The sequence below is a fragment of the Protopterus annectens genome, chromosome 4.part0 (assembly GCF_019279795.1).
Source record: "Protopterus annectens isolate FY-2018-M chromosome 4.part0, PAN1.0, whole genome shotgun sequence".
Lineage (NCBI taxonomy): Eukaryota > Metazoa > Chordata > Ceratodontiformes > Protopteridae > Protopterus > Protopterus annectens.
Genome location: NC_056733.1, coordinates 771,781,230 through 771,853,318, shown reverse-complemented (window position 1 = coordinate 771,853,318; position 72,089 = coordinate 771,781,230).

Here is a 72,089-nt window from a genome sequence, read left to right as displayed (position 1 = left end):
CGTATTAGAAAATAATTTCATTTATTTAGATTTTCAGACAGACAAAGGCAATGGGATTTATAGTCATGTTAAATTGGGAAGATAATGTGTTATTCCCATCTAAATACTTCCAACATGTTCGGTATTACTCCAGGTTCCTGGATGATATATATATTATTTGGCAGGCCTCTGAAGGAGAGCTACATGAGTTTTTCGAATTCATTCAAGAGAGTAGCAATTTCTTGAAATTCACCCTCACACACAATAATAAAGGATTACCGTATCTTGATACTTATATTGTTAATGACTATGGGAATATATATTCAAAAATTCATCGGAAACAAACATTTTCTAACAATTATTTGGATTTTTCCAGTTACCATCCACCTAAGGTCAAATATAATGTATTTAAAGGTCAAGTTATACGAGCAGTGAGAATGGTTTCGGATGAGAATGATATGTACAATGAATTAACATTAATAAAGGAATTTTTTAGCCAAAGAGGTTATCCCTTAGATATGATGAATGAAGTAATTTCCTTTGTCATTAGGCAAAGGGGTATAAAATATCTACCTTTATTGGGATCAGGAATTATTCAAAATACTCCTATCATTAAAGAAGATGCAGTCAAACCCAGTTTTAAACGTGCTTGCATAATACCCTATTGTTTAGGGGCTGACAATATAAAAAGCATAATATGCAAATTTTGGTATATGATAAGTAATGACCAAGTATTAGTGGATATTTTAGGTACTAAACCTAATTTTGTTTATCGAATGGGTTGCAACATCAAGAAGTTACTAACACAACAACATCAAGTTAAAAATATGTGTTGCAAGTATTCTAGAAAAACTAATAGTAGGAAATGTGGATGTTGTAATTATTGTAAATTTATGTCAAGTGCAAGTAAGATTTATCTTAAAAATGGACATAATAGCATTGTTGTGAGTCAAGCTGGCAATTGTAATACGAAACAAGTTATATACATGGCCTTATGTGACTTGTGCCCTGCCTTCTATATAGGAAGAACTGAACGTCAGCTGAAAAAACGCATATATGATCATATGTATTGTATAAAAAACAGAGACTTAAATAATGCCCTATACAGACACATTAATGTTAAGGGAACACAGCATACGTTCAAATTCAGTATTTTGGAAGTCATACCTAACGATCCTAGAGGAGGCAACATTAAAAGTTTAATAGCCTTTAAAGAAACCTGGTGGCAGATACATTTAGATGCCACTAATCCACCGGGTTTGAATGAGTGTATTTCTATAAAATCCTTACTCATTTAATCACTCATTTTTACACCCACAACTCAACTTTTAACAAACAATTTATTTCCATGCACATTTCATAATTTTTACAATATTGCCTATATATGCTAATGTTTGCACATTTCTGCATACCTATGTATATTTTTAGCCCTTGTTGATTATTTGTATTTATGCCAATGTTTACATGATCACTACTATTCTTCATTATAGCAGGATTAATCTGATATTATTGAGTACTATAAGTATAACATTTATATATATTTTTTAAAAAAAGTATGCCTAAAATATTTTTTTAAAAAAAGTATGCCTAAAATATTCTTTTAATCAGTTAATTCATAATTTATTTATTGCACGATTTTAAGCTCTTCATAATACTATCATATCATATATATATTTATATTTGTATTTATATTTATAGTTGAATTCATATCATTTATTATATATATATTTATCGATGAGAGTATTTATAACAAATTTAATATCATAATTTTGTACAAAAAGTTTTTTATATGAACAAATTATTTATTTAGATTATAAGATTTTTATATACATTCTTAATAATATGTATTAAAACTGCCAGTATTATTTTTTATAATAACATATAGTATGTAAATTTGAGAACATTACCATGTATATTCAAATGAGATATGTATCAGCTTACTTAGTTTACTCATATTTAGATAAGTCTTTGCAAAGGAAAAAAACATTTTTCAAAAAATAACATTTTTTAATTAACATTTTTTTATCTAACATTTTTATAAACCTTATTTTATACAAGATTCTATATGTAATTTATATGCAATTTTTTAATGTAATATTTAATGTAACTTTTTATGTAATCTTTTGTGTAATATTGATGTATTTCAGTGTATTTGTTTGTTTACAATTATTATGTAATTTTTGAAAAAACTTCCTCATAAGGAATACCCACATATAGTAATTCATCAACGTATTTATTTATTAATTCATTTAATTATCAATTCATTGTTCTATTGTGTTTAAATTATACGTATAATATTCATTTTATTTATATTTAACATTTAACAAATTCATGCATCAACTTTATTACCTGACAGATAATGACATTTATTTTATATTCACAGCATTTTGCTTTTGGCACAATCAATAATATTCTCATTAGGCTTCAATTTGCGCTGGAAAATACTTTATGATTCTATTTTATGATTATATTTCATGACCTAACATTCAGTTTTTATTTTATCTTGTTTTTATAAATATATTACGAGTATTTATTATTTGTAATTAGAGTTATTTGTTTGTAGTACATCAACTACATTCAGATATATTCTGTATAGAAGCAAGACGTTATATGCTTGTTCATTTGGTGCTGAATACTATTTACAAGAAGTGCCGTAAACTACAAATTACAAATTTTGATGTGCACTGTTTGATATGACAAGTAGGTTCTTACAATATGTTATTGGGAAAAGAATGTCCAAAAGGCAGATCGCTAATTTTTGGCTGAACGCATTTAATTATCATAAGTATACATCTGATGAATGTATTTTCGTATTGGCAGGTTATGCCTTACAGGATGTGATGTAATACATTTTTAAAATGCTAGCAAGCAAATTTTTGGCGCCAAAGAAGTTTTAAATTGAGTTGTCTTTGGCATATTTTGTTAGTTCTGATGAAGACCATGTAAATGGTTGAAAGCGCTTAACTGAGTTATTGGATTACTATTTTGTCTTGCACTGTCCTGTTTGAATGTTTTTTGGGGCTCCGTTTCAGTGCCTTGCATTTAAATGGATCCTGCTGTGCGTTTTTGTCATTGTTGATCGTGTGAACTTAGTATCGTTGCAATAAACTGTGAGTTCCATATTATCGTGTGGATTATTCAGCCCTCAATTCGCTTATTGGTGGGACCGGAGCGTTGGTTGCAAAGCTATAAAACAATTTCAAAAACTTCCACCCTTCTAGGATAGCAATTAGTTCCAGTGGCGGCTGGTGACTTCAAATCACAGGGGGGCTGCAGGAGACAGCTGAATGGGTGGGGTCAAGGGGAGGGGGTGTGGACAACCAGAAAGGGGAGGAGCTATGCACAAAACCACAAAAAACTAACTTTAATTAAATACGCTGCCCTGGGTGGCAAACCATCATTATGAAAGTCCAATCAAGACAAAAATAAGTGTAGAAGAATAAAAATATTTCAATGCATTGGCTGCATGACAGCTTACTTAATATCTAGATGGAAACAAAAGGTTGTGAGGCATGAAAAAATAAATTACTTTTAAATACATTACTGGAATGCCAGTCAAAATCAAGTATAAGAAAAACCAGAAGCACTCAACTCAAACCACTTCTCCTTGCACTGCAGTCCTAATTATAATATATTCAGCTTTATTAAAGTACCAAGTAACATGCTGAAAGTAGAAATCTATGTGATGCCCCCACTTGTAAAAATGTTTCTTATCCAAAAAAGACCTGCTGCCTGACAACTTGTTTCATGGGGAAAACATGATAAAAGTAAAAAATGAAAAGCAAACAAGAAACAAGCTCAAGATACATGGCTTAAAGGATTACTGTACAGGTTATGGACCACACATTATTGGCATTCTGTTTAGTTTACGGGTAAAGTCTGTAGAGATGACTGGAAGTCTCCAACAAGTGTAATGAGCTTTTTAAAATAATGGAATCCTGTCCTTTAATACCCAAGGTTTATACATTATGTAGTCAAGTATTCTCTGCATGGCAACAACAGAAAGGCTTTCAATGTTGGCAATTCTTTAACAGTATGCTTATTAAAGCTTACTTGCATCTTACGATCTCAGACAAGCTTACCTTATGGTCATTAAAGCATTGCTACTTAAAAACACAGAGCAACAGGCACTTTGAGTAATAAGCATAAATCAACAGTACAAAAATATGACAGAAACCAGACCATTCTGCAAAATCAAGGACAGATGAAAAGCCACTGTAGTACTTATGCAGTGTGTCCTCCCCATCCAAGGTAGATACAACTACTCCTTGCCTTGCTTGGACACATCCAGAGTCACTACATGGGGAGTGGGGTGCAACAAGCATGTCACAATTTGAAATCTCTCTGGCTGACTGTGATGGCCCTGACACATTTGTCATACCTCTCAACCTCAAGAGCAAGAAATCTGGACAAAGCCATACACAGAAGTGGGACAAAGGCCCAACAATAAGGACAATTTTTAAATATTGCTCTAATAAACTTAGAAAGATAATAGAATAGGTCTTGCATTAGTATGAATTTTCTGAAGGGTATAAAATCTGAAACTCAAATGTCTGTCATTTTCTAACTTCAGTCTTTAGTGATGTCACTAATTTGCCAAAAACACAATTTTATGAAAAATGGACAAAAACGTGATGCAAAAATATAAAATAGAAACACAATACAGCTGCTACCTGTCAAAGAAGGGACACTTTAATATTAGTACTGCTACCTTGAGCAGCTGACAAAATATAAAAGAATCTACATGCATTTCAAGTAATCTATAACTTTGATTATTACAGTTATTTCTTAATTGTAAACCCTCCATGTTTTCTTCCAAAATTGCTATTTTATGGAGGGATTATAAGGGGAAGAGCAACATTTTGAGCCAAAAATTGGGGACAGTTGAGAGGTTGGCTATGCCTAATTCTATAAAGCAATTTATTTGCATGTACCTCTCAACCTGTTAATGCAGTAAATCTGAACAAGGCCAAATATATTGGGGGCACATATAAACAGTACTAAAAATTGCTCTTGTATAAATTGAGACAGTTGATAGAACAGCTCTTACTTTAACATGCATTTTTCTGAAGGTTATGAAGTCTGAAACTTAGAGTGACTTCTGGCAAATCATTTAGGAATTAAAACTACAAATTTTATGAACAAACAAAAAATAAGAAGCAAAAATCTATTCATTCTTTGAAAATCTGGACAGTTGGGAGGTATAGTTCAGCTGGGCCTGTCTGAGTTTGCTGCCCTTCCCCCCCTGACAAAATAATGGTTGAATGGAGCCTCTGCAGCCATTCCAATGAACCATTATACTTGGCTATTTCACTCCATTTACCATAAACACTAATGTGCATACTGCTTTACTTCTATGATGAGTTGGACTTCATTTGAAAGTTTTATTTTGTAGTTTACAGCACAAACACTAAGTCATCTGTTAAACAAAACAATGCAGTCTCACAATGAAAACTTAGCATTAAAACTTCTCTGCCCTTGAAACTCACATTCATTGAAACAGCATTGAAACCCACATTCAAAGAAAATACATTTTGCCAGTGGCAGATAAAGATTAATTTTGGGCTGTTTTCGAATCATAGGCTCCTTGCATATGAAACATACATGTGCTGTTTGATACACCTTACTCATTGTACTAAAATTATATTCCTTGTACAATACAGTACACTTGTTACAGGATGTTTTAAATTTGTTTTGAACATTTTTTCCAGTAAGCAATGAAACAAACCATATGCACCCATAATGGCAAAACTGCCCAGTTGAGAACATTTATCATAAAAAGTCTACTCAAACTTCCATAGTCCACCATTATTAGTAAATATACACAATTCCACAGTCCACCATTATTAGTAAATATGCACAATTCCACAGTCCACCATTATCAGTAAATATGCACAATTCCACAGTCCACCATTATCAGTAAATATGCACAATTCTACAGTCCACCTTTATCAGTAAATATGCACAATTCTACAGTCCATTATCAGTAAATATGCACAATCTCTGAAGTCAGTCATCTAAATAATTCCACATTAAAGAAATCTGTAACTAATGAAGTGGTTGCTGCTAGCAATCACCTTTATATTTCATGGTTTCATCGAAATATAAAGTGTCTGTTGCCCCTCAGGAATAAATTGTCTATATTACATTAAAAAAATGATAAGCTAGTAATAATATTGCAAGAGGAAATGGATGGCAAACTGATAATGAACTCATAGTTAGTATCTTCACCAAGGAGAACATTCTCAGTACGGCAGCATCTACCCCTAGTGGGAGTAGAACCCACAACCTTCTGCATCAAAAGCAAGTACACAGCCTGTTGTGCTATAGTATTAACTTGGCAAAGCACTAAACTTCTATTCGCCTGCAGCTCTCAGTTCCTTGTAAAATCTACTCAATACTCAACTGCATCTCAACTTCGCAGCTCAAGAAAACTGGAAAAAGCCAAAATGTATTGGGGGGGGGGGTCAAAAGCCCAAAAACAGAGACACATTAAACATTGCTTGTATAATCTTGGAAAGTTGCTAGAATAAAATGTTGTGTTGCCACCATATATTTTACTGCCAAGGTCCCTGAGCAAAAAACAGTCAGAGTAACATACCACTACGCCACATCAGCTGCTTTGTAAAGAGAGGAAGACTGAAACTTAAATGGCTATCATTTAGTGAATTCAGTTCTCACCATAGCTGTCAACCTCTTAGTACAAAACACCTGGACAAACCCAGTAATGAGGAAGCCCTCAAACATATTCAGTGAATTCAGTTCTTGCCATAGCTGTCAACCTTAGCACAAAAACCTGGACGAAGCCAATAATGGGGGAATACAGTCCCAAAAATAGGGACAAATTTAAAATATTCATCTTATAAACTTTGAAAATTGCTAAAAAAAAAAGGTTGTGCTACTATGTATTCTGAAGAACATGAAGTTGGAAATTCAAATGCCGGTCAAGTTTACTGCGGACAGAACAAAAACAATTTTCAGCAGAGACGCAGGGATTAAAACTGCAGACACATCTTTGTAAAATGGCAGGGCACCAGAGCAAATCCACACAAACACAGGCAGGAGATGCACACTCCACACAGAAGCCACCCCAACCAAGAATCAAACCAGAAAACCTATAGCTGTGAGGCAACAATACTACCACCGCACCATCAATTATGGAAGGAATTAAACATTCAGAAACCTGAAGTCTGAAATTCAAATGCCTGTCAATTTTACTGCAGACAGAACAAAACAATTTTCAGCAGAGACGAGGGATTAATACTGCAGACACGTCTTTGTAAAATGGCAGGGCACCAGAGCAAATCCACACAAATACAGGGAGGAGATGCAGACAGAAGCCACCCCAACCAAGAATCAAACCAGAAAACCTATAGCTGTGAGGCAACAATACTATCACTGCACCATCAATTATGCAAGGAATTAAACATTCAGAAACCTGAAGTCTGAAATTCAAATGCCTGTCAATTTTACTGCGGACAGAACAAAACAATTTTCAGCAGAGACGAGGGATTAAAACTGCAGACACATCTTTGTAAAATGGCAGGGCACCAGAGCAAATCCACACAAACACAGGCAGGAGATGCAGACTCCAAACAGAAGCCACCCCAACCAAGAATCAAACCAGAAAACCTATAGCTGTGAGGCAACAATACTACCACCGCACCATCAATTATGCAAGGAATTAAACATTCAGAAACCTGAAGTCTGAAATTCAAATGCCTGTCAATTTTACTGCGGACAGAACAAAACCAATTTTCAGCAGGGATTAAAACTGCAGACACGTCTTTGTAAAATGGCAGGGCACCAGAGCAAATCCACACAAACACATGGAGAAGATGCAGACTCCACACAGAAGCCACCCAACCAAGAATCAAACCAGAAAGCCTATAGCTGTGAGGCAACAATACTACCACTGCACCATCAAATATGCAAGGAATTAAAAATTCAGAAACCCTTAAGTCTGAAATTCAAATGCCTGTCAATTTTATTTAACATTTTTTAATTAGGACAGTCTGACTTGGAACAAATAAACAATTTTCAGCAGAGGCCCAGGAAGAAATAATGCAGACATGTCTTTGTAACATGGGAGGACACAAAAGCAAACCCACACAAACACAGGGAGAAGATACAGACCCCACAAAGAAGGAACCCCAGCCAAGAATCAAACCCAAGAACCTGCAGCTGGGAGGCAACAATGCTACTACTACACCATCAAATATCAAGCATTGCAATGTTTACAAACCACAGATATTATGAGGAACAGATCAGATCGAATATGAGGCAAAAATCTGAAATTTTTTTACAAATGGTGGTGGGTAGGGAACTCAAGTCTTTAACACCTGCATACAGGGTACAGGGTTCAAGCCTGAGGCATTCCCTACCACACCACCATAAGCACCTGGGGCATTTACACACACACACACACTCTCTCTCCAGTAAAGCATAAGCACCATACACAAACAAAGCATAAGCACCATACACAAACTCCAGTAAAGCATAAGCACCACACACAAATAAACATAAGCACCATACACAAACTCCAGTAAAGCATAAGCACCATACACAACACACACAAATAAACATTGTAAATTAAAAAGCACAAACTCCAGTAAATAAGCACCATACAAATAAACATTGTAAATTAAAAGGCACCTTACCTGAATATATCCGTACATCCTTCCTGCGCAATACTGAAAGACCCGTGAGATCTGCTCCTGCCCGACGAGATCCTAATGCTCCTTCCCGAGATCCCTAATGCTCTGTCCCGAGTCCCTGCTGCTGCTCTTGCAGTCCGGACGTGTCCCATAATCCTGGCGAGTCTGTGCACTGTAAAAGTGCACAGACGTCTCCTTGTGTCCCCCTATGGGGATGGCCGGACTGCCTTGAGCATGCGCATAGACTGACAGTAGTCGGGACTCGGTCTATTTTTTTTTTATTTTTCACTTTTCTTTCTCATTTTCTTTCTCTTTTTTTATTTTTGAGGGGGCTGCAGTCTGGCAGCCCTATGCCACGAGCCGCCCCTGATTAGTTCACCTCTAAGGACAATACAGTAAGATTCCTAGCCCTGGTTTTTTCACACATTTTTGTCTCTGGCTGCAATCAGACCTATAAGATAAAATCTTTATGGCCTAAACCAACCCATTTAAATTTCAACCTATTTTTCAAAATTAGCTGGACTGAGATTAATTTCTCCCTTTCCAGAATTCTCTGTTAAAATATATACATTTAATCAGTTATAATGCTGTCTGACATACATGTATATCTCTTTTCTGTCTGGCAGGACCCACTATTGATACATTGTTAACACAAACAACCTTACAAATACATTTTTAACACAAGCATCTGTACAAATCAGTGCAATGGTCAATGACATAAAATTCTTTACAAAATTCCAGCTAGCTATGCTGGTATTTGTTACCCATGACCAGAAATAAGGTGAATTGGTGCAAGTTAAACTGTAAACCAAAAAGAAAGGCACCAAGGAACCGTAGATACTGTATTTTAATATAAAAAATATATATAAAATCATCCAAAATAAAACATGTTAAGCACTTTCATCATATTAAAATGACTTCATCAGAACAACTGCTCACAGTTACCATCCGCATTTAAATAGTCTCCCAAAAATACCTGCACATCAATTAATGCGCTAATTAGTCAACGTTTGAACATTTAAAGTACCACATACCAAGAGTTTGTTTGTAACTAATTCTCCTAGTGATCATACAATTTTCATATTAAATACACATGTATTGTCACATATTTCATGTTTGAATACATAGATTTTCCTAAGAAAGTTTTACAAAAATACATTCAACTTGAAAAATAACATAAAATAATTTATATGTTACTCAGATGATAAACTCAACCTTTATGAAATAGAATGCTCATTGTCTGATTTGATTAGCCCTTTCCTTTAAAACTGAAAATATAGATATACAATCATTTAATCCAAGATGAAAATTCGCAGCCAGCCTAAGCTGCTACATTAAATCCTTTTTATATGAATGTTTTTTTCAATCCCCCCCCCTCACATCCAGATTCACTGTATCCACAATGGCAAATTTAAAGCCTGTGTGTTGGCTGCAAACCTGACTGTGCCTGTAGAGGGCATTTGTTTTCTTTTTATGTTTCCTTTCATATAAATGTTCATATATTCTGCACTTCAGGGCTCTCTCTGTTTTCCCAATATAAAATCTGTCACAGGTGTTACATAATGCAATATAAACTATCTTGTTGGTATAACAGTTCCCTTTCCTTAAATGTATAACACTACCAATTCTATTTTTTAAGTTTACTGAAGGTATCTAAAGAATGTACCCACAATAAGAACAACGTCCACAGGTTCTAGTGTTATCCCTGTCATGTGTCCCATCCACTCTAGTTTTATCCAAGTTTAATTTTATGTTACTGCCAACCTTCTTAGAAAAGATGGGTTTATCCCCCACCGTGTTCTATACCTCATTATTTACCTTAAATATGCCCCAATTTTTACATAAAATCTGTTTAATCTGGTTGGACAGGGGACTGTGTTGAATAACACACGCTTGATTATAGTTCCTATTGTTAGAATTCGTAGGACCACCCTGTTCGAAAATGTCCCCTACTTTGTCCATTCCATCACCAGTTTTATCCATCTTAAAACTAACCACGGTGTGTGCACTGCCCAGTAGGGGTTTATATCTCTTCCCCCATTCACCAAGCACCTCCACAATAATGGGTTTGACTATATTAGTTGGATACCCTCTCTCAAAGAACATATTTTTTAGGAATTCAAGCCCTTTTATTACATCTTCTCTCTCTGAGGTAATCCTCCAGCATGTCCTGTTTATTGTGGTGACAAGGTGTAGGTCCCTAGAGCATGTTGCTCAGAGAGATTGGGATTTCTTTAGGTGTAGCATGTCCAACAGTTCTGGATTTAACATAGCTTTATATGTTAGGCAGAGATCTCCTTGGAGTAGGCGATATGCTACAGAGTAAAGCTGGAGTTTTTTGAGACGGTCATTGTAGGGCATCTGTTTGAGGCCAGTAATCCTCTTTGTGGCCTTTCCAGCTGCTGCAGATGTCTTGTGAGGTACATTCCAAAAGAGGCATTGTACTCTATAATGGGTCTAATGAGTGCCGAGCAGAGGGGAACGATGACCTCTTTTTTTCCTAGATGAGGTGTGCCACATAGGAGGACTTCCTGACTATTGTGGCGATGTGATTATCAAAGGAGAGACTACTGTCCACCTGGGTCCCAAGGTCTGTTATCACACATTTGGCATTATGTAGACTGCCATTTATGTGGTAGTTCATGGGTACAGAGATTTTACCAGAGGGGATGACAATACACTTTTTGGCATTGAGTTTGAGGCCATTGCTCTGACACCAGGCATCTGTCTCAGTGAGGCCCTTCTGTAGGATGTCAACATCATTTGGGGACTCGACTATGGCCCCTAGTTTGCAGTCTTCTGTGAACTTCATTAGCCAGAGGCCTTCTGTGCTAGCCTGTACTTCAGAGAAATAGATATCAAATAGGAGAGGTCCCAGGACTGAACCCTGTGGTACTCCACTTGTCACTGGTTTGAAGTCAGATTTTTGAGTCTGCAACTTTTACAGTGTGGGTTCTGTCAGTGAGCCAGTTGGCAACCCATCTTGTGATATAGGGATTTATACCTAGTTTAGTGAGTTTAGCTATAATTACAGAATGGGGGATGGTGTTGAAAGCCTTGGCGAGTCAAGGTAGGCTGTGTGAACCACCTTACCCTCATCTATGGCTTTGGTGAATGCCTCAAAGAAGTCAATCAGGTTCAGAAGGCATGATCTGCCTTTCACAAACCCAAACTGGATGGGGTCCAGAGTTTGGAGGTTACCAATGTCTTTTTTTATGAGTTCCATGATGATAGGTTCTGTGGTCTTGCAGACCAGGCTCGTCAGGCTAATAGGGCGATAGTCCCCAGGATCAGTAGTGGCTCCCCCTTTGTGGAGTGGGATAACTATTGCTGTGCACCATTAAGTGGGTACAAAGCCTGATGTGAGACTATGATTGAACATGGTGCTTAGGTGGGGAGACAGTTCATTCTGAAGTTCATGTAAAACGCAGCCTGGGACCCTGTCCAGTCCCATGGATGCTGTGTTTTTGGTTTTAGAGAGTGCAGCTTTTACCTGTATAGATGTGATTATAGAGACTCTGCATTCTTCCTGTATATATATGGGCCCTTTAAGGGGTAAGAAGGGGGTAAAGTTAGCAGACCAACTCTCCACTCACATGGCAGACAAAGACAGAGTTATAGTTAGCCTTTCTTTTGGTAACAGGACCCAAGGCATTACAAGGCCTGCAAAGTCCCTCTCACTGGACAAAAATATTATTACAGTCTAGTGGTAGTTCATGTGGGTGAGAATGACTTGAGGCACCTAATCCTAAGAGACATGCAGAGATATTAGACTTTACCATCCATGTTTCCAGTGCAGGCAAGATGCTGATCCTGAGTGGAATCATTCCTTTACCCAGAATGATACTTATACAAACAGAAAAGATGATTGGCTTCAGCAATTGGCTTAGGTAGTTGGTATCATTTGAGAGGGGGTGTACTATGTGTCAGTATGGGACAAGATGATTGAAAGTCCAACTTACTTTACCAAGGATGGCCTGCACGTCATGTTATATGGCTTCTGCATACTGGCTAAGGGCTTTGTTACCTTCCATAGTGCATTTTGTAGGCAAAGTACAGCTAATGATATCTCAAACCAGTCAATATCAGTATTGCCATTATCAACCTTAAATTTGACCATATAAAGGTGGCTCTCTCAATGCCAGAAGTCCTAACAGCAAATTGCCTGATGTTGAGGTTCACCTGCAACTTGAAAGCATACACATTTCTATTGCTACTAAGACTTGATCTTAAAGTGAAGAGTGCACACCCCACACACTATCGATTTATGTCTTCTTTGTGTTTAGGCCTGAAGGAAACTGCAGCAGGCTTCCCATATTTGTAAAGAACCACGTCACCTCTAGAAAGATTACCAGATACACACAAAATGAACTAATTGAACTCCAAATCACCATGAATAAGAAAAACTATCAACTTATAGCCTGCTAAAAGATACTCACAGGTCCCATGATGACCATGTAAAATCCCTATGTGAAGTTATAGCCTGCTACAAGATATTCTGAGGTCCCATGATGACCAAATAAAATTCCTAAGTGAACTTATAGCCTGCTACAACATGCTCTCAGGTCCAATGATGACCATGTAAAATCCATAAGTGAACTTAAAGCCTGCTACAAGATACTCTCAGGTCCCAAGATGACCGTGTAAAATTTGTATGTGAACTTATTGCCTGCAACAAGATACTCTCAGGTCCAATGATGACCATATAAAATTACTAAGTGAAATTATAGCCTGCTACAAGATACTCTCAGGTCCCATGCTGACCATGTAAAATCCATACATGAACTTATAGCCTGCTACAAGAAACTCTCCGGTCCCATGATGACCATATAAAATTCCTAAGTGAACTTATAGCCTGCTACAGCATACTCACAGGTCCCATGGTGACCATGTAAAATCCAAATGTGAACTTATAGTCTGCTACAAGATACTCTCAGGTCCCATGATGACCATATAAAATTCCTAAGTGAACTTATAGCCTGCTACAAGATACTCTCAGGTCCTATGATGACCATGTAAAATCCCTATGTGAACTTATAGCCTGCTACAAGATACTCTCAGGTCCCATGATGACCATATAAAATTCCTATGTGAACTTATAGCCTGCTACAAGATACTCACAGGTCCCATGATGACCATGTAAAATCCCAATGTAAACTTATAGCCTGCTACAAGATACTCACAGGTCCCATAATGACCATGTAAAATCCCTAAGTGAACTTATAGCCTGCTACAAGATACTCTCAGGTCCCATGTTGACCATGTAAAATTCCTAAGTGAACTTATAGCCTGCTACAAGATATTCTCAGGTCCAATGATGACCATATAAAATTCCTAAGTGAACTTACAGCCTGCTACAAGATACTCACAGGTCCCATGATGACCATATAAAATTCCTAAGTGAACTTATAGCCTGCTACAAGATACTCTCAGTTCCCATGATGACCATATAAAATTCCTAAGTGAACTTATAGCCTGCTACAAGATGGTCACAGGTCCCATGATGACCATGTATAATCCCTACGTGAACTTATAGCCTGTTGCAAGATACTCTCACATCCCATGATGACCATATAAAATTCCTAAGGGAACGTATAGCCTGCTACAACATATTCTCAGGTCCCATAATGACCATATAAAATTTCTAAGTGAACTTATAGCCTGCAGCAAGATACTTTCAGGTACAATGATGACCATATAAAATTACTAAGTGAAATTATAGCCTGCTACAGATACTCTCAGGTCCCATGATGACCATATAAAATTACTATGTGAACTTATAGCCTGCTACAAGATACTCTCAGGTCTTATGATGACAATATAAAATTCCTAAGTGAACTTATAGCTTGCTACACGACACTTTCAGGTCGCATGATGACTATATAAAATTCGTAAGTGAACTTATAGCCTGCTACAAGATACCCTCAGGTCCCATAATGACCATATAAATTCCTAAGTGAACTTATAGGCTGCTACAAGATACTCTTGTGCCCCATAATGACCATATAAAATTCCTATGTTAATGTATAGGCTGCTACAAGATACTCTCCTGTCCCATGATGACCATATAAAATTCCTAATTGAAGTTATAGCCTGCTACAACATACTCACAGGTCCCATGATGACCATATAAAATTCCTAAGTGAACTTATAGCCTGCTACAAGATACTCTCAGGTCCCATGATGACCATGTAAAATTCCTACGTGAACATATAGCCTGCTACAAGATACTCGCAGGTCCCATGATGACCATATAAAATTCCTAAGTGAACTTATAGCCTGCTACAAGATACTCACAGGTCCCATGTTGACCATGCCAAATTCCTAAGTGAATTTATAGCCTGCTACAAGATACGCACAGGTCCAATGATGACCATATAAAATTCCTAAGTGAACTTTTAGCCTGCTACAAGATACTCTCAGTTCCCATGATGACCATATAAAATTCCTAAGTGAACTTATAGCCTGCTACAAGATGGTCACAGGTCCCATGATGACCACGCATAATCACTACGTGAACTTATAGCCTGCTAAAAGATACTCTCTTAGGTCCCATGATGACCATATAAAATTCCTAAGTGAACTTATAGCCTGCTACAAGATACTCACAGGTCCCGCGATGACCATGTAAAATCCCTATGTGAACTTATAGCCTGCTACAAGTTACTATCAGGTCCCATGATGACCATATTTAATTCCTAAGTGAACTTATAGCCTGCTACAAGATGCTCTCACATTCCATGATGACCATACAAAATTCCTAAGTGAACTTATAGCCTGCTACAAGATGCTCTCAGGTCCCATGATGACCATATAAAATTCCTAAGTGAACTTATAGCCTGCTACAAGATACTCTGACATTCCATGATGACCATATAAAATTCCTAAGTGAACTTATAGCCTGCTACAAGATACTGTCAGTTCCCATGATGACCATATAAAATTCCTAAGTGAACTTATAGCCTGCTACAAGATACTGTCAGTTCTTATGATGACCATATAAAATTCCTAAGTGAACTTATAGCCTGCTACAAGATGGTCACAGGTCCCATGATGACCATGTATAATCCCTACGTGAACTTATAGCCTGCTACAAGATACTCTCTTAGATCCCATGATGACCATATAAAATTCTTAAGTGAACTTATAGCCTGTTGCAAGATAATCTCACGTCCCATGATGACCATATAAAATTCCTAAGTGAACGTGTAACCTGCTACAGCATACTCTCAGGTCCCATAATGACCATATAAAATTCCTAAGTGAACTTATAGCCTGCTACAAGATACTCTCAGGTCCAATGATGACCATATAAAATTACTAAGTGAAATTATAGCCTGCTACAAGACACTCTCACATCCGATAATGACCATATAAAATTACTATGTGAACTTATAGCCTGCTACAAGATACTCTCAGGTCCCATGATGACCATGTAAAATCCCTATGTGAACTTATAGCCTGCTACAAGATACTCTCAGGTCTTATGATGACCACATAAAATTCCTAAGTGAACTTATAGCCTGCTACAAGATACTCTCAGGTCTCATAATGACCATATAAATTCCTAAGTGAACTTATACGCTGCTACAAGATACTCTTGTGTCCCATAATGATCATATAAAATTCCTATGTTAACTTATAGGCTGCCACAAGATACTCTCAGGTCCCATGATGACCATATAAAATTCCTAAGTGAAGTTATAGCCTGCTACAACATACTCACAGGTCCCATGAAGACCATGTAAAATCCCAACGTGAACTTATAGTCTGCTACAAGATACTCTCAGGTCCCATGATAACCATATAAAATTCCTAAGTGAACTTATAGCCTGCTACAAGATACTCTCAGGTCCCAAGATGACCGTGTAAAATTCGTATGTGAACTTATAGCCTGCAACAAGATACTCTCAGGTCCAATGATGACCATATAAAATTACTAAGTGAAATTATAGCCTGCTACAAGATACTCTCATGTCCCATGCTGACCATGTGAAATCCATACATGAACTTATAGCCTGCTACAAGAAACTCTCCGGTCCCATGATGACCATATAAAATTCCTAAGTGAACTTATAGCCTGCTACAGCATACTCACAGGTCCCATGATGACCATGTAAAATCCAAATGTGAACTTATAGTCTGCTACAAGATACTCTCAGGTCCCATGATGACCATATAAAATTCCTAAGTGAACTTATAGCCTGCTACAAGATACTCTCAGGTCCCATGATGACCATGTAAAATCCCTATGTGAACTTATAGCCTGCTACAAGATACTCTCAGGTCCCATGATGACCATATAAAATTCCTATGTGAACTTATAGCCTGCTACAAGATACTCTCAGGTCCCATGATGACCATGTAAAATCCCTAAGTGAACTTATAGCCTGCTACAAGATACTCTCAGGTCCCATGTTGACCATGTAAAATTCCTAAGTGAAGTTATAGCCTGCTACAACATACTCAAAGGTCCCATGAAGACCATGTAAAATCCCAACGTGAACTTATAGTCTGCTACAAGATACTCTCAGGTCCCATGATAACCATATAAAATTCCTAAGTGAACTTATAGCCTGCTACAAGATACTCTCAGGTCCCAAGATGACCGTGTAAAATTCGTATGTGAACTTATAGCCTGCAACAAGATACTCTCAGGTCCAATGATGACCATATAAAATTACTAAGTGAAATTATAGCCTGCTACAAGATACTCTCAGGTCCCATGCTGACCATGTAAAATCCATACATGAACTTATAGCCTGCTACAAGAAACTCTCCGGTCCCATGATGACCATATAAAATTCCTAAGTGAACTTATAGCCTGCTACAGCATACTCACAGGTCCCATGATGACCATGTAAAATCCAAATGTGAACTTATAGTCTGCTACAAGATACTCTCAGGTCCCATGATGACCATATAAAATTCCTAAGTGAACTTATAGCCTGCTACAAGATACTCTCAGGTCCCATGATGACCATGTAAAATCCCTATGTGAACTTATAGCCTGCTACAAGATACTCTCATGTCCCATGATGACCATATAAAATTCCTATGTGAACTTATAGCCTGCTACAAGATACTCTCAGGTCCCATGATGACCATGTAAAATCCCTAAGTGAACTTATAGCCTGCTACAAGATACTCTCAGGTCCCATGTTGACCATGTAAAATTCCTAAGTGAACTTATAGCCTGCTACAAGATATTCTCAGGTCCAATGATGACCATATAAAATTCCTAAGTGAACTTACAGCCTGCTACAAGATACTCACAGGTCCCATGATGACCATATAAAATTCCTAAGTGAACTTATAGCCTGCTACAAGATACTCTCAGTTCCCATGATGACCATATAAAATTCCTAAGTGAACTTATAGCCTGCTACAAGATGGTCACAGGTCCCATGATGACCATGTATAATCCCTACGTGAACTTATAGCCTGTTGCAAGATACTCTCACATCCCATGATGACCATATAAAATTCCTAAGTGAACGTATAGCCTGCTACAACATATTCTCAGGTCCCATAATGACCATATAAAATTCCTAAGTGAACTTATAGCCTGCAGCAAGATACTTTCAGGTACAATGATGACCATATAAAATTACTAAGTGAAATTATAGCCTGCTACAGATACTCTCAGGTCCCATGATGACCATATAAAATTACTATGTGAACTTATAGCCTGCTACAAGATACTCTCAGGTCCTATGATGACAATATAAAATTCCTAAGTGACCTTATAGCTTGCTACACGACACTTTCAGGTCGCATGATGACCATATAAAATTCGTAAGTGAACTTATAGCCTGCTACAAGATACCCTCAGGTCCCATAATGACCATATAAATTCCTAAGTGAACTTATAGGCTGCTACAAGATACTCTCGTGCCCCATAATGACCATATAAAATTCCTATGTTAATGTATAGGCTGCTACAAGAAACTCTCCTGTCCCATGATGACCATATAAAATTCCTAAGTGAACTTATAGCCTGCTACAGCATACTCACAGGTCACATGATGACCATGTAAAATCCAAATGTGAACTTATAGTCTGCTACAAGATACTCTCAGGTCCCATGATGACCATATAAAATTCCTAAGTGAACTTATAGCCTGCTACAAGATACTCTCAGGTCCCATGATGACCATGTAAAATCCCTATGTGAACGTATAGCCTGCTACAAGATACTCTCAGGTCCCATGATGACCATATAGAATTCCTATGTGAACTTATAGCCTGCTACAAGATACTCTCAGGTCCCATGATGACCATGTAAAATCCCTAAGTGAACTTATAGCCTGCTACAAGATACTCTCAGGTCCCATGTTGACCATGTAAAATTCCTAAGTGAACTTATAGCCTGCTACAAGATATTCTCAGGTCCAATGATGACCATATAAAATTCCTAAGTGAACTTACAGCCTGCTACAAGATACTCACAGGTCCCATGATGACCATATAAAATTCCTAAGTGAACTTATAGCCTGCTACAAGATACTCTCAGTTCCCATGATGACCATATAAAATTCCTAAGTGAACTTATAGCCTGCTACAAGATGGTCACAGGTCCCATGATGACCATGTATAATCCCTACGTGAACTTATAGCCTGTTGCAAGATACTCTCACATCCCATGATGACCATATAAAAGTCCTAAGTGAACGTATAGCCTGCTACAACATATTCTCAGGTCCCATAATGACCATATAAAATTCCTAAGTGAACTTATAGCCTGCAGCAAGATACTTTCAGGTACAATGATGACCATATAAAATTACTAAGTGAAATTATAGCCTGCTACAGATACTCTCAGGTCCCATGATGACAATATAAAATTCCTAAGTGAACTTATAGCTTGCTACACGACACTTTCAGGTCGCATGATGACCATATAAAATTCGTAAGTGAACTTATAGCCTGCTACAAGATACCCTCATTTCCCATAATGACCATATAAATTCCTAAGTGAACTTATAGGCTGCTACAAGATACTCTCGTGCCCCATAATGACCATATAAAATTCCTATGTTAATGTATAGGCTGCTACAAGATACTCTCCTGTCCCATGATGACCATATAAAATTCCTAATTGAAGTTATAGCCTGCTACAACATACTCACAGGTCCCATGATAACCATATAAAATTCCTAAGTGAACTTATAGCCTGCTACAAGATACTCTCAGGTCCCATGATGACCATGTAAAATTCCTACGTGAACATATAGCCTGCTACAAGATACTCTCAGGTCCCATGATGACCATATAAAATTCCTAAGTGAACTTATAGCCTGCTACAAGATACTCACAGGTCCCATGTTGACCATGCCAAATTCCTAAGTGAATTTATAGCCTGCTACAAGATACTCACAGGTCAAATGATGACCATATACAATTCCTAAGTGAACTTATAGCCTGCTACAAGATACTCTCAGTTCCCATGATGACCATAGAAAATTCCTAAGTGAACTTATAGCCTGCTACAAGATGGTCACAGGTCCCATGATGACCACGCATAATCAGTACATGAACTTATAGCCTGCTACAAGATACTCTCTTAGGTCCCATGATGACCATATAAAATTCCTAAGTGAACTTATAGCCTGCTACAAGATACTCACAGGTCCCACGATGGCCATGTAAAATCCCTATGTGAACTTATAGCCTGCTACAAGTTACTATCAGGTCCCATGATGACCATACAAAATTCCTAAGTGAACTTATAACCTGCTACAAGATACTCTCAGGTCCCATGATGACCATATTTAATTCCTAAGTGAACTTATAGCCTGCTACAAGATACTCTCACATTCCATGATGACCATACAAAATTCCTAAGTGAACTTATAGCCTGCTACAAGATGCTCTCAGGTCCCATGATGACCATATAAAATTCCTAAGTGAACTTATAGCCTGCTACAAGATACTCTGACATTCCATGATGACCATATAAAATTCCTAAGTGAACTTATAGCCTGCTACAAGATACTGTCAGTTCCCATGATGACCATATAAAATTCCTAAGTGAACTTATAGCCTGCTACAAGATACTGTCAGTTCTCATGATGACCATATAAAATTCCTAAGTGAACTTATAGCCTGCTACAAGATGGTCACAGGTCCCATGATGACCATGTATAATCCCTACGTGAACTTATAGCCTGCTACAAGATACTCTCTTAGATCCCATGATGACCATATAAAATTCTTAAGTGAACTTATAGCCTGTTGCAAGATACACTCACGTCCCATGATGACCATATAAAATTCCTAAGTGAATGTGTAATCTGCTACAGCATACTCTCAGGTCCCATAATGACCATATAAAATTCCTAAGTGAACTTATAGCCTGCTACAAGATACTCTCAGGTCCAATGATGACCATATAAAATTACTAAGTGAAATTATAGCCTGCTACAAGACACTCTCACGTCCGATGATGACCATATAAAATTACTATGTGAACTTATAGCCTGCTACAAGATACTCTCATGTCCCATGATGACCATGTAAAATCCCTACGTGAACTTATAGCCTGCTACAAGATACTCTCAGGTCCTATGATGACCACATAAAATTCCTAAGTGAACTTATAGCCTGCTACAAGACACTTTCAGGTCCCATGATGACCATATAAAATTCCTAAGTGAACTTATAGCCTGCTACAAGATACTCTCAGGTCTCATAATGACCATATAAATTCCTAAGTGAACTTATAGGCTGCTACAAGATACTCTCGTGTCCCATAATGATCATATAAAATTCCTATGTTAACTTATAGGCTGCTACAAGATACTCTCAGGTCCCATGATGACCATATAAAATTCCTAAGTGAAGTTATAGCCTGCTACAACATACTCACAGGTCCCATGAAGACCATGTAAAATCCCAACGTGAACTTATAGTCTGCTACAAGATACTCTCAGGTCCCATGATAACCATATAAAATTCCTAAGTGAACTTATAGCCTGCTACGAGATACTCTCAGGTCCCATGATGACCATATAAAATTCGTAAGTGAACTTATAGCCTGCTACAAGATACTCACAGGTCCCATGTTGACCATGTAAAATTCCTAAGTGAACTTATAGCCTGCTACAAGATACTCTCAGGTCCTATGATGACCATATAAAATTCCTAAGTGAACTTATAGCCAGCTACAAAATACTGACAGGTCCCATGATGACCATATAAAATTCCTAAGTGAACTTATAGCCTGCTACATGATGGTCACAGGTCCCATGATGACCATGTATAATCCCTATGTGAACTTATAGCCTGCTACAACATACTCTCTTAGGTCCCATGATGACCATATACAATTCTTAAGTGAACGTATAGCCTGCTACAACGTACTCTCAGGTCCCATAATGACCATATAAAATTCCTAAGTGAAATTATAGCCTGCTACAAGATACTCTCAGGTCCCATGATGACCATATAAAATTCCTAAGTGAACTTATAGCCTGCTACAACATACTCTCAGATCCCATAATGACCATATAAAATTCCTAAGTGAAATTATAGCCTGCTACAAGATACTCTCAGGTCCCATGATGACCATATAAAATTCCTAAGTGAACTTATAGCCTGCTACAAGATACTCTCAGGTCCCAAGATGACCATATAAATCTCCTAAGTGAATTTATAGCCTGCTACAAGATACTCACAGGTCCCATAATGACCATGTAAAATCCCTACGTGAACTTATAGCGTGCTACAAGATACTCTCATGTCCCATGATGACCATATAAAATTCCTAAGTGAACTTATAGCCTGCTACAAGAATAAACTCTCCTCTCAGCTCCCTGTAAGTGTTGGGATCCCCCAAGGCTCAGTCCTTGGTCTACTATTGTTCACTATCTTTACTAATGACCTTCATACTGCAGCCAACCCAGCCTCAATTGTACAATATGCTGATGACACTTCCCCGATCTGTTCTACCCCCACTATTAAAGAACCTCAAGAAAAAACTCAAAAAGCTCTCCACAGTATATAAAATTATCTAACTCTCTATCATCTTATACTTGACCCCAATAAAACAAGCTTATTGTCTTCCACCAAAACCCAACATCTAAGAATCCACCCCACATCTATATTTCCTCTTCCAATGGCACTATTATAGAGCCAGTAGAACATACAAAACTTCTTGGTGTTACAATCGATAGCAGACTAAGGTTTCATAAACACCTTACTCTAACCATTAAAAAGGTGCATGCCAAACTGGGTTCACTCTACAGAGCAAAACCATTTCTCACTGACCAAGCCAGACTCACAACTTCTCAAACCCATTTATTATCTTCCCTTCTATATTGCTCTCAAATATTTACCAACTTTCGCAAATCTGACCTAAATAGCCTCAAATCCTGCTATAACAAAATTGCCAAATTCGCTACAAATCAGTCTAAAAAGATCTCACCACTGTACTGCATTAATGCAGCTAAACTGGCTAGAGCTCCCTCATCTCCTTACCCTGACTCAGCTAGTAACTGCCCACACAGTCATACACAAACCTGATAACTGCCCAGCCCTATCAGATCTAGTCCAACTCTATAGTAACCTAACATCCCTTAGATCCGCTGATAAAATAATGCTAAAAGTTAGTAAAGCCCAAAACACCTATGGCATCTCCCTATTCTCCCATAGCATAGCCAAGCACTGGAACTCTCTTCCTCAGCATATTCTCACCATCAATAACACACTAGCATTTAAACAAGCCCTAAAAGAATACTTCTCTAAACATCTAAACATAGGCTCTGCTCCTGTCCAAGCCCAGGCTAAACATCGCTACCTGCAAATGTCTATATCCTCCTCCTCCCTTCCTTTCTCAGTATCTCCTGGCTTTTTTGAATCATTTCTTCCAAAAGAATGGTTGAAAAGAATGATGTATGGAAAATTGATATTGTTTGAAATGTCTGAAAATTGCTTATGATTTTATAAATAACTTTAGTATGTCGAACTTTGTTACTCCTGATTTTAACACTACAGTAAGATCTTTTTTTTTTTTGTGTTACTTTATGTCCTATAATTATTTTAACTTGTATATGTCATTTGTAAATGCTATTTGTAAACTACCTTGAAGCTTTTCTCCCCGGGTCTCTGCTGAAAACGGGCTTCTTGCCCAGCCAGACACTACCCAGTTAAATGAAATAAGTAAATAAAATAAAATTGTCATTTGTTTATATTGTACTGTACACTATTCATCAGCATTACCATAATACATTGTTCCCTTACATTCAATGTCATATGAAGAAATCACTTTTGCATTTGAACTGCCACCATGTGAAATACATCTGGGGGGGGGGGTTGAATAACTGCCAGCCAATCAGTAATTAGTCCAGCCTTTTTTTATAAAGGGCACAGACTTCATTTTTTTCACTCTGAATACCCTGTTCTTTGTAGAAATTCAGAATATGAATGGCATATCAACACAATTATCCTAGAAAACTGAGATGAAAAAGTTAGGACAATTGCAAGTTGGCAGGAAGATACAAGTAAACAAACAAAAATGGCAAAAAGTTTGAAAGTACAGGAATCACCAGAGAAGACAGAATATACAGTTGGTATGATCAGCTATAAATTGTACTGTGATTCAAAGTATAAGCCAGAAGTTAAAAGAAGAGAGTAGCATGAAAAATGGGCAGAAAACAGGGCAGATGAGTGCTCCAGCAATGTATAGAGAGGTTCATTCACAGCAATAGTAGGATTTTATGAAAGAAATGGGGATCTTGAAGCAGACATAGTAAATATGATAGAAATCTGGACAAATGGTGTCAGGGACTGGGATATGGAAACACCATGATCATAGTTGTTTATGCAGAACAGAAAGGGTAAGACTAGGTCAGAGCTGAAAGTCTTTATAACATACTAAAATCTTTGACATAACCAAGAACAAAAGAGTAAAGAAGGGAAAACAAATTTAAAAAAAAAACAGGAAAAGCTAGTAATCAAGTAATCAAACTAGAGGGTGGAAGATGAGGGCTGATGATGAAACAAAATATACTGTTAGCCAACTAAAACTGAAATACAGGGTTATGAACACAAAGAACTGCTAATGGATGGGGGCAAAAAATATTTGTTATGATTGGAGTCTTTAATCTTCCAGAACCATACCAGTACATTTCTGCATCAAAATAAGGGAGCGGAAAAACAACGGTGGCCATATTAAACCAAGGGTTCATCCCACTGGTAAGGGAAGTTTCAAGAAATGGTAGAAAACTGGACATTGCACTTAGCAAGGGTGAGATAAGTTATAGTCTAGAAGGAAAGCTGTCACTAGCCAGCACTGGCCTTACAATGGATGCAGAAGATGAGAGAAGAGTGGAGAAGATGAGCTGTCAAATCAAAAGTGTAAGACTACAGAATAGCAGACTGATAAGGTAGGGAAGTTTCCGAGTCCAAAGTGGGAGGATGGAGACAACTACTGGAAAGAAACAGGATATATATGAAGATGAAGGTGGCATACAGACAGCTACGGAAAAAGGACATGAAAAAAAACAAGACAGATAAAAAAAGGCCAGTGTTGTTCATTAGAATAAGAAGATATTCCATTCAAAGGAAGGGATCACAGATTAGAGTAAAGAGGAGGAATATTGCAGAAGTAGAAGGAAACCAGAAAAGGGATGCAAGAGTAGTAAGAAAGGCAAATACAAATGTAGAAAAAATCTATGATAACAAATAAAAAGAGGATTCTTTAGATTCATAGAGGAAGTGAAGGACCATCAATATAGAGTTGGAGAAACAGGTCAAGTATGCATAAAGTACCAAATGGGGAAAAAAGAACATCTCAATGATTTTTTCACTTCTATCTTCAAAAAGAGGGAAAAGGGGAGTGTACCAGCATGGTAGGGAAGAAAGCGGAAAATAGAGGATCCCTGAGTGGCAGTCACTTGGCAAGGGAAGTTGAAGAATGTAAACTCAAGCAGTTAAGACAAGACAAGCAATGCAGACAGGATCCTAAAGGCTTTCATCTCTGAGGGTGATGCAGATGCAGTGAGACTATGTGTACTAATCAGGAAAGGTTGGTATAAAATGGTACACTTTTATTAAATTGTACCATTCAGGAAATACCTGTTTAAAATGATACACTCTTATTAAAGTGTACCACTCAGGAAAGGCTGATATAAAATAGAACCCTCTTATTTAAGTGTGCCATTCAGGAAAGGCTAGCATAAAATTGTACATGCTTCTTAAAGTGCAGCATTCAGGAAATGCTATTATAAAATGGCACCCTCTTATTAAAGTGTACCATTCAAAAAATGGTGTTATAAAATGGTCCCCTTTTATTAAAGTGTACCACTCAGGAAAGGCTGGTATAAAACAGAACCCTCTTATTTAAGTGTGCCATTCAGGAAAGGCTAGCATAAAATGGTACATCTTATTAAAGTGCAGCATTCAGGAAGAACTGGCATAAAATGTCATACTAAAAGTGCACCACTCAGGAAATGCTATTATAAAATAGTACCCTATTATTAAAGTGTACTATTCAGGAATGGCTGCTATGGGTGGCCACGGTGGTGCAGTGGTTAGCATTGCCACCTCACAGCAAGTGGTTCTCCGGTTCGATCCCTGGCTGGGGTGCCTTCTGTGTGGAGTCTGCATGTCCTCCCTGTGGTCGCGTGGGTTTCCTCCGGGTGCTCCGGTTTCCTCCCACATCCCAAAGACATGCTGCAGGTGGATTGGACACTCTAAATTGGCCCTAGGTGTGCGTGTGAGTGTGCCTTCTGTGGAAGGTTGGGCGCCAGGCTGGCAACTCGACACCGTAAAACTCCACTGCCATTCAATGTGCGGACAAGGTGATCCGCTGTGGCGACCCCTGACTGGGAAAAAGCCGAAAGAAGAATTCAGGAATGGCTGCCATAAAAGGCATACATTGTTATTAAAGTGTACCATTCAGGAAATGCTGGTATAAAATGGTACAGTCTTATTAAAGTGTACCTTTCAGGAAATGTCTGTATAAAATGGTACACTCTCATTAAAGTGTACCATTCAAAAAATGCTGTTATAAAATAGTACATCTCTTATTAAAGTGTACCACTCGGTAAAGGCTGGTGTAAAACAGAACCCTTTTATTAAAGTGTGCTATTCATGAAAGGCTAGCATAAAATGGTACATGCTTATTAAAGTATAGCATTCATGAAGGACTGGCATAAAATGACACACTCTTATCAAAGTGCACCATTCAGGAAATGTTATTATAAAATGAAACCCTCTTATTAAAGTGTACCATTCATTAAATGCTGGTACAAAATGGTACACTCTTCTCTAGCTGTATAATAACTTTTATTATCTGGTAATCTCTTCACCCAAGTCTGGGTAATGCCCTTTAAGATTATTTCAAAATACTGATGGGTGTTAGTTTCTCAAATGTTTAATATAATTAAAGAAGGTCTGTAGCTACTCATGGTTTCTGATGATAGTTTAAATTAATGTTTAGCTCTGACCTTCTTGACAGTCATTTTTTAGTTCTTTGCTCATCATTTTGACAGAGACTAATGTGGGTAGTTTTCAATTTGCTAGAAAGTCTTTAGAAGTTATTTCTTTTGTTAACAAGTTTACTTATTCTGGTAGACTACAAAGTTTTTATTTTAAATTTCCATTATATTTGTTTTTTAGTGGGGATTGCTACATCTGTACACTTATGTAGATGAGAATGGAATTAGGTTAAATAAGAGGCAACTAAAACTGCATTGGGTCATTGAAACTGCAAATAAAGTTATCTCATCATAGAATCTAAGTAGATATATATATATATATATATATATATATATATATATATATATATATATATATATATATTTAATGTTGTTAAATTCAGAATTGTTTACAGTGATGGATGACATAGTTGTTCATGGATATTGTTGACCAGAAATTATTTGCAAAATCAGTTTATTTTTCTGAAATATGCACACAGATGTCAGGGGAAACTCCATGCATACTAGGTTAGCAGAGACTCTAGAGTACATATGTGTACAGCATCTGCTTTGCTTAACTTAAGCACAAGGATTATAACTGTTGTCATCTCATTCTATTCTGCTTTAAACAGTAGTCCAGCTTTTTCCAGTTTTAGCAATGTTGACTTTACCTAAAGCCTACCTACATAGGATACCAGTGTGCCCTTGTGCCCTATTATTACTTCACAGCTTCAGAATCCTTCACTGTGCCAATGTCTTTGGCCAAAGACTTGCTTGGTATTTGTTAGTAGCCTTGACTGTTTCTCAGACACAGGAACCTTATTGCTATTCTGAGTTGTCGGTTGCTGCTTTCCTAATGGAATATCAGTTTTAATTCAGCCATCTACATCCACTGGCAGCTGTACAAGAGTGGCAAACATAAGTCAGGATACTGAATATGTTTTCCATTCATAGGATCATAGGATCATATGAGATTACTAGGCCATCGACCCAGAGGTCATTTTAAGCCTAGGTGTTTCAACCCAATGTAATACCATAGAAGTACTAGTCAATAATTAAGACTGCATTTAGTGATGACTAACAATATTCAGGAGGACTATGGGCACTATCCCCAGTAAGAATTTATGGTGCCCCATCTATTCATCCAGGTCCCTTTTGAACAGTATCATAGAGGCGCTCTGTTTCATATGGATCGGTAGGCTGTTCCAAAGAAATGGCAGTTGCTGGGAGATAAATCTGTCCTACCAGTATGTCCAATTTAAGTCACAAGCCATATTTAAGTCCCTGGAATGGGTAGCTCTAGACCTATTTGATTTACAGATATGCAGTAAATTCATTAGGTTTGGGTCTTGGGTTGCTCTGTAGGCCAGGCATAAGTCTCCTCTAAGAAGTCAATATGATACGGAGTATAGTGACAGGGATTTTAGTCAGTCCATGTAAGGCACATGCTGAAGGCCCTTGATCTTCTTTGTTAAAAACCTCTGAGGTCTCTTTAATTGCTGTAGGTGTTTAGTACACTACATAACGAATGGGGCATTATACTCAATTATGGGCCTGATAAGTGCCGAGTATAAGGGGGTTATAATCTCTTTTGTTCTTGAGGCTTTGCCTTTACTAATCAAGAGAGCTACGTGTAAAGCTTTCCTTACAATGGTAGATATGTGGTGGTTGAAGTTAAGGTCACTGTCAACCTGTGATCCCAGGTCCATTACCACTTCATGGGTGCTTAGGCTATTGTTATTGATATGATAGTGTGAAGGGACATTGTTTGTGCTGAAGGGAATGATGATGCATTTCCTTGCATTCTGTTTGAGACAGGGACTAATACACCAGCTATTGGTCTGTGTGAGACCCTTCTGGAGTATACTGACATCCTTTGGGGATTCAGTGATTGCGCCTAGTTTGCAGTCGTCTGCAAACTTTATCAGCCACAACCCTTTAGTTTTGACCTGAACTTCTGAGAAGTATATACCAAACAGTAGGGGGCTCAGCACTGAACTCAGTGGCACACTGCTGGTAACAGGTCTGCTGGTTGATGTGGAGTCACTTATTTTAATAGTGTGTCTGGTTTGTGAGTCAGCTAGCAACCCCTATTACAACAAAGGGGCTTACATTTAGTTTGCTAAGCTTATCAGTAATTCCTAAATGTGGGATTGTGTCAAAAGCTTTTGCCAAGTCGAGGTATGATGTGTGTACAGATTTTACCTCATCAATGGTCTTGGTCACACTTTCAAAGAAATCCATCAGATTTAACAGGCAGGATCTCCCTTCACGAAGCTGAATTGGGTAGGATACAGGGTTTGGAGGTCACCTATGTCTTTATGAGATCCATAATGATATGTTCCATGGACTTACAGATGAGGCTGTTTAGGCTTATGGGTCTGTAATTCCCCAGGTCTGTTGTTAGGCCACCTTTGTGGAGGGGAATAACTGTAGTTGTTCTCCATTCTGCCGGAACAAAGTCTGTGGTTAGGCTATGATTGAAAAGGGTACTTAGTGATGATGATAGTTCATGTTTTAGCATGTTTAGAAGACAACCTGGAATGTCATCTGGTCCAATAGAGGCCATGTTCTTTGGCTTGGACAGGGATTTAGGACCTGCTCTTCAGACACAGTATGTAAGGTAGGGGGAGTTTGGGGGAGGGTTTGTTGTAAGTTAGGAGGGGATAAGCAAATTAAATGTTCACCAGACCTATCCACTTGCAAGTCTGCTATCTCTGTGGGGTCACTGTGTGTGATAATGTTGGCCACCAGTTCTGCACATGCTTGGGTCCTTCCCTTTAGGTTACATACATAGCTGTAAAAGGCCTTATGGTTATCCTTGGCAGTACTTGCTAGGTTTCTCTCAAAGGAGCTCCTAAAGGATTTAACAAGTTGTCTTATTTCCCTGTTAAGGAGAGGAGGTCTCTTTTCCATTGTTGGGTCCCTGTCTTTGTTTTCTTGGAAAGCAATTTTTTTGCATTGATTGTAGAGTTTGTTGATGCTGGAAGTCCACCATGGCAGCTTGATTTAATTGCAGCTCTGGCTTTGATTCTATCTAGTACAGCCAAGTTTATACACTATACAAGTGATTGTACGGGGCTTTAGTGTAAGCTTTGGCATAGTTATCACTTTCAGCTTGGGGTGGAGCATGGAATGCATTTATACCTTCACCTAGGAGGGTATAGTTTGCCTTGGCAAAGTTTTTTAGTTTGATTTCACTCTTTGTGAGTGCCAGGGTTAGTGTCAGTTTGAAGGTGACTGATTTGTGGTCAGTTTTAACTAATTAGGGTCCAACAGTTGCAGCCTTGCACCTGTTTGACATGTTGGTGAGGACCAGATCAAGAATGGTAAATTTATTTTCTCACAGGAACATGAATTTAACTTACAAGAAACTCTTGACAGCTATTTCCACAGTTACATTTAATCCCTGTTCTACCATAACACCTTCCTTAGAAAACAATTTTTTTTCTTTTGTTCTCAGAGTACAAGCACACATAGCTGTCACACAATGTATCTGACAGTGCATGTCGAATCCATGTGACACTGCCTTATAGTCCGAAATATTTGTCCTGGCCCCCTTTAATAATGCACACTGACACCAAAAGACATTTGACGACCTTTATTAAATTCAAACAGAAACTGATATCTTTATTTAAAGAACTGTAGCAAAACAACTGTAATATGACATTCTTCTTAGCATCCATCAGGGCAGCCTACCTGCTCACCCTGTCTGAATAAGCAGCATCCACACTGCACTCACTTATTCTTCTCAACAGCGACCTGTGTCTCACTTGATCCCAAAACTCAATAAAATCAACACCATCACCAAGAGGGGGAACAGAGGAGGACAATCCTGTCCCTCTTCTCTACCAACCAGCCTAACCACAGGCTGTTCCCCCTTCTCTGCCCAAGAACTTTCACCATTCCCTCTAAAAATAATCTCAAATGTACATTAAATAAATTTGAACCAATTTCACTCAAATGTACACCATCAGCTCTAAACCAAACCAGATCCCGGTCATCAAAGTCCTGGTGTTCTATCATGTACATGCCCAAAGCTCCCATCTGCAGTGTCAACCTATGATTAACAAACCCCCAAGCCTAATCCAAAGCCTGAAAACTAGCTGTACTCCTCCAACTCAAATGTGGCACTATCTCCAATGATACTATACATATACTTGGGCATAGTGTTTGCAACCTACCCAAATCCTCCCTTATCTTATCCACCAACTGTTTCTTAGGAATTATTCCCAAGTCATTACCACGTAAGTGTATCACCAATATTCAAGGAAAACCTAACCATAACTTTAACACTTCAATTTCATGCATAAGTTGAGTCCACCTAAGACCTCTAATCCCTTGCCGACTAACTGACCACCCTAATCAAAACAATCACAAATTCTTTCCATTCATCCTAATTGCTACCTTTTTCTCTGCCCAATGGATAAAGGAATGGCCCAAGATGGAAATCTGATTTCCTGAAGACAAAAAAATAAAAAAGTATGCAATTGAATCCATCATCTAATATAAGATAAAACGGCATTAGAAGACCACCTCCCACTCTTCTAATAACCTCAATGGATCTCCCTTCCCTTGCCCAATCTGAAGCTCTACTAATACAATAAGAATGAGCTGCAAGCCTCTCAGTTGGAAAACCCATACAATGAAATACCCTCCTTATTACCTGTACAAACCAGCTACTCATTACCATCCTTCCATCTCTCAAATGAAAAAACAAATCATGAGGATCTCTCACCTGAGTCCGCATTAGTTCTACAGCCCAATCTACTAGATAAAGCCCTGCATTCCTATCTTTTCCCAAGACTATCGATGCACCTTTCCCCATCTGATCTGTTTTAGACCTCCGTAACCCAATCTGAACTGCCCCTGAACATATCATTACATCCCTCCAAAATAATAATGCAACAACTCTGACACCCAAAATGCACCAAAATACATCCACACACTCAAAGTAACCCACATAACTGACTCCCTCTCTACTAACGCCAAACCGCTGAATAAAACTTTCAAAATCTGCCTTGTCAGCAGCCAACACATATTCATATTCACCCTCACCTCTCTTTCACATCTTCTGAACATACACCCCACTGTCTAAGACTTTGTAAAGTCATGCAACTCAGCCACCTGCGCAAATATAGTAACTGCTGTCAAATACACCTTAGCCATTTGCACTGCCTTACCTTGCCCCCAAGCTTAAGTCAAAACGTGAAGCAGCAACTACTCCAACCAATCCCCCTTTTCCTCAGGTAATTGCAAAATAAATTTATTGAAATCATAAAGTGCCCTGCCATGTGCCTTCCTGTTGGACACCGCCCATGATTGCTGCACCAACAACTTGGTTATATCAACCCAAGATGGTGCACCTAATCTGGCAAACCCACCAGCATCTCTTTTGCCCCCACAGCCAACTGTCAAAATCTGGAAAATTGAAATTGAGACAAACTGTCAGCAATCACATTGTGCACCCCAGCCATGCACCCATGTCAATAAAAAATTAATTATCAAACTCTGCAAGACTAACCTATGTAAAACTAACAACAGCAATTCAGATCTAGAGGTCTTCATCGGCAAAACCTGCATCTTCAAAACCTGAATCCCTGCCATGTTATCTGAATTGAAAATTACTCTTTCCCCTTAGTCTCTCCTTCCAGAATACTGACACTACCCAAATTAGAATTAACTCTAAAAAGGCAACATCCCTTTTTCACTCCTCCTTCCAATCCAACGGCCATTTAGGTTCATAGGTTCATAGGTTCATACTAGGCTATCTGCCCGAGGGCATTTACAAGCCTAGCCCATAGTTTTGTGGCTTACGCCACCCCTTTAGTATGGGGAACTATACCCATTATTTTGCTGTGCCTCTGTTGAGCAGTGACACTGAGGTAATCCCTGGGGTATATCTGCGATCTCCCATCCATTGGTCAAGATTTCTCTTGAACAAGGCCAGCGAGGTGCTCTGCCTCACATATACCGGGATTTTATTCCACAGCATAGGGAGTCTTTGGGTGATGAATCTATCCCTCCAGCACGTCCTATTAATAGCCGTGTTGAGGTTTAAGTCTCCCGCCCTTGTGGCTCTGATGGATCTAGATTTTTTGAGGTGAAGCATATTCATCAAATCTGGGTTTGACATGGCCTTGTATTTTAGGCAAAGGTCACCTCTGAGCAAGCGGTAAGCGACTGAATAGAGCTGGAGTTCTTTCAGTCGGGCAGCATAGGACAGATGTTTGAGACCCTTTATCCTTTTGGTGAGGAACTTTGTGGCCTCTCCAGCTGCTGCAAGTGTCGGGTCAGATACATTCCGAATGGGGCATTGTACTCAATCATTGGTCTGATGAGTGATGAGTATAGGGAGACTATGACCTCCCTTGATCTAGATGAGAATCCCTTCATGATAAGGTGGGCAATGTAGAAGGTCTTCCTAACTACTTTAGCTACATGGGTGTCGAATGACAGACTACTATCAACCTGGGTCCCCAGGTCCCTGATAACTTCTTCTGTACTCAGTGGATTGCCACCTATTTGGTAGCTAGGGGTAACCTTGTTTTTCCCGAAGGGTATGACTATGCATTTTTGGCATTTAACTTTAGGCCATGGCTCTGGCACCAGTTATCCATTTCTGTGAGACCCTTCTGAAGGATATCTGTGTCAGATGTGTTTTCTACTATGGCCCAGTTTGCAGTCATCTGCAAACTTTGTCAGCCATAACCCTCCTGTGTTTGCTTGTACTTGGAAAAGTAGATGCCAAACAAGAGTGGGCCCAGGACTGAGCCCTGTGGTACACCACTTGTGACAGGCTTTGAGTCTGACATGGCGCCAGCAACTCTGACCCTGTGGGTTCTGTCACTCAGCCAGTTTGCAACCCATCTTGTGATGTATGGGTTAACATTTAAGCTGATGAGTTTTTCAATGATACCCGAGTGGGGTATTGTATCAAAGGCCTTCGCCAGATCGAGGTAGGCTGTATGGACTGCCTTTCCCTCATCAATGGCTTTGGTGACTGTTTGAAAAAGTCAACCAAGTTTAGAAGGCATGATCTGCCTTTGACAAAGCCAAACTGGGATGGATCCAAAGTCTGCAAATTCCCTATGTCTTTATTTATGAGGTCCATTATGATCCTCTCCATGGCTTTGCAGATAAGGCTTGTCAAGCTAATGGGCGGTAATTTCCAGGGTCGGTGGAGGCACCGCCTTTGTGAAGTGGGACCACAGTTGCAGTGCGCCACTCCTGGAGTGCGTATCCAGAGGTAAGACTATGATTAAACAGCTGTCCTAGCTGTGGGTTTAATTCCTCGTTGAGTTCGTGGAGCACACAGCCGGGGACACCATCAGGTCCCATGGATGCTGTGTTTTTGCTTTGGAGAGAGCAGTTCTCACTTGGGCGTTGGAGATGTTTGGGGGCTGCAATCGCTTGGTATAGATATCTCTCCTTTTGGGGAGGGGAGAAGTTTGCACTGAACCTGTCAGCCAGTATGTTGGCAATGTCTGTAGGATCAGTAATCTTCACATCATTTTGAACTAGTTCTGAGCATATCTGGGAGTTTCCTCCCAGGTTTCTAACATAGCTAAAGAAGGCCTTATGATTGTCTTTGAGTCTTTAGCTATTTTTCTCTCAAAATTTGCTTTGGATGATTTTATGAGAGCTCTTAGTTTTTACTTATAGTGATCAAGGGTGTCTTACCTTTTAAGGATTTTGCTCTATCTTGTAGTAGCTTCCTCCTTTTGTTGTAGAGTTTGTTTATGGCTGGGGTCCACCAGAGTGGACGCTTGCCTTTGGTACAAAGAGTCTTTGTTTTGCTTGGGATTGCCTTATCCATGCAGTCCTGCAGGTGCTGGTAGAAGGCATTTGTAAGTGATTCAGCGGCTTGAGTACTGTTTTCCGTCAGCTCGGGGCCTTAAAGGAGACCACACTAGTCTTTAGAAGTGTGAAGTCGGCTTTCGAGAAGTTCTTTACTGTGGTCCTTTTTATTTCAGGTGGGGGTGGGATGAGGACCTCCAGCGAGATTAGTTTGTGATCTGATCTCACCAGTGAGGGGTATACTTCTGGTGTTGAACATTGTGCTCTCATGTTCGTGATGATGAGATCAAGTATGTTTTCTCCTCTTGTGGGGATGGTGACTAGTTGTTCCATGGCATTTGAGTTTATGAATTCCAGGAACTTTTGGGCTAGGGTGTTTGGGCTTGAGTAGTGTTCCCAGTCTATATTAGGGTAATTGAAGTCACCTAGTATGATGGTGTTTGGTGATACATTTATCCCTCTAGTGTTTTCAGGAAGGCCATGTGAGGTTCCTGAGTTTGTGAGGGTGGCCTGTAACATGCTACAATTTGCAGAGCAGTCTTGCCTATGGTTAATTGCACCTGGATGGTCTCCGATGCATCGTGCGTTGCCACCAGTCTTGAGGTGTGGGTGTCTTTGATGAATATGGATACCCCCTCCTTTCTTGGTATTGTCCGGATTTTGGGGCGGAACGCATGATAAGAGGTAAAACCTGATAGTGCTGGGGTGCTCTCAGGAGCCTTGAACCAGGTTTCTGTCACTGCACAGACATCGATGTTCTCCATACTGAGAAGGGCCTCGAGTGCGTGCATTTTGAGATTTAGACTTCTGGCATTGAGCAGCATTACCCTTAGTTTTTTCCTTTTTGTGTTCTAGGGTGGTAGGTTTAGAATTTGAGCCTTGCCTAAAAAGGCACTATGGGGTGGCAAGAGCCTTTGCCAATATCCGGAATCCCAGGGTGACAGGTGCAAGCCGTCCCTTGAAGCAGCGTGGCTTGTCCAGCATGTCATCCCAGGCAGACAGACATTGGATCCCCTTTGAATGACACCAGAGTTTAAGCCAATTGTTAAAGCTGATCATCTTATCTCTGTATTGTGGCATCATTCTTGGTGAAGGTAGGATACTGCTCAAGGTCAGGGTCATACCTGCCTGGGCTACATAATCAGAGAGCTCCTCAATGTCTCTTTTCATGTAGTCCAAGGAGGTGCGTCTCAGGTCGTTTACACCAGCGTGGACAATGACTGAGTCATATTTGTACCTGCTGTTGAGAGACCTGAGTGCTTGCGTTATGTGGCGGATTCTAGCGCCCGACAGGCAGCTTACTGTGACCTTCTCCTTACTCAGTCTGGTGAGCGGACGCCAGTGTGTCTGACTATGGAGTCACCAATGACTAGTGTGTCTGGCATTGTGTTTGGCCTTAAGGGCTGTGACTGTTTGACACTCTGACTGTGAGGTCTATGTGTTGCAGGTGTTGTGTTCTGAGGTGGTGGTTGTTTGGGTGTCTGCTTTGGTGGCCTCTGCTGTTTTGGTAGATTTTTGATCAGAGCCATGAGTATGTCTTTGTGTGTTTATGTGTATGATTTGAGGTTGTGATGGTACTATGTGAGACTGGGTCTATAGTGTGTGTGGTAACCTTCTCCTCCTGACTGGTCTTGCCAGTCCTATGTTGAGAGAGCTCAGCCTCCAGTTTGGCCGTATAGTTGCATCTCTCGCATGTATTTGTGTTTTGTGGGAGGAGGAGAGGGTTGTCTGTGTACATGAGGCAATTGTAACATTGCCTCAATATTCCCAGGTTCACCAGCTGAGCAGGAGAGGACACTAGCAACTGATCCTCGACATGCTAGAAGGACTAGACAAAAAACTTTAAAAGAGATTCGGGGAAGTGAGTGACCGAGAAATGGGGTTTGCCTTTTGGGGTACTATCTATAAGAGTGCCGTATCAAGGTAATAAGTACTGTAGGAGCAAGTGCTAGGTTTAACAGATAGAGAAAAGTCTACTTGGAGTCAAGTAGAGATGATCTTTTAGGTATTAGAGAAAGTGCTAGTAACAGGGATGCTTAAAGGTAAGATTGAAAAGAATGCACTCTGCAGTGTGCACTAGAGAAGTTAGATATGAAAGTAGGTAACTTGAGTTTTACCTGTTTAAAAAGTTAAGGTTTAGTGGAGAGTTACTATTTTTAAAACAGCAAGATGGACTGAAAGGGGTGGTTACTTTTGTATTTTGGTACTATGAAATACTGTAGGATGGCCAATAAATTTAAATAATTGAAGGGGTGGGATTTCAAAAGTGATGGTTTTGTGATTACTCACATAAGCCAGTGAAAGTAGAGAGAAATGAGATATATGGTCAGATTAACATAAGAGGCGGGCAACTAGAAAGACAGTGGTATTTAACAAGACAACTTAAATGGGTGGGAGGGAGGGAAAAATTCTGCCTGACTCAGAACAGAGAGAGCTGTGGTCTCTTTTGAAGTTTTAATATGCTGTTAAACAGAATGCAAGCAAAACACAAGGTAAAGAAAACAAACTACAGTATTCAAAATATAGAAAGGCAATACAGAAATACAAAAAATAACAGCAAACTAACCTTTCCTTCACAGCAAAGTGTAGCAGTGTCTGGATGAGCCCATTCCAGTGCTTCATGCTGCATCCATGAACAATTGCAGTTCCACTTGACCAACCTGATCTTTCTGCCAAAAAAAAAAAAAAAAAACATTAAACTGCTTCAAAAGCGATACCCAAAGAGCCAAATCAGCCCATACCAGATTGTTATTCCTAACCCAATGGTGTTTGCTCTTCCCTCCTTTCAATACAAAGGCCACTGACCTACAAAAATTATGCCCTGGATGAACTGCTTGACATGTGAAATTCAGATGCCCTAAAAGCTCCATAACCATCCAAATCCGTACCTTATTTTTACACACCATTGTCCCAATCTCCTTAACTCATCTGTTTATCTTATCCATAGGCAAGCAAAATAACCCACATCCTGTGTACACTAACAAACCCAAAAAATCCCTGGCTGGGCCTTCCATCTTATGCCGGACCAATGGAACCCCCAACTTATCACACATCCTCAAGATTTCTTGCAAACCTTTGTATGCTTCCTCAAATCCCTCCCCCACTAACAAAAAGTTGTCTAAACAATGTACAGCCTTCTGCATACACACCCGCTTCTGCCACACCCAATGAAGTATCATACTGAATTTCTCAAAAGTAGTACATAGCATTATTGAAATAAAGTTTGTTCTCTACTACCATGCCCAGTAAAAGGCACTCCTACCTGTCTTACTGGCAACAGACAAAAAGCGGATTCAATATCCACCTTCATTAACCATGGATCATTAAAACCCTGCATAAACTTCATAGCATCATCCAAAGATGCATAGCTGACCTTAGCAACCTCAACTGAAATTAAATCATTAACCAAGCTCCCTTCCAGGTACAATAAATGGTGAATCAACCTAAATTCACTAACCACTTTCTTGGGAACCAAACCCAATGGAGAAACCTTAAAATTCTCAAAGGTAAGGCCCCCAAAGAGCCCCCAACAACCTACCCACCTGTTCCTCCTTCTCCACCAAACTAAGCAGAATATCTTCCTTACCCCATACAGATTACAAATTTGTACACACTATCCCATCCCCCACTACCCTTGATTTGATAGAAAACTCCCAAGAAAAACCTTCAGCTATTTCTTCTTTAAGAGAAGCATCAGGAAAGTGCTGGAGTATACTCTGCAATAACTCCACCTTAATGGGGGAATGTGATGCCAGCCCTTCTTCTATTTATTTTATTTATTTATTTAATATTTATTTACTGGAAAAGTCCAATTTGGAATGAGACAACTTCAGTGAAGGCCCAAGGAAAAATGCTCCAGATGCATGTCTTTGTAACATGGGAGGAAATTGCATCACTCGGAGGAAGCCCACATGAACACAGAGAGGACATGCAGACTCTGCACAGAAGGCACCCCAGCCAAGAATTGAACTGGAGAACCTCTTGCTGTGAGGTGACAATGCAAACTGCATAGCCACTGCATCATCTTGAAGGACACCCCCCGAAGGATACCCCACCCCATAACCCTCGAAAATTACTTTTACCTATAATGTTCTGAAACCCTTGGGAAAGGGAAAAAGCCCACCTCAGCTGGAAATGAGCTTGAAGTCATTGGATTAACCTCACGCCATCCACACTGCACTACTGGATGATTCTCCCCAAAGTTTGAGCAAGCACACAAAAACTTACACCATACCCTCGAACAACTTTCTGCATTAAATGCCCAACATACTCCTCCCCCTTCTCCCCTACCCTTCCGCATCTAGCACCCCCCCCCATAATTATCCATCATAGTAGCCAGCCAGATATCTGGATGACGAACCTCCCAGTGGACAGAGTGATCCACTGCTTTCCACTCCTGAAACCTCTGGCCATGCCATAACCAGGGCCTCAAACACTGACCCTCCTAAATCATAAAAAAGTAACTCAGTAGAGGCATCACCAAAGCCTTATACCTCTCCAGAAAAACTGCCATATAATAAACAAAACCTACTACCCAATTATCCCATGTTCTAGGGCACAGTCTATCTACCCTCCTCCCTAACACTGCTAAGACAGCCAACAGATATTTGCTGTTTACTGACTCAGATTCCACTAGCTACTGTACCCCTTCTGCATCTATTAACTCAAAAATATCGACATACTCCCCTTTCCAAATCTTCTGTTTAACTGAAGACAGAATGTGAGGAGTCAGTAGAAAATGATCCCATCCCTTGCCTCAGTGTCTGCATAGTTAACCAATTGCCTGGCTGTATGCCAAAATCAAGAACCTAATTTCAAATATGACCCCAAAATGCCAACCAACCCTGCACTGTCATCCCTAATCACTTCTACTCACTTGTTTCCTGACAAACCTGCTCATTTCCCACAGTCCTCCCAAACTATGACAAAGGCCATCTCACAATATCTCATTGTCATCCCTAACAAAACTCAAATCTGCCCTACTTAACTGGACACCCACTGTGCGATCATTACCTGATGCTCCATCCAGAATCACTCCAGCCACTGACGAATCAACTGCAACCACCTCTCTTGATAGTTATTGTCTGTTTCAGTGCGTCATTGACCTGATCCTCACTGCCAAATGTCATCGCTTTTGATAGACTCCCCTACATGGTCCAACGTCCCGGAGTCAGCCTCTTGGAACAACTCTTCAGCCTGTGCCACAATGGCCTCCAACCATCACTGTACACTCTGCATGCTTGCAAAATATCATTCATCATCTTCTTTCAGCTGTTCCTGTTAGGGGTCACCACAGTGAAGCATCTGTTTCCATTCTTCCTGTTCTTTGCATCTTGCTCTGTCATACTAACCACCTGCATGTCCTCTCTCAACACATCCATAAACTTTATTTTAGGCCTTCCTCTTTTCCTGTTACATGATAGCTTCATCCATAGTATCTTTTTTCCAATATACCCAGCATCCCTCCTCAGCACATGTTCAAACCAATGTAATTTTCCCTCTCTGGCTTTGTTTCCAAACCTTCCAACTTGGGCTGACCCTCTAATATACTTATTCCTAATCTTGTCCACCCTTGTCACACCCAGTGCAAATCTTAACATCTTTAACTCTGCCACATCCAGATCTAACTTCTCCCTTTTTGTCAATGCCACTGTCTCCAACCCATATAACATAGCTGGTCTGACTACCCTCTTGTAGGTCTTCCCTTTCACTCTTACTAGTACTTGTCTGTCACAAATCACTCCTGACACTCTTCTCCACCCAATCCATCCTGCCTGTACTCTCTTCTTCACCTCTCTTCCACACTCACCATTACTCTGAACTATTGATCCCAAGTATTTAAACTCATCCACCTTTACCACCTCTACTCCTTGCATCCTCACCATTTCTCTATCCTCCCTCTCATTCACTCACATATATTCTGTCTTAGTCCTGCTGACCTTCATTCCTCTTCTTTCTAGAGCATATTTCCATCTCTTCAGGGTCTCCTCCACCTGTTCACTACTCTCACTACAGATCACAATGTCCTCTGCAGACATCATAGTCCACGGGGACTCCTGTCTGATCTCGTCTGTCAACCTGTCCATCACCATTGCAAATAAGAAAGGTCTCAGAGCTGATCCTTGATGTAATCCCACCTCCACCTTAAACGCATCCATCACTCCTACTGCAGACCTCACCGCTGTCACACTACCCTCATACGTATCCTGTACCACTCTTGCATACTTCTCTGACACTCCAAACTTCCTCATACAATACCACAACTCCTCTCTAGGCACCCTGTCATATGCTTTCTCTAAGTCTACAAAAATACAATGCAACTCCTTCTGACCTTCTCTGTACTTCTCCATCAACACTCTCAGAGCAAACATCACATCTGTAGTGCTCTTTCCTGGCATGAAACCATACTGCTGATTACTAATCATCATGTCCCTTCTTAACATAGCTTCCACTACTCTTTCCCATAACTTCATGCTGTGACTGATCAATTTAATCCCTCTGTAGTTACTACAGCTCTGCACATCACCCTTATTCTTAAAAGTCAATACCAAAACACATTTTTTCCATTCCTCAGGCATCCTCTCACTTTCCAAGATTTTATTAAACATTCTGGTTAGAAACTCCACAGCCATTTCACCTAAACACCTCCATGCTTCCACAGGTATGTCATCTGGACCAACAGCCTTTCCATTCTTCATCCTCTTCATAGTGATCCTTACTTCCTCCTTGCTAATCCATTGCACTTCATGGTTCACTATCCCCACATCATCCAACCTTCTCTTCCTCTCATTCTCTTCATTCATCAACCCCTCAAAGTACTCTTTCCATCTTCTCAACACACTCTCCTTGCTTGTGAATATGTTTCCCTCATTATCCTTTATCACCTTTACCTGCTGCACATCTTTCCTAGCTCGGTCCCTCTGTCTAGCCAATCGGTACAGGTCCTTTTCTTCCTCCTTAGTGTCCAACCTTTCATACATCTCTTCATATGTCTTATCCTTAGCCTTCGCCACCTCTCTCTTTGCCATGCACCTCATCTCCTTATACTCCTGTTTACTTTCTTCATCTCTCTGACAATCCCACTTCTTCTTTGCTAACCTCTTTCTCTGTATACTCTCCTGTACTTCCTCATTCCACCACCATGTCTCCTTGTCCTCTATCCAGATGTCATCCCAAGCACCTTTCTAGCAGTCTCCCTTACTAGCTCTGTTGTAGTTATCCAGCTATTTGGTAACTCTTCACTGCCACCCAGTGCCTGTCTTAACTCTTCCCTGAACTCCACCTCACAATTACCCTTTTTCAATTTCCACCATTTGATCCTTGGTGCTACCCTTACACTCCTTCTTCTCTTCTTGCTCACCAACATCATCCTACAAACCACCATCCTATGCTGCCTGACTACACTTTCCCCAGTCACCACTTTACAGTTTCCAATCTCCTTCAAACTGGCCCTCCTACATAAGATATAATCCACATGTGTGCATCTTCCTCCACTCTTGTATGTCACCCTATGCTCCTCCCTCTTGTTAAAATATGTATTCATCATAGCCATGTCCATAATTTTCACAAAATCCACTACCATCTGACCTTCTGCATTCCTTTGCTTAACACCATACCTAGCCATCACTTCCTCATCCCCTCTGTTCCCTTCACCAACATGCCCATTGAAATCTGCTCCAATCACCACTCTCTCACCCTTGGGTACAGTCATCACCACCTCATCCAACTCACTCCAAAATGTTTCTTTCTCGTCCATTGCACACCCAACTTGTGGAGCATATGCACTAACAACATTCATCATTACACCATTAATTTCCAGCTTCATAAACATCACTCTATCCGACACTCTTTTCACCTCCAAAACACTCTTAGCATTCTGTTGCTTCAGGATAACTTCTACACCATTTCTCTTCCCATCCACACCATGATAAAACAATTTGAACCCACCTCCGATACACCTAGCCTTATTCCCCTTCCATCTGGTCTCTTGCACACACAATATACCAATATCATTAAGACTATAATTAAATAAGTAACAAATATATCTAGTGAGAGTGCAATGGAGAAAGAGAGACAGATCCAAACACAGGGCAGCTTTTCAACTTTACTATTAAACTATAAAACATGTCCCTCCACCCCGCCCTCCTACCCCTTATAATGAGAAGCAAGGTGATTGCTATAATCTCCCCTTTTACTTGGAAAAAGAAAAATGACTGAAAAATGTTTTCCTTCTAGCAAGGCACTACCAAGAGACATGCACCAGTATTCAGCCACAGGGCTGCCACCACCTGTGGGGCCCTACCTGCCCCCCCATTAGTTTGCAGGGAGATACAACAAAACCAACCGAAAGACAATTTGAGGCACCCATGATGTCACTCACCCAACCAACCTGGCAAGCATGTTAGACTGCAAAAGGCCCACCCCTGTTTCTACTGCCTTTGTTCTCCTTTTTAATTATGGAAAAAGCCCAAAGCACCTGGAACTAACATAAGCATAGTCCCCTGTAGCAATCTAGACACAGCACAAGGGAAAACTGAAAACTCATTTGGGTACATATCTGAGCTCCTGACAGTGACTCCTTCCAAACTGCATGTATGCTGTTTTACTAGGAAAAAAAATGGAACACACCCCACCCCAAAACTGGGACTGTGGAGGTGAAACAAGGAACTAGGTGAAGAATTATTCCTAAATGATACAGTATGTACACTCTTACCAGACAACGAAGTTACATGGCACCAAGCCTATTAGCTGAACCACTTAGCTGAGATCCAATAATTATTTTCTCTTGTTCCCTCTTCTCTGTTTTGCCTTTTATTTTATTTATATATATATATATATATATATATATATATATATATATATATATATATATATATATTATAATATATACATATATATATTATAAACCATGAACAAGCCTAAAAGTCACCTCACACATTCATGCGTTACATTCCCACAGCCGTTAAATGCCATAACGCACATGTGTGGCAACCAACTCTTACTTGCAGTAGTCTCACAGACTTAAAACCTCTGCAGATGTAGAGGATTGAGACGGCTTCCTCTGAAAGAGGAAAGAACACCTTTCCTGCTGCCCCATTTGATTCTTTTATTTACTAGCATTGCCCACGTTTTTTTTTTTCTTCCTTAAAGGTTCTTAGCCACAGCATGTTTCATTTCACCACAGGCTCGACAGTTAAGCAGCTCTTAGCTACACTGTGCATACACTGTGGCAAAACTTTAATCATGGCTGTTCCTCAGCCCACGGAACAGTCCAGAGCCTCTCCAACAACCAACCACTTACCACCAACAAAACCGGAAGCTATGTATAATCTACCATTCCCTATCACTTTTTTCCTTTTTTTTCTTTTCCCTGCCACTGGTACTCTACAAGCCACACACCACCAATGAACAGTATGACTTCCAAATTGTTACCCTTCCAAACTTATTAACAAATAGTGAAGTGGAGGCAACCACGTTTTTCCACTTAATAAAGAAAATCAGGCATTCTGCAAAACATGAGCCCCATTCAGCAGCTAAATGATTCATGACACAACTGCACTGGTGTAGCAGTTAACAACTGCACTCCATTGCTTCCCATCCCATGGGCAGACCACAAAACTGCTGTTCCTGCCAAATGCATGCCAACAATGAAAAAAGCACACCAGGCAGACCGCCTACACGTTCTGACTGCTCTCAGACGTGCTTAGCACACTGCCAAAGAAAACTTGGCCTGACCCACTCATACTATGTAAATCCCCCTTTTGTAAACAAGTCTCAGTAGATCCCTAATACTGAAATAACCAGCAACAATGAATGAAAACCCTACACCCCATTAAATTCTGCCCTACTGATCAACTTATAGACCACCCACAAAAAAAAAAATAAAAAAATAAAAAAGAATTTCTGACTAAAAGTAGTCCAAGGCCTACATACACTATAGTACTTACAGGTCGTCACAGCCGTGATGATTGCAGTTGCAAACTCACTCCAAAATGTGACACTACTTCTCCGACTACAATAATATAAAAACCTAAGCCCCACCCTAAATCTATCGCACTTCCTCTAAGTCCACACACTAATTAACCCATCACCACCCAAAGCTTAACTAGCCTATCTCTTATCACTATACTTAACCGTTCTATCCTCCCTCCACCCCCACTTCACTTATTCTAACCATCCTAAAGATGACCCTGGGCAAATTAGTTTGTCCCAGACCTCATTTATTATTTATTTTGCTGTATATTGCCTAAAATGCTTTGTAGTCAATAACAACTTTGGACTGAAATATTATATTGGATCTCTATAGTTCTATAATTTCTTTGAATGATTTCCCCCACTGGTTTAGCTGGTGCTACCAAACTGCATATTTTTCTAAATTCTGGCTCCTATCAGATTCAGTATCACTGAAACTTTTGTCATGCAAAATGCTACTAAGTGTACAATACAGCTATGCATTTTAATTGCAAGCAGCACAATCATTTTGCAGCAGTTATCAAAAGCACACATACAAACACAGGCAGCTGTTTTAATGACTGTTTACGTTGACTGTTATGGTATTAAATGTGATGTACATGCACTTCATTAGCAATTTTCATAATTAAAACTTGTATTTGTATAATTTCACATCAACGGTAGTGGTGCTGCGGTAGTGTTGTTGCCTCACAGCAAGATGTTGTCCCATTCGATTCTCAGCTAGAGCGTCTTCTGTGTGGAGGCATGCGTGAATGGGCGTGCCTTCGTTGAAGGTTGTTCATCAGGGCTGGTAACTCGGCATGTAAAAGTCCACTATCAAACATTAGCGGACCGGAGTTCTGCTGTGGCGACCCCTAACCGGGATAAGCCGAAAGACACAACAACAACTTACTGCATACATTCCCCTTTCCTTTTGTTTGAGCAATCCCACCCTTTCTCAAATGTGCTAACAGTTGCTTGTACTACTATTAGCTTAAACAACAGTATCTACTTGAAAAATTACATTTTTGAATAATAGTTGCATGTTAAGCTTATTCTGTGTATAAAGTTTCTTAATCAAATTTAACCTTCTGTATAAATATAAAGTTATTCTGTCTATAAAACAATACTTATGCTAAGTTAAATCACACTTTAACATATTTCAGATAGCTTTTTCTCAGTTATGAAATCTGACTATAAAGAAATCAAGACAGAGTTTGTTACATAAATATTAATTAATCGCTTTATGTTATATCAAAATTTTTATACTTTTGCTTTTTCACTGATATTTTACTGATGCAACCACCAAATATCTTCTTGATGATGACAAGATTTCCAAGTTACTACCCCAGGATTTCATTTTTCCCATTTTAATTAAATGTATTGTCTTTTAAACCTGGGGGTGTTAACAGCACACATGGGTTGGTCTTACTACTACTTTACTGTGTATTTTCTCACTATTGGAGCAGAACCAATATCATGTAATTCATGGAGTAAGGGGTGATAACACATTTGTCTTTTATTTGCTGCGCAGATGCACAAAAAATGCCACATGCACGACCAAGTCAAAATGTGAATGTACTTGCAGAGTGTATTTACTACAACATGGATTGGAATCTACAGTAAGAGCATGTGCATATGGTTACCATCAACTTATGTGTGCACATGTGAGACCTCTTCACTCTTTTGACTACAGCAAACCATGCCAAGAGAGTGGAGCAGGAACATCCATAGTATCCCAAAAATTACCATCCACTCCAATTTTGCCGTTACCTCTAGTAGTGAGAAAATGCAAATGAGAGTGATTAGGCTAGGTGGAACAGATTAGTAAAATGGGGGAAACTTCATATATATAACATATACATATATACATAACTGTTTAAATTATTATCAGGAGAGATGTCATGTTAATGTTGCTCTTTAATATTATCTCCTAAAATATGCAAGAATGTAAGCTTCATTTACAGTTATAATAAAGGCAGATAGTTCTGAAGTTTAGAAATAAATAATCTTCAATATATTTGAAAGTAACTGCACACAGCAACAAAGATACTGGATTGTATATAAAGAAGAGCTTCTATGTTTTCTACAGCAGCAAAGGAATCAACATAAAAAAAGTATTTCAAACCAGTCTCTTGGTGCACCAATTTATCACTTCAAGGAGAAAGAGCCACTGACATGTTTCTGCATTTGATGTTCAGATTTGTACTGCCAGCGGATTAAAATGAAAAACTCAATAAGGTCATGTCAGACTTTAAATCTCATGTTCCAGCAAGTGGCAGAGGGGCAGACTGGAAAATAATTTCCTTGTCTTGACTTCTTCAATTTTGTGCTTCTAAGATGACTGTGTGAATGCAGTAGAAAAGTGAAGTTAAGTTATTTAAGTTTCTACAAAGCTGGACAACCAAGTAGCACACTGACAGCTGTATTAGCTGCAGAACTGTCTACTGGAGTACTTGCATATGTCTCTACTGTAACTTGGCAACCAGTTGGAGGCAGGGAAATAGTAGAAAGACAGTGATTTTGACTTGGGTTCTCCACTGACAAATAGTGTTTAACAGAAACTATGGTCAGACTCTGAAAACTGTCCCTTTGAAAATACATTCCTGTATATTTACATAATAACATTCTCACTATTAAAATTTCATTCACTTCCTTTATCTACTTTAATACTCCATACACATTTAAAGAAGCAGAATAAACAACTGAATTAAGAAACCCAAATCCTCCTTCATCTTCTTTCATATATAACACACTGTATTTAATGTTGAACCTCATGTGAAAGAAAGCACTAATAACTGCACTATTTCTTTTTTGTATTTTTCTAAGATCATATTATCATTTGACATATATGCTATTTTTCAAATTAACGTTAAATTCACCAAATAAATCTGTTTCCTGATTACTAATCTATATGTCATCCATAAAAGACATATTCATAGGTAAATACTAGGCTAAAAGCCCTTGCGAGCCATTGCAAGCCTAGCCAATTATCCCTTGTGAGACTCAAACGCTGCACCTTGTGTTTGTAAGGCAAACACCTTAACCATTAAGCCATCCTCCCAACCTTTTCCCCAAATTTAACATCCATTCAGACAAACCAACAACTCCCTCATCCATATTTTGTTCATAGCAACTACAACAACTATATTGTTTGCATATGTCAAAATTACTGGAATCACCACCTCCTTTTGCATCATTTTATAAGCAACTTCATTCAATACCACATTCATTACCAATGCAAAGAAAATTCCACTCATGGGTTATCTTTGCCTTATATCACATTTTATGCATATTTCTTTACCCAGCCACCCATTCACTAAACACTCTCACTTTTTTTTGATATGCTGACATACATATTTTCCTAATTCTATCACCAGTTCCATAACATCCCATGAGGCATCATGTCCTATTGTATCAAATGCCTTGCAAATATCACCTACCATAAGTTTCACATCCTCCTTGTTTCTTATAATATCATCCACAATTTCTCTCATAACCAGTATCAATTCTTGACATCCACAAAACAAAAGCAGCTCTCCAAATGATGCAGGACACGGACACCTGCTTTTGTTTTGTGGTTTTCAAGTTCCAAGTGATTATACTGTTTTTCAGAATTCTTGACATCCCTTCCATTTTATGCCATATATGCTTTCTTCCATATTATACAATGCCTACTCTAAAACGTGCATGCTGATTGGCCAGCCCAACCAGCGTGCCCATTGTAAATCCCTCAATATACTAACGGAAAAAGGTCCGGTCGCCCGGACTTTTTCCGTTAGTATAAAACTATCTCGCTATGTTAAAGAGTTTAACATAGCGACACAGATAAAAAAACGGAGATCTCCGTTGCTTTTTAAAGCTGTCTCGCTATGTTAAACTCCTTTAACATGGCGACACAATGTAAAAGCAACGGAGAACTTGCGATCTCCGTTGCTTTTTAACCTGTCTCGCTATGTTAAATGAGTTTAACATAGCGAGAAGCTAAAATAAGCAACGGAGATCTCCGTTGCTTATTTTAAAGCTGTCTCGCTATGTTAAACCCATTTAACATAGCGAGAGTAAAAGCAACAGAGATCTTGCGTTCTCCGTTGCTTTTGCCCACAGCTCTGATGTACTGTGTAGGCATGCGCAGTACATCAGAACTGCCATGAACACCAGACAGCTGCGGAAGGGCAGCAAAGAGGCATTATACAATGCCATTATTTAAGAAAAATAATTATTTCTTTTTTTAAATAATGTTATTGTATAATAGCAATAACCCACTTCTGGGTGTGGGTAATGCTGGATTTACCCACGGTCGTCTTTGTTTGGTCCTCGGGCGCCTCGGGACCAAACCACGCCAACCGTGGGTAAATCCCGCATTACCCACACCCAGGAGTGGGTTATTGCTATAATATCCCTCATTCTTCCTTCCATTGCCCTCTTTATTCTTCTTATAAAATGTAATCATCTTTGTTATTTATTGTGATGTGGCTCCATTTTTTATTTCATTTTTCTCATCTTTCTTCCATATATATTTTTTTAAATCCCACTTCATAGCTCTTCATAAATAAACCCTTCTTCCAACCATTCATACGGAACATTTACAAAATATTTTCTTCGGCATTCCATTAATTACTTGGAATTTTCATGCCCTACACAATCTTGACCCTGATACTGAATCAGCATTTACTTTTCTAAGTACTTCATCCAATCCACTAACTTACATTATGAAGCTGTGACAAAGTTGATGGCAAAGGGGTCTGTGTCGTGTGATACATGTATTTTTGGTATCCTTAAGTAATTTGTAGGACCCACACACATTTTCCACAAAGAGGAGGCTATAAAGTCTACTTTTGGATCTCTGGCTACAATATTTAGGATAACTTACAGTAAAAACTAATGTCTTTTGGCTTTTCCCAGTTAGGGGTCACCACAGCGGAACTCCAGTCTGCTAATGATTAGCAGTGGATTTTTATGGTGCTGAGGTGCCAGCCCGATGTCCAACCTTCAAAGAAGGCACACCCATTCATGCACACAGCTACCTGCATGTCTTTAAACATCCCTTGACCATGGAGAGGACATGCAGAATCCACACAAAAGGTGCTCCATCTGTGAATCGAACCAGAGAACCTCTTGCTGTGAGGTGCCAATGCTAACCACTGCACCACCGCGGCCCTTGATAACTTGTATTAAGATGTGCAATATTCCCAATGGCCACACAGCACGTCCTGGTACAGTGACTATCTAATAAGGCCAACAGGAAAATTATGCAGGCAAAATTGTCATTCTGTACTCATGACACTGACGGTAACATTTCAGTCTGTGCGCTCATAGCCGGCCTTAGGCATAGGCCAACTATGTGGCTCCCTAGGGTGCCGCCTTATCAGGGACACTGTTCCAGTATTTATTTGATGTAGGTAGACCCACGATGGGGGCACTAGGTGGTGTGGTGGGGGGCGCTTTGGAGCCCTTTTGCCTAGGGCACCAGTTGACCTAAGGACGCACCTGTGTGCACTTACTGCCTGACTTGACAAGTTTAGTTAGTACAACTGCAAATTGGATGCTGCAATCCTTAATTTACATAAGCGTGTAAACCCTGCTAACTGCACACAATCCTTTCTTAGTTGTGGAGAGACCATCTCAAAAGTTGTAATGTGAAAATATGAAGAACTGTGTTTGGCTGAGTGATGCCGGCTGCAATTTAACTACTCAATATATGAGCAATTTAGCAGTAAGATTGGAAATATGCACAAAGACAGGGAGTGGCTCAAAGAAAATTTACTAATCTGGATATTAGAATAGAGGATTGCTGAAGTTTCAGCTGAATTAGAGAAGATCATATCAAGCTCAAAAAAACATTGCAGTTATCTGCATGATGCAAGTGATAGTTACTTTCCCAAAATATTCAGTAGGCCCTGACACCACCACTAAAAAAAACTTCACTGCATGGACTGTAGAATACAGTCAGTTTTCAGTGCACTCTTTTACTGTGCCAGTATCATAGACACAGGTTTGCAAACTACTGTTTTGCTGTCATTTAAAAAATGTGGAGATGATGTGAATGTCAGGACATTACAGAAACAACATGCCACAAGACTGTTTTTGCTCAAAAAGATTGGAAGCAAAAATAAGTTAGCATAATAATGTTTTGTAGAAATAGGGGTAAATCAAAAATCAATATTAGTAAAACACAGTGAAAATCACAATTAGCTGAAACTTGCTCACGAAAATTAAATTAAAATTGTTTAAATAAAGCTGTATGATGCTGCCAAAACAAATAAATCTTGCTGCAGGCAGAGGGGAAGACATTTGAAATGGTACTCCTTCCTTTCATTTCTGAGCTGTCGGTTGCAGTGACAGTTTTAACACTTCTGCAGAAGTGTGGGAGGAGGGGACTGTCAATTCATCTTGGACTACAAAAGAACACCTAGAGCAAAGCCAGCCAATTTAGTTACAACTCTGGCTGCTGCTGGATAACTTCAAATTATAGTGTAAAGCAAGCTCTGAGCTAAACATAAATGAGGGTGATTTGCAACTGAAAAGAAGCTGGCCTCTTACAGAGGGAATACAAACTGACAGCGAGTCACAGAATTCCCATTATATGTCAATATCATGGGATTTTACAGTTACTTCCTTATGTCTGGCATGAGTCACAGAAAGAAGACTTGAAATGCTTTCTGGGAAAGAGAAAGGGGTTGATTTATGCTTTTGAGGTGTTAAATAGGTCTGGAAACAAAGATAGACTGAAAAAAAATGTTTTTTTTAGTTCTAGGGTGGAGTTTTCCTTTAATTTGTTCTGAAAATAGTTTGCTTTACATTCTGTCATAATTTTTATCTTTTTAATTTTATACTTATTTTCTACACGCTGCACTGCAATACCTATAATTTGTTTTGTGTTCCTTTTACCTCTCCTTTTACATTTTTATATCCCTAATTATTATAATATACTCCTTTATTATTTACTCCAATATGCAGATATCTCCTCCCTTCACTCTAGTAAATAATATATCTGCCCACACTTTGTTTTTCATACATAACAATGTCTTATATTATTCTATAAATTCTCTTAATACATTTCTACATATATTTCCCAATTTTCTACATTTCTTACAACATCCTGCCATTAAAAAAGACATTTTTTAAAATGACTTTTTAAATTCAAGCCACCATGCAGACCAGTTTTTGTAAAAGTCCTTTGAGGTTATATGATCCTGCCATAACTGCAATACTTCCTACTCTCCAATTTCATTCCATTATTTCTCATTAATTCTTTTTTATTCCCTTTACTATTTTAATGAACTCTCTTTCTTCTATCATATCCATTCATATTGCTAAATGATCTGAAAAATGTATCACTGTCTGCTATCCCCAAGCCTATCAATAGTATAAAACAATCAATTTCAGATCCAAGTGCCCCTTTTATAAAAGTTTTGACTTTTGCTCCACATAGCTAGTTTACCACATTTTATCATTTCCTGTATTTTTTGCATATTTCGTTTCATTTTACATCTATTACTTAAATCACACTTAAAGTCCCCTGCAATTATAATTTTCATACTGCATCGTCTAATATTTGATAAAATAGAATATCTTTCCTTGCTATTTATATATGTATATAATTCTATAATTATTTAAACATGTTTTTTTCATCTCACATCCACAGCAGTTAATCCTTCTATCCTTACCAACATTACATCTAGTATTTTCACTGTTTTTTACACAACACACCCACCCCAACTTTCACTTCCTATGTTCCATATTAGATTTCCACCCCACAATTGTTCTGTTTGCAGTCTTTCTTCACTGGTCATGAATCTTACATCCTGTAACAGAATAACATCAACATCATATTTAGTACACCATTCCTTCCTTCTTACTATGTTAATAATACTGTTCTTATTTATGAACATAATCTATTATTGTTATTTTTCCGTCTTAATAAGTTGATTTTCATTTTCTTAATTTTACTCTTTCCATTTTGTGGATTTTTTTTGTTGGGTTTATGTACAAATTATCCTTGATTCTCAGAATTAGCTTTTTCACTAGATACAACTTCCCTTTTTCTGACCTCTCTTCCTGCATGCACTCTCTCTCTCTCTCTCTCTCTCTCTCCCCTCATTTACTCCATCCATATTTCTTCTTCTACAGTTTCTTTTTCAACTAGTTCACTTTCTCCCAACATCTTGTTGCCCTTTAACCTGTTTGTTCCTGAATATCCATCCAAAAGTGTCACTCTTTTACACAATCTGCATTTAGGCACACATCTAAATGCTTTATGTCCTTTCTTCCCACACTGTTTACATTGTACCTTAGCATAATCATTAATTAAATGAGAAAAGACCCACAAAAGAAACATGATTTAGGCTGGCCAGCTTATCTTACTGTTCCTCTATGATGAGTAAGTGTTTCACCATGCTTTTCTTTTCAGATTCCAAAACGGCTTCTAACATTATCACCAGTTTCACACAAACCCTGAATGCATTTTTTAACATTGTCTTCTTCCAGTTCATCAATTCTAAACTGCAAAGTAACTTTTTTAGCATTTAAGTTGCTGCCAGAAAACAGATAATTGTTCCATGGATAAATGTCTTTCTTTTTTGTCATACAGTTCCAAAAAATGTCATCATCGGTCCCTCAGTTTCAAATGCTAAGTCACAAAAAGTCTCTGTCCCAATATGTATAAAAGACCAAATTTCTTAAGTTTTAAAACCCAGAACAGTTACCAAGTTATCCCATACATAATATCTGTCTACTTCAGTGTCAGTTTTTTGTTCTTATACTCTCAGTTAGTCTTCTCTTCTTTTTAAAAACATTTTATGTGCAGTTTGTTGGTGCTGTCCTTTTTGCCTGCTGTCACTGTTGCATATGCTTAGTTACTGCATTATCTTCTGCCACAAAACCAGATACCTTCTCAGTTTACTGCTGCTTTCCTATTTTACTTTCTGTCACTGCTGCATTAGTATTTTACTGTTGCATTCTCTGCTGCCATATCACTTGGTTACTTCTCTACATTACTACCCTCAGCATTTCTGAAAAAGTTATGTCACCTCACTTCACGAAACAGCAGCACTGTCACTTGAATCATCCTACTCTATTTTGTTAACGGAACATCATCTGTAAGCCCTCCTGATACCAGTTCTGTTTTCTGGACCACTCCAACAGACTCACTTACTTCACTGAAACAGCTAAACACTGCTCATTTGTATCATCCATTACACAGGAATCTTTACATTCTGATGCTCCATGTCAAACATTTTTTTCTTTTTCCTAAAGACTAGGCAAAGTTCCCCGATGCCCTTTCCAAATTTCATCTAGTAGTATAAATACTACATCAGATATTGCTGAAAAGAGGCCAGTAGCCTAGTTGGACTAATCTGGTCAACAAATAAACATTTGAGTCTAATAGGTATGGTTACCTACTGTACACACTAAAACACTTCAGCTTAAATCAGTTCCACACACTCCTACCTCAGTGAGCAAATAGTAAAACTAAACTATTTTGCAAAGTTATTAACATTTTTTTACATTACAAACTCTGATTAGTACAGATTCTGACACTCTTGTTGTAACCTGTTCAGTTTGTTTTCAGAAATGCAACAGGCCATGCAGTTTCCCATAGCTGCTGCTTCTGTTCTCTTGTCAACAGTATTCAAATACGGAGATGTTACTCTGCTATCATGGAGAAATCAGACTCTCCTTTCACAATAAGCCACTTCATCACTCCATGCTGTTTTGGTCATTGATGAACATGGGAAGGGCAGCTATATAGCCTTTTTCTAGGCTTACATTACTTTCAGTGTGCATGTGTATATGAGGGTGTGTGTGTGTGTGTGTGTGTGTGTGTGTGTGTGTGTGTGTGTGTGTGTGTGTGTGTGTGTGTGTGTGTGTGTGCGCGCGCATGCAAAATGTATATGGAGATAGATAGATGGATAGATAGATAAATGGAGATATATGTAATTTGTATTATATAGCTAGATATGTGTAAGAGTGTGTAGATTTTCTTTTTCATTGGTACCCCACTCTTATTCCATTATAACGGTGGGCTCAGACCAATAAGTTTCTGTTTCTTCTTATTTTCAGAGAGATTTTTTGGTGGGCATGTTTTGCCGGTTCTGCTCCATTTTGATCCTATTGATCTTGTTTTATCCGTGTACGATCTGGTCTTTCAATATCTTGTATTGGTTTTGCAATGTGTTTTCTTTTCAGGTTTTCAAACATTTTTTTTAGCTGAGTTTAAGTTTACATGTAGTCTTTGATGAGGTCTCATTATTCTGTGTTCAAAGGGTTAGTGTGCCTATTGAGAGCTTGACTTCAAATTGGAGGTTTTAGGCTGAATGTAAGGGATTCATGTTAGACTAAAGTAAGCAAATAAGTGATCTAAGCTTTGCCACAGGCCCTGACTGGCAATGGGTCAGTGGGGAGGTCAGTTTTTCTGAAAGTCTTTTAGTCTGGCAGACTTCTTGAGTTTTGAGGAGAGCATAGCTATAAGGCCACACGTCAGCTATGGCCAGACACAGCATTCCCTGTTTGACCTCCTTTAGATGAAGAACACATTGGCTCTCATACCTCTTTAGAGATACTTCATCATATAGGCACTTTTGTAGTACCTTACAACCATTTTGGTTATTAGTCCATTTTCCATGGGTGCCAATTTGTTCTCAGGCTTTTAGGGAGCTTTAGAATCTAGGATCATATAGAACACCCAACTCCTAAATGGCTTAGTTCATTTCTGGTTAGGATTTAGGGACCTGGAGATCTCACTCACTTACGTTGGCTACTAACATTGTTTGTATTAGCCTGTGCACTCCCTCCAAACATACTTTATGCTGGTAACTTGGGTGAGCTCCTATTTATGAGCAGTTTGTTCACCAGCTGCATTCCATCCACACATTCTCTCTTTTTGATAGTGTTAGATCTGGAATGCAGTTTTCTGATTTTAGGTTGAATGAAGCACTTGTTTCAGTTCCACTGAATGCACTGTTGGTATGGAAATGTTTCCAGGAGTTCATTGTCAACATCTTGCTAACTGGGACTTCAGCAGGAGCCAGGCTTTGTGTCTTATCCCTCCCTTTCAGCCTGGTGCCCTCATGGAGGTCTGACAATTCTCAGATGTCCCACTGACTGATTTCTGTCATCTAGAATCCCAATTGTCTGTTTACAGTTTTTGATGATGTGCTCCATTTAGGATGTATAGTTATAGTATGACTCCAATGGTAAGGTGTAGTACTCAATTAGAACAGAAGTGCTCACCTAACAGAATGTTTTGAGACCAGCAATAAAAGGATTTTAAAGGACAGCAAGCTCACAGAGCCTATATATGCATGTATGTGGTGTGTGTGTGTGTGTGTGTGTGTGTGTGTGTGTGTGTGTGTGTGTGTGTGTGTGTGTGTGTGTGTGTGTGTGTGTGTGTGTGCATGTGTCCGTGTGTGTGTGTGTTTGTGTGTGTGCGTGTGTGCATGTGTGCGTGTGTGCGTGTGAAAGTGCATATATACAGATGATTTTCTTTCTTACATTTTTGTTTTGCAGGGGAAGGCTATGCCCCCAACCCTTCATAGGGATGATTTGTTCCCCCATATCTCATTACTGTACATACCAACTCTGAGGTTGCACCAGCATGGGCAACGGGATGACCTATGTTTCTTGCAAATATTAAAGATTGAAGCAATATTTATTTCATGAACTTCAACTATTCCTTGACTAATGAGTGGAAAACACTCCTGTCACTGAGTTAGAAAACTTAAAACTTTAATAGAGGATACGGACAACATAGCTGAGTTAAAGAGGCAACTATCTAAAGCTCTGTAACTATAATTGTTTTCTGACTAAATATCTTAGTTCAGTTATTAGTTTTGAATGATTTTTTACTTAAACAAAAAGGAATTGCTGTGAGAAGAAATAACAATTTTTTTTTCTAAATAAAAACAATTTCTAGTCAGAAAACAGTGGTGAAGCTATTGCAGAAAATAATGTCACATGAGTTATACAAAAAAACAACAGTCAAGAATCTTCCATGAAGAAAGAAATGCAGTCTATAATGTCAAGTATTAACAGTCCTTTATTTAAGAGATACACTGGATACAAAAAATGGACAACTTAAAAGAAGACTGCAAAAAAAGTAGATTTAAGTGACATGAGAAAGCAACATGGTGAGCAAATCAGCAGTATAGAAGATGCTTTAAATGACTTTCAGGGAAGAATAAGTGAAGTGTATTCTCAAGCTGAATTGGCTCATAGACAAAACAGATGATATGGAAAATAGACTTAGAATATATAATCTAAGGATGTATTGGGTTCCTGAAAAGCACGGAGAAGACAACATAATAAACTTTTAACTACCTGCTTACATCAAAATTTAAACTTACTAGAAGTTCTATGTCTTGGCATAGAGAGATTTCACAGATCTTTGTCATCCTCTGCAAGAAAAGGAGGTGTTCCTCCTCATTCTGTAATTGTAAGATTTGTCCCCAATTTGGAAAAGGATTTAATTCTGAAGACAGCCTGGAAAATCCTCCTATAAAAAATGAGAGAAGGTGCAATAAGATTTGATAATGACTATTCCACAAAAGTAATTTCAAAAAGGAAATCTTTGCTACCTTTAATTAAAGAACTAAAACAGATGGGCATCAAATGTAATTTACTTTTTCCAGCAAAAATCAAAATAAATTTTCCTGTTGGAACTAAAGATTTTTTTGAAAAACAAAAAGGATTGGATTACTGCATTCTGTAAAATACAGGGAGAAAAAATACACGGAAAACTAAGACTAAACCCAAGAAGCTTAAAACAAAGGGCAGTGCTTTTATTAAATATATTTATTTATTACTTTCACATCTTCTCATGATCAAATACATAATGGAGAAAACACAAGCAGAGGAGAAGAAGCATTTATGGACTTCTTTAATTTTAAGCTTGTTTTACATATAGTAATTCAAATGACATACTAATGTTTACCAGAAGTAAAAAAAGTTCATACACTAATATTGATTAGTTTAGTATCATATTCGTTTCAGGTTCATAGGTGTTTACTAGGCTAATGACCATGAGGGCCTTTTTAAGCTTAGTCACACATCTCAAATCTCTGACAAGTTCTGGTACTCTTGACAAGTGTAAGCAGGGACTTCAGAGATGAAACATATACATGCAGGGGCCTAGGAGATGAACCATTTACCAGTTGCCTGTGTCTAACAGAGACATAGGTACCAAGCCAGAGATGAATTTTCCTGTTTCCCATCCAATTGTCCAAGTTACAGTTCAATTAGGTTAGGAAGGAACTCTGCTTCACAGTGATGGGGAGTCTGCTCCAGACACAGGGTAGTCTCTGGGATACATACCTGTCTCTCCAGCAGGTCCTATTTATATCACAGGCAAGGTTTAAGTCTTTAGAATGGGTAATTCTGGTGCTGTTTGTTTTGTGGATATGCAGGAAGTCCATCGGAGTGGGGTCTGACAATGCTCTTTATGCAGGCATAAATCTCCCCTCAACAGCCTATAAGAGATAAAATACAAGAATAGGGTCTTGAGGCGGACTGCATAGGACATTTTACTTACACCCTGAATTCTTTTAGTGAGGAAGCTCTGTGGACATTCCAGTTGTTGGATATGCCTCATTAGGTACATACAAAAAGTGGCATTGTGCTCAGTGATTGGTCTGATGAAGGCCGAATACAGTGGAACAATTTATTATTTATTTTTATTTATTATTTTATTTTACATTTGTTGACTGGGCTAGTCTAACTGGATATATGTCCATTTTCAGTAGAGGCCCAGCGAGATAAACTCCAAGACAAAGTGTTAACATAAAAAATTACAAAGAAATATAAAAAACGAAATTATAGTAATATATGCACTGACAAATCAGGTTAATAAGAAATCATTTGAAGAAGAGATATAAAATACAATGAAAACTGGAGTTTCAAAAATGACATGTAGGTACATCCCATAATGCAAAAAGGAGGCATACAGGCTAGTTCAATGTACAGGTAAAGTACATCACTTAATGGCAGAGACAAAAGGAGGTATACAGGCTGATGCCATATGCAGTACATTACACAAGTGGCTGCTTAATGATCAGTAGTAGTAATAGTGAGTAACAAAGACAAATTAATAATACATTTGTTTTTTACAAATAAGTGAGAGAGGGAAGGAAAATAATGAGATACAGAGCATAGAAGTCATATATTGTTAAAAAAGGAAATGGCAGACAAATTAATTAAAAGAAAAAGGGAAGACAGTGCATCGTTTGGGTAGAGTAGATGTTTAGACAGGTTTAGTACAGTGGCATGACCAATGTGTTTTGAGGAAAAGTTTCATTCTTTTTTTGAAGAGTGATAAAGAGGAAATTGAGGAAAGGTCACAGGGTAGAAGATTCCAGAATTTCCCCACAGTATTGAAGAAGAGAGAATCCCCAGCCCTGTTGTTAGATTTAGATGTTTTAACCAGAAGTTTCTGAGATGAACGTAAGGACTTTAGATTATTATAGGGGGTGAAGATGGTAGAGAGACTAGGAGTATTGGAAGGTTGGTAGAGAGTTTTATGTGCAATGATTAGTTGGTGGTACGTGATCAGATTCTGTAGTCCCAACCATTCAAGCTGCTTTAAATTAACACAGTTGTGAGTTTTAAATGGGTTACCTGTAGCAAATCTGGCTATATTATTGTAGGAGCTTTCAGACTTACTGAGGTTGTTCTTAGATAGGTTGGTGAAAATGGAAGAGGCATAGAGGAGTGTAGAGATTAGATTCGTATGTGCAATAGTAGTTCTAGCTGTAGGTGATAGGAAGGGTTTTTTTCTGTACAGAGAGCCAAGTTTTTTGTTGACAGATTTAATTGTGTTGTTGACGTGTATGTCAAAGGAAAGATTGTTGTCTATGGTGACACCAAGTAGCTTGGTAGTTAGGTCGGATGATATAATGGTGCTGTTAGTGGAAGAAACAGAAAAATCTATGGGGGAGGACTTCAGATTTGGATTGAAAAGGAGGAGTTTAGTTTTTTTTGGGTTTAAGAGTAGACAACGATGAGTGAACCATTGTTCCATAGTGTTAAAGACATTTTGGGTAAGGGAGTGAAGGTCAGAGGTGGTTTTAGCGAAGCATATAAGTGTGGAGTCATCAGCATATTATATGGAAGTAGCTTGGGGAATTGCTTGATGAAGGTCGTTGATGAATATGGAGAAAAGGAGTGGTCCTAATATGGACCCCTGAGGTACACCGAGGTTAACTGGTAGGTGGGTAGATAGAGTGTTTTGCCAAAGTACAGCCTGTTGTCGTTTATTTAAGTAGGATTGGAACCATTTGATAGAGAGTGCATGTAAGGACAGGGATTTGAGGATATCTATCAGAATTTGATGATTTACCATTTCGAATGCTTTGGACAGGTCAATAAATAGTGGTGCGGAGAGCAAATTGCAGTTACAGTTTTTGTTGATACAATCTGTAAAGGAAAGGAGGGCAGTGGTAATGCTATGGAAAGGTCTGAAACCATGTTGACAGATAGAGAGCAAGTTATTGTGGATTAGGTGGTCTAGCAATTGTCTATGTATGCATTTCTCCATGATCTTTGCCAAATGAGAAAGAAGAGCTATGGGACAATAATTGGAGAATTCGATGGAGTTGCCACCTTTGTGGAGGGGGATAATATGGGAGACTTTCCAGATACTAGGGATGTGGCCTTCACTAATAGTTCTATTGATAAGAATGGAGATGGGGTAAGCAATCGATTTAGCAGATTTCTGTAGGTATTTGGCAGGTATTTTGTCTGCTAAAGGAGAGCATGGCTTCAATTTTTGGATTAGGGCAAGAATATGGGTTGTTGGGACTGGTTAGAGAAGAAATGGTGGGGGTGGAGTTTTGTTGTACGTAGGTAAAGTAAAATTACTAGATGATAACTGACTGGCAAGTGTTTGGATAGCATCAGTAAAAAAGGAATTGAAGGCATTGGCAGTATACATGGGATTTTCTTGGTCAGTATTTTGTGGGTTTGGTGTATTGGATTGACCTGGATGTAGTAATTGGCTGACGCTCGCCCAGAACTTTTGTGGGTTATTATGGTTAGCCTTCTGAAATTGAAGGTAGTAGTTTCTTTTATCTGATAGTATAGCTTTCTTGGTGTTATTTCATAATTCTCTGAAAATTTGTTGGTCAACAGGATTTTTGGTCATTCTCCATTTAGCCCAGTATTTATTTCTGAGATGCGTTTTCTGTTTGGTTTCTTTAGAAAGCCAAGGGGCAGATTTGGTCTTGAATCTGATTGCACAGGTTGGGGCATGGTGTTCAAGAATGGCTAAGAAGTTTGAATTAAAGTATTGTACCTCTTCTTCTAGTGGGAGGTAATTTAAGGGAGACCAGTTGCAAGCTCCAACTTCCTTTTGGAAGAGATCAGGGTTGAAGTTCTTTTTGGATCTGATATTCCTGATAGTGGTAGGAATGGGAGAATAGGATTTATGCATGATGATATAGGTAAGTGAGCGGTCACTTATATCATCAGGAAGGGTTCCAGATTCATATGTTTGGGGATGGTTGTTTATCAGAATCCAGTCTAATGTGCTTTCCTTCTTGTGTTTGTTTATCCTGGTGGGGGAGGTGAAGGTTAATGTAGGTGGTAGGGTGGGTGCTACTACAGCAATTCCAATCAATGTTTATATCACCAAGGATTATAGTTTCTTGGGGCAGGTGTTGAGATAACCAGCATAGGATATTTTCCATGGTGGTATTGTTGTTACCGGGAGGTAGATAGATACAAATAATATAGATGGCTTTGGCTTTGTTAAGTTCAAGTTTGGATATGAGAATTTCTGCATTGCTATTAGGTGGTGGTTTAGTGTCATAAGTGGTTAATTGTAATCCTGATTTAGATAGAATAGCAACCCCCCACCCTTTTTGGTTACATGGTCGAGTCTTAGAATATAATACCCTGGTTGGATGACTTCATTATCTTTAGTTGCAGGTTTTAGCCAGGTTTCTGTTAAACAAAGAATGTCGAAGGAGTAGACCTCTAAGAAGGCATGGAGTTGAGCTATTTTATTGTTAATGCTTTGAATATTAAGGTGAGCTACAAGGAGTGAATTAGATTGTCTATTGATGAAAAATTAGTGGATTGGTTGGGGTTGGGGAGAGAGATTGGGTTTGTTATTGGCCCTGGGTTTTGGTGAATGTCTAGTCCAGGTACAGACTTGCTGTATCCAGGACTGTTTGTAAGCTTCTGAGCCCCCCAAGCCTTTGTGTTGGAGTGGAGCCTTCTAGCTCATCAGTGGGAGTGGTAAGTACTAGGTAGCCTGTCTACCACAAGAGGAGTGGTTTCTGGCCCAGGAATTGTAGTTTATTGACCGTTCGGGAAGTTGTCCATCTCTTTCAACTTTCTGGTTTAAAAGACCACATCTGCGCTTGTTTCCCATTGTTACTGTAACTAACCTACTGGAAAGCACTAGAAAGCCTTAAACTGATACAAGCCTTCTAGCTTAAAAGAAAGTCTTTGGAGTGATTTAAGTATCAGTTTTCTGTATTTTCTTTCTGTACTTAACTGTTTGCCACCTAAACACTGATTTTCCAGCATTTATTGTGATTTAAAAGCTTGTTTTTTTCACATATTGTCCTTATTTGACAGCCTGCACTTTTAAAAAGTCGTTTTTTGTTTAAATAATTTAACTGTTGTAGGCTACACACTAAAGTATGATAGCGTTTTCTGATTGCTTGTAGTCGTTTAAAGCTGTTTTAAGTGTATTTTTTTATTGTTTTTGCCTTATCTTTTCAAAACAAACAAACAAAAAAAAAACATTCCTTGTTTCCCACCCTTCTAAGCTAGTATAGTCCAGTTTTCAGGCTAGTGCTGAATTCAGGGTTGTGTTACATGTTTCTGAGTTGCCCATACCTTACTTGGATAGAGGGAAGTTTCTCTGTTCACCTGTGAGAGAGGGGAACTTTGAGCAGCCATCTGTCCCAGGAGGAGTGGTTCCAGCCCAGACGTTAGTAGTTTAAAAACCGCGTTTGCACGGTTTTGCGCACTGGGCAGCACTGGTTAGCTACGGTTAAATTATTCCCAGCTCCACTAAGTCTCCTCTTCAGTTTTTCCGTTGAAACTAGTCTCTCAACCTAAGCACTCAAAAAGCATCCTACAGTCCAGCACTTGCTCAGAACTAATAGCAAGCACTAATATACTCCAACACTTGATTGCCCAGCAGGGCAAGGCTCTTTATCCACCCCTCACAAACCAAGCGACTAAGCAGCTCACCCTACTATTCAGGCATGGCCAAAGGGCAACTTTAGGTGTACTCTCCAGTCCATCAGGTGAACCTGGGTTTCCTGAGGCAAAGTTACAACTGCCTCATGTACACAGACAACCCTCTCCTCCTACCACAAAACACTAACATATGCGAGAGATGCAATTATATAGCCAAACTGGAGGCTAAGGTCTCTCCACCCAAGACTGAAACAGACAGTCATGAGGAGAAAGTTAACACTTGCACCACACCTCTAGCCTCACATAGACCTACTAAACCAGCACTGGCAAAAAAATACACATAAATACACTAAATCATACTCGGAAGCTCTAAATAAAAACCTGCAAAAGCATCCGAGAGCTAACAAAGCAGACACCCAAAAAACCTTGCACCTCCCATCACAAACCAGACAACACATAAAACACAAAATCAATGTGCCGCACAATCACAGCCCTTAAGGTGAAATAACATACCTGACACACTAGTAATAGGTGACTCTATAGTCAGACACACTGACATCCCACTCACTAGGCTGGACAAGGAGAAGGTTACTGTTAGCTGCCTGTCGGGAGCCAGAATCCACCACATAACAAAAGCACTCAGGTCATTCCAGAACAAGTACAAATATGATTCTGTCATTGTTCATGTGGGTGTGAATGACCTGAGATGTACCTCCCTGGACTACATGAAAAGAGACATGGAAGAGCTCTCTGATCATGTATCCCAGGCGGGTATGACCCTGACCCTGAGTAGCATCCTGCCCTCACCAAGAATTATACCTCAGTATAAAGAAAAAATGATCAATTTCAACAATTGGCTAAGCTTCTGGTGTCATTCAAAGGGGATCCAGTGTCTGTCAGCCTGGGATGACATGCTCGACAAGCCGCGTTGCTTCACAAGAGATGGCTTGCACCTGTAACCCCAAGGCTTTCGAATACTGGCCAACACTCTTGCTGCCCCCCATAGTGCCTTTTTAGGCAAGGCTCAAAAGTAAAACCCACCTCCATAAACAGCACAAATAAAAAAATTAGGGTTATGCTACTCAACGCCAGGAGTTTAAATCTCAAAATGCATGCGCTCGAAGCACTCCTCAGTATGGAGAACGTTGACATCTGTGCAGTAACTGAAACCTGGATCAAGGCTCCAGAGAGCACTCCAGCACTACCAGGCTACAATTCATACCACACATTTTGGCCACAGAACACAGACCGAAACACAAAATGAGGGGGTATATCCATATTCATCAAAGATACCTACACCTCCAGGTTAGTGGCGCAGCAAGATACCTCGGAGATCATCCATGTGCAACTAACATCGGGCAAATCTTCATTGCAAATTGTGGCCTGCTACAGATCACCCTCCATAACCCAGGACCACCACTCTGCCTTTATGGAGACACTGGCAAACACGAAGGTCCTACCAAACTCCCTGATATTAGGCAATTTCAATTACCCTAACATTAACTGGGAAAACTACTTGAGTACAAACTCCCAGGCTCAGCGCTTCCTGGAATTTATCAACTCAAATGCCCTGGATCAGCTGGTAAACTCCCCTACCAGAGGTAAAAACATATTGGACCTGGTCATCACCAACTTGGGCAACAGGTGTTCTGCACTGGAGGTCAACCTGTCACTGGTTAGATCAGACCATAAACTAATCACTCTGGATGTCCACACCCCACCACCACCCCCAACCAAGGAAACCACACTGAAAAACTTTTCTAAAGCAAACTTCACCTTACTTAAGACAGCCCCTGTGCTAAAGGATAATGCTGCCCAAGATGCAGAATAATTTACAAATGCACTCTATGAGCACCTACAAGGATGCATGGATCGTGCCATCCCTAGCAAAATCAAGACTCACTCCCCTAAGAGAAGGAAACCAGTCTGATGGACCCCTGCCATAAACAATTTAGACAATAAAAGGAGAAAACTAGTTCAGAAAAAAAGCAAATCCCAAAAAGGAAAGCCATCCCTGATCAGTATCAGAAAGAAACTAAGGCCCCTCACAAAATCATCGAAGGCTAACTTAAAAAAAAAAATAGCCAAGGATTTGAAAGATAACCACAAAGCCTTCTTTAGCTATGTCAAGAATCTAAGTGGCAACTCACAGATATGCTCTGAGCTAGTGCAAAATACCACAAAATATACTGAACCTACTGATATTGCTAACATCCTGGCAGATAGATTCATTGCAAATTTCACCCCCTCTCACCTCCAAAAAGGCCCACAACAATACCAGAAAAATGTAGTGTCCTGGAAATCAGACACACAGGTGAAAACAGCCCTTTCAAAAGCCAACAACATAGTGTCAATGGGGCCAGATGGTGTCCCAGGATGCGTCTTACATGAACTACAGAACGAACTAACCCCCCACCTAAACATGCTGTTCAACCTCAGCCTCTCCACAGGCTACGTGCCCATAGAATGGTGCACAGCAACGGTTATTCCGCTCCACAAAGGAGGGGCCACAACTGACTCTGGTAACTATCGCCCCATAAACCTGACTAGCCTGGTCTGCAAAGCTATGGAGCACATCATCATGGAACTCATTAACAAAGACATTGGGAATCTCCAAACACTTGACCCGACTCAGTTAGGCTTTGTTAAGGGCAGATCATGCCTACTAAACCTGGTTGACTTCTTTGAGACAGTCACCAAGGCCATAGATGAGGGAAAGGTGGTTCACACAGCCTACCTTGACCTCACCAAGGCTTTCAACACCATTCCTCACTCAGGTATTACAGAAAAACTCACCAGCTTGAACATAAATCCCTACATCACAAGATGGGTTGCCAACTGGCTTACAGACCGAACTCATGTGGTAAGAATAGAAGGCTCCGGGTCCGACTCTAAACCAGTCACAAGTAGTGTCCCGCAAGGCTTGGTCCTGGGACCCCTACTGTTCAGCATATACTTCTCAGAAGTACAGGCAAACACAGGAAGACTATGGCTAACCAAGTTCACCGATGACTGCAAACTGGAAGCCATAACTGATTCTCTGGCTGACACGGACATCCTTCAAAAAGGCCTTACTGAGACAGACACCTTGTGTCAAAGTCATGGCCTCAAGCGAAATGCCAAAAAATGGATAGTAATCCCATTTGTGAAAAACAAAACACCCACGAATTATCACACAGGTGGCAGCCCCCTTAATACAGAAGAGGTAATAAGAGATCTGGGGACCCAGGTAGATAGTAATCTCTCCCTTGACAATCATATTGCCAAAGTAGTTAGGAAATCCTTCTGTGTGGCCCATCTAATTACTAAAGGGTTCGTATCTAGAAATAAAGAGGTTATTGTGCCCTTCTACTTGTCACTCATCAGACCCATCATAGAGTACAATGCCCAATTTGGGATGACCTCACAAGACACTTCCAACAGCTGGAAAGACCACAAAAGTACCTCACCAAGAGGATTACTGGCCTCAAACATATGTCCTATGCAGACCGACTGAAAAAACCCCGGCTGTACTCAGTGGCATATCACTTACTCAGAGGTGATCTCTGCCTGACTTACAAAGCCACGTCCAACTCAGAATTGATGGACATGCTCCACCTAAAAAAATCCAAGTCACTGCGAGCCACACGCTCTAGTGAGCTAAACCTCGCTACAACAATAAATAGAACATGCTGTAGGGATAGATTCCTGTCACAGAGACTCCCCATGACTTGGAACAAAATTCCAAACTACATTAGGCAGAGCCCCTCACTAACAATCTTCAAGAGAAACCTTGAAGAGTGGATGGGTAACAGAAAATACACCCCTGGGATCACTTTATTAGCTCTGCTTGACAGAGGCTCAGTTAATTAATCAATGGGGCGGCGAAAGCCGACACACTCTGGCTAGGCTTATAAATGCCCTCGGGCAGATAGCTTAGTACCTACCTATGAACCTATATGGTTTTGGTAGACTTTATTTGTCCTCTGAGTTGGTTGTTTAGTTTGAGAGTGCTTTTATCCTGCTGGGCACTGCATCTCCTAATTTTTGCCATGATTTTCTTTTATCTTTTATACAGCATATTGATTTTTTGATTCCACCAGGGTGGCTTATTTTTTGAGTTAGAACTGTGATTCTTTCTGGTGGGTACAGCTGCCTCTATGCAGCTATTAACATGCTTGCATAGGGTTTCTGTGAACAGTTTTGCATAGACAGCAGTGTTCTCAGGGTTTATGGGGGCTTGAAATTTTGTCAGGTTATCACTTAATAGCAAGAAGTTAGTTTTAGAGCACTTCCTGAATATCTCAGGGTTGAGTGGGTGTGCAGTTTTTATTTTTACTTCAAAGGAGACCATTTTGTGGTCTGACATTAGCAGGGAAGACATTATACTAGTGGGTGTGCAGCACTCCCCAATATTAGTGAGGACTAAATCCAATATGGTTGCACCCCGGCTAGTGCATTGACAATCTTGTCCAGTGAGTTTGTGTTTCAAAATCCAGGAATCTCTGTACCTGTATGTTTGTTGTCATATACAGTACCAAATTAAAAAACATAAACTGGTCCATCATCAGAACCCTACCACTAGATGATGCAGCCACTACTTTCCTGGACATTCGAAATCACCTAGCACCCATACACAGGAAAAGAATCAAAAACATCTCCACACCCTGTCTATCCAAAGATTCTCGAGAACTGATGAGAATCATAGACAAACTTTGGAAACAATGGCATACATCTAAATCCTCCTTTGACCTATTACAGTTTCAGACAATCAGACAAAACAAAATCTATAAATAAAGACAAAAAAAAACAATACTATCTAACACTCCAATCTACTACTGAACAGAATCCTCCCAAATTTTGGTCTACCATCTTTTCTCACCTCAACCCCAGAAAAAAAACTAACCCTACCCCACTTCCTGACAAAACCACAGATGAAATAGCTAACCTCTTCAACAAGCACTTCATTGAATACATACAAAATGTTACTACAAACACTCCACCTCTCCCCACTTTCCCTCACATCTCCTCCCTTCCTCATATATCAACCCCTGACATCATACTGTCCTGTTTCTCCCTTGAGTCACCCTCTTCTCTGCTCACCACTCCTCCCACAGCTACTCATGTCTTGACATTTCAACCTGCCTCCACAAAAACTAATAAAAGGCTCCTTCTCAAACTCAAACCCTGTTCTAACTCTCCTGACAACCTCCCAATTCAATATCTCAAAATGTCAGCTGAATCCATAGCATATGCTGTTTCCATCCTCATTAACAGTTCCATCCTAGAAGCCTATGTCCCAACATTCTAGAAAAAATCCTTCATCATACATCTACACAGAAGTGGTAACTCCATTAAAATGTCCAATTTCCAGCCCATTGCACTTCTGTCACCCATCTCCAAACTTCTGGAAAAAGAATCCACTCATAGCTTCTTCATTATCTCCTAAAAAAATCAACTTTTTATACAAACACAGGATGGCTTCAGTCCTGACCACAACACTAACACTGCCTTGCTGTCATTCACCACAACTGCTAACAAAGTTTGTGACTCTGGAAAACTTGTCTCCTCTCTGTTCCTTGAACTTTCTAAAGCCTTTGACACTGTTCCACACCATCTTCTTATTCAAAAGCTAAACAACCTTTGATTATCTCCTCCATTTACCAAGTGGTTTACTAGCTATCTATCCAATAGGCAGCAGGCAGTTAAATGGCTAAATTCCATCAGCTCTTTTCAGGACACCTCAACTGGAGTTCCCTGAGGCTCCATCTTTGGTCCACTCTTATTTAATATCTTTACTAATGGCCTCCATACATCCGCCATAGAGGATACACTCATGCAATGTGCTGATGACAACAGTCATCTGCTCTTCCAACAATTTCTCTCACCTTCAACAAATCCCTCAAGCTGCTTTCACATCCATAGACAGTTGGCTAGCTAATAATCAGTTACTTCTCAACCCCTCTAAATCCCCAAATCTCTCTCCCTAAATAAAAGCCAATTCTCTATTTTCTCAAAGAACAACGCTAAACTAGAACTTGTTCCTCATACCATACGTCTAGGTGTCACCATTGATGAACTCCTCAAGTTCAACCTCCATATTCAATAGTATTAAAAAAACACACCAGAAACTAGGTATTCTCTAACGGCACAAACATTTCCGAGATCCACACACAAAACTCACTCTTGCCACCTTCTACTTTCTCCCCTCTCTTATACGGTGCCCCTGTTCTTACAAATTTACAAACTAACCTCAAATCTAAACTCGTAACTTGCTACAATAAAGTAGCAATATTTGCCACTGATGTACAATACTCCACTGATTACCCCTTCACTCTCCCAGTTGGCTCGAGCTCCCACAATATCCAACCTTCCTACAATGTGGTGTGTTTCATTTCACCTGTGACTTACTTGTGATAAACAAAAATACTGTTATTTAAGGTAATGACTGTCACAATACCGATAGTAGTATAGAAAGTAGTGTTGTATTGTTTCTAAATGTGGGTATGTCTCTTTACACTTTTATGGGACGTATCTAAAATAATATGGTGAATGTTTCATGCTCTCCTGATAGTAGTGGCAGTGTATACAGTACTGTAAGGAAAGTAAAATATATATGCTATATCTTTTCCCCACTGTAGTGCATTCCTGGAGTTAGTACATATAGGTGGGGATGTTGGGGTACAGACCCCCACATTGAGGGGTCTAGGGGACATAAACTCCCCCCACATAGTTTGGTTTTATATCTTCCAGTTTCTGTTATTTGGGTAAGTAAGTAGTTTTTAAGTTTTGGAAAGAGGTAGTCTTTGGTGTGTGCATGTCTATGGCTTAATATTCAGTATTTTGACATTCAGCATTATAAGCTTTCAGTATAATGAGACTCAGTCAAATGGATTTTCAATATTTTGAAAATTAGGTATTGAGGTCTCAGTCAAATGAAATTCAGTATTCTGAGATTTCAGTCATGTAAAGGAGATCCATTTAGACTTGCTAGCTAGCATAGCAGGTATTCCTACCTACCTACCTACTTGATTTCTCCAACTACAGGGACAGAGATTTTTTTTTTTCATTTTTAGTTCCAGTCCCAAACATTTTTTTTAAACTTTAATTCTATATCCCACCGTTAGCTGTAGTCTTCTCATAGTGATGGCTAACACCGTTCAAGGCCTCCTGTCTGCTCTCATCTTTGACTATGACCTAGAGACTGGATCTCAAATTCAAGATGATCCAGTGGCTAAGGGAATAATATTACCCTGATTGGAGGCATGAGTTAGGAGGTCTAAAAGCCTGCATGGGAATATATATACCTGGAGATTTGCCTCAGGAAGAGCCTGGTACCTAGAGGACTGAAAATTCAGAAAAATACCCTTATTCAATAATATTGACAATCACTTGATCACTAGATGGAATGAAACACTTAAAGAAACCAGGCTAAAACTTATTTAAGTATTACTTGAAAACAATAAAAAATTGCAATGTGTTACCATTGATGAGATTAACACCTTGGAAGAAGTGTTAATAACATGGACATCATAACTGAACAGACTCAAGGTATAATTGATAGGACGAAGGAGTGTGAGATCAAGATCAGACTGAAGAGGATGAATAAAATGAACAGACTTGGATGATTTTGCCAAACCCACAGATAACTGGATGGTGAATGAATATCAGCTGACTGGACACCAATATAAGAGAGAAAGATCTCACCACCAACTCGGCAACAACAAGATTTCTCAAAGCTATAATGAAGCTTTACAATACTCTAAGAATACCCATCTGGCCACCCCTAACATAGTTCAACATCACACCCAGAAGAATGTCCTTCAGTGCCCTACATCTGCACTACAATCATTCCAGAAACAGGATTTTCACTTGGGTCAACCATTACCAGCACCAGGCTTGACTCCAAAACCTGAAAAGCACAGCCCTTTCCAGGATCTATGAGAGCAGATACATACCTCAGATGACTCCACTGGTACTCCATACCACAGATCCATGTAAACCCAGAGTTCTGGATTCCCAAAAGAGCATCCCACAATGGAGGGACAAAACATGGCAAGGGAAGAGAGAGCTAAGACACCTATGGATACAAGCAATGGACCCACACATTACCATGAGACAATGGAATGAAAACAAATGTAATCTGGAATCACTCTAAGAAACATTTGAGCGAAGCTGAACTTAATATTCTAGGAAAATGTCTAACATTCATACTGCAACAGAGGTAACTTAATCCAAACAATTATTGATCTTAAACTTTAACCTAACTTTAAAATACAGGCCACCATAAACCAATGGACCCATTTCAAATGCAATGGTCCCAGTTCGTAGTTGAAAGAAACCAAGCAATTGTGTGTCCTCCTCCACACCCAGCCATCACAGCATTTGAAAATCATTGTGAAGCTGATATTAGAAGAATTGTTCAGAGACCAACAAGAAATAATATTATAATATAAACAAAGATGAAAGAAACACCTTCAAAAACTTGAGCATGAATAAAACCAGGAGAATTATAAAGGCAGATAAAGGAGGGAGGATACCAATGACTGAAACTGAGGTCTACAACCAGAAAATCCTACAGATGCTCAGCTGTTCTACATGTTATGAAAGGAGTAATTTTTTCATAAAATAAAATTAGCCTATGAAGATCTTCTCACAGATATCATTAACCTTCATGAAGGATAACTCAGTAGCAATCTTTTGGAATTTCTCACTGTCAGGCACCCAAGGATACTTAGCTTTTTTGGCATTCCCAAGTCACACAAGAATGCTGCTGATCCTCCTTACAAGCCCGTCATTGCTAGTGGAGGTAGTATCACTAAACCCATTTCAATTTACCCGGAGGTGCAAATAAAACCTTTGGCAGAAAGCAACAAATAGTTCATATCAGACACTTCAGATTGGTTCAGAAATATCCAAAACCTTGCAGGAGACAAAGATGCATGGCTGGTCACCATTGATGTTGAAGCTCTGTATAATGTGTTATCCCTTGACCACTGTATCAGAGCAGTAATTGAGGCATATCAGAAGGAATGGGAAAGCCTTGCCAGAGAAACCTGAAACTATCAGTAGACTGCTTTATTTGTTCCTCAACAACAGCTACTTCTGATATGAGGAACATTTATTTCCTCAAACGATGGAGATAGAC